At 36.4% G+C, this 72,089-nt stretch overlaps 1 long non-coding RNA gene across 2 annotated transcripts; it reads left to right on the top strand.

Annotated features, from left to right (window-relative positions):
- Positions 1-19,168: 19,168 nt before the first annotated feature.
- Positions 19,169-60,942, top strand: LOC149251624 (uncharacterized). Of its 2 annotated transcripts, XR_016265999.1 has the most exons (3): positions 19,169-19,686; positions 59,707-59,783; positions 60,420-60,942. It is a non-coding gene; the product is annotated as an uncharacterized LOC149251624 (long non-coding RNA). The 2 variants fall into 2 exon arrangements; XR_016265998.1 differs by lacking the exons at positions 59,707-59,783; positions 60,420-60,942 and adding an exon at positions 58,875-59,482.
- Positions 60,943-72,089: the final 11,147 nt, after the last annotated feature.

Genomic DNA, 72,089 nt, shown 5'->3' with positions numbered 1-72,089 from the left:
TGAAACTGAGATCTAATGTGGTTGTACGAGGAACACTCTAAGAGGAAGTGGTTTTCATCCTCGATGTTCCCATTCTCACATATATGGCAGATCCTTTCCATCCACGGTGTTTTAGGAACTGCCCAACGGCCTATTTCACTATGGAGCTCATGAGAATTCATTCTAATCTTTGCTATATTAATTTTCTTCTTTGAGCTAGTTAAAATAGAGAGATACTTTTGATCTTCTAGGGTGGGGTTGATGACCTTCTTATAATAACTTGATTTTCTTTTAGCTGCTAAATATTTCTCACACCACATTTTTTCTTTGAACTTAGAAGTAACAATATCTTTAATGTTATTTATGTTTTGCAATGCATCATTCTCATTGATCTCCCAATAGTTTAACCAGGCCCTTGTGTCTTTATGCCACCCCCGATCGAGCCTTAGATGGTTTTGGCTGGAATTTAAAGCTAGCTTAGGAAGTCTATGATCGTCTATGTTATTGAGTTTGTGCTTGTACAACAGAAACCTAATCATAGCTAGGCTCTCAATAGGGGAAATACCTGCTTCTATAAGGAGAATAGGATAGGGTGTATTACTTTTAATTTTCAGGTTATAAGTTATAAAAAGCTTCTGGATTTGTTCAATCTTTCTCCATGATTCTCTAGAGATGCTACAACCCCAAACCTCACAGCCATATAAGATAACAGGAGTGACTAAAGTTTCAAAGAGGAACTTCTTTTTATCCCACATTACGAGGTTTGTTGTCTTACAATTATTTTCAAGACCAAAATAAGCTTTCCACCCCCCATTAATCCTTTTCTCAATGCTATGGTTCCTGTTGAACTTGTGATGAATATCAATTCCTAGGTACATGTAAGAATACACTTCCTCCAAGTTATTATTGTCATACATAAAATTGGCATAACTGTCCTTCTTGGATTTGATAATCATAACTTTTGTTTTGTCATTGTTAACAGTCATACCCATGGTAGAGCAGAAATCCTTATGAAGCCTGAGTTACTTATCAAGATTAGATGGGCACCTTGCCAAAAGAACAATATCATCAGCATAGAGAAGAAGGATGACGACTATCCCAGCTAAGATTGTGCCATCACATCTTGCTTCCTCTAAATAGCCTTCGAGCTTATCGATGTAAATTCCAAATAGGGTAGAGGAGAGGGGGCAACCTTGTTTAACACCGATGTTACACTTAATATCTTTCGACCACCCCTCATTGCTCTTTAGCTTGGCAATTACATTCTCGTATAACCTTATAGTGGCAGCTCTCAACTCGAGAGGAACCTTTAGCTCTTCTAATCCATTCCAAAGGTTGTATCTAGGAACCGTATTGAAATCTTTTCTAAAGTCCACAAAGCAACAAAATAAATTGGATTTATCATTATGACATTCCTCTGCAATGATCCTAAGCGTAACGAGGTGGTCTGTTGTTGACTGGTGCCTTCTAAAACCTGCTTGGCCTTTAGCCCGCTTACCTTCACTTTCAAGAATATTCTTAACTTCTTTTCCAAAATACTACCATATAACTTGGCTAAGAGAGGGTTGATCATAATTGTCCAATATTTAGAGGGGTTATTTGTATCCCAACTTTTAAAAATAGGGATAATGAGGCTCTCAGTCCAAGGTTTAGGAAACCCTTGCTTGACTACTTGATTGAAAAGCTTGTGGATGTCGGGGATGAGGACAGGACCTCTAATTTTTAAGATTTCCACCTGGTAACCTTCAATGTCCTTAGCTTTCCTATTAGCGAGGCGATTAACCCCAAACTTAATGTCTTCTAAAGAGAAAACTTTTTTCATTGTGTGGAGGGTTTCCAAATTATCCATGACATTTGGAGATTCATAAAGCTTTTTAAGATAGGAATTCCAATCGTGAAGAGAAATTTTATTATTATCTTTGGTCTTCCTAGTTAGAATCTGCCTCCAAAATTTATTGGAACCTAATATGTTAATCCAATACCACCATATTAATTTTATGCTATGTTCGTATTTACAATAAAGACTTAATCAATAAAAGTTAGTTTGAATTATTGATTTATTGATTTATTAGATTTTTTTTTCCATGTTTCTTTTTTTTTAAATAACTCTTATAATTAATAACTATCACATTTCTAAATCTCTCAATAATAAATATATGTTAAATCAACACAACCATATTAACATGTTAAATCAACACAACCATATTGACGTTAATGAGTTTATTTGAAGAAATGGTTTAAATTATTGATTTGTTTTATTTTGATTACAAGATACCAACCATGATCCCCATGAAAATTGATGAATTGTCATGGCGACCAAATTTCATGAGTGACATGAGACACACGTCAAAAAGCTTTTAAGCCAATCACATTGTAAAAAAATAATTTTTTAATTAGGAAAATAAATAATTTAATGAGTTTTAAAATTAAAAATTAGAAACTCTCATGGTCAACCCTACCTAAACTATTAGTGATCAATAAAAAAATCCACTACTATAATTTTTCCTCGACAAGGACTAATAAAATTATAATTTTCTTATTTTCTTATATTTTTTCTCTAATCTCAAAATTATGATATGTATTATAAAGAAAATGTCGTCATGCTTATTATAATTTATGCCTATCAATATTGACCATCCATTTAATTTAAATAATTATGTTAATACCTTTATAAATAATAAATGATTCTACATCAATAATAATTTCCATATTATCTATATATATATATATATATATATAAATGATGCATAAATATTTATATAAATATTTATTATATTATTATAAATTTTAAACCATATAAAAATAGTTTACTTCAACCATAATTGTAAATACCAACGCACATATACATTGATATTTATATATTCTATTTTTTCTGATTTAGATAATGTTCAATGTTTGCACAAGTATATATATATATATATGTTTTTAAAAATTTTCACACTGATTTTAAGTTTATTAAAATGATAATTAATATTTAAAAATTATTTTAATGGATAAGTAAATGTATGTTTAATAATATTAAAGTATAAATTAATGGGATTATTTTAATTTAAGATATAATAAGTATCTAAAGGGATTAAATTTAAAAAAAAATTGCGTTTCACATTGATTTTTTTTTGGGTTTAGTAGATTTTTAGATTTTTTTTTGCAAAGTTGAAAAATGAATATATTATTTTGGTCGAAGAAATCATATATAAAAAATATTTATAAACATGCTAAATCATATATATGGTAGTGTTTCAAAATTTTAGCCTTATATATTTCCATCTGAATAAATCTATTATATAATAAAAAAAAAAAATTCATAAAAACATATTTCCATATATTAGTTGTTGGAACTACCCATTGAAACTAAAAAAAAATAATAAAAATGAAAAAAGTATAATAAAAACACAATATCGATCATGTTATGAAGAAGGACTGTCTAGCAAGATTGGTGATTCAGAGTCCCTGTCTTAATCGTGGAGTTAAGGTAATTCCTATGATATTCTTGGCAATGGATAAAACTTTTGTATCCATGTTGTGTAGGTTCTCTTAGTCTCTTACATTGTCGCGTAAAATACAGAGGGTTCTAGGCTATTTTTTCTAATTCTATTTATATATATATATATATATATATATATATATATATATATATATATATATAGATATATATATATATATATGCTTTTTAGCATTTTTATTTCACATGTTTAATAAATTTTTAATTAAATTTCTTAATATGGTTTGTAAAACAATGATGAGACACACATGTAATATCCCTTCAATGTTGGTAATATATTGTTGATTACTATGTCAATTACAATGTTCTATGTTTGATAGAATGAGAAAATGCTAAATGCTAAGAAACCATTAGGAATCAAAAGATTGGTTACAAAAACTAATTTTAACATTTGTGAGAGGGAGATCAAGAAATAACAAGATGTGGAGAGAAGAAGTGGGAAGATACTGAAGTATGAGCATTGTGCATGAAACCCCGTGGATTAGCATGAAATTGGATTGGTAATGACAATGTCCTTCCCTTCCGAGGATGACACCAAATTTGTTCTAATTATACCATGATAAATATATCTAAAGCATTTGCCTCTATTTGCTACTTCTACAAGAACCAAGGTCTCTATTTGATTGAAGTTGTTCTTATATGCATTGCAATTTCAATATATAGTTATATTTGTGAATATTTTTGAAGAGAAAAGGGATTATTGAATCATGTAGACCTCCATTTGTCATACGTCATGTGCACCAAAGAGGAGTTAGTTTCACCCCAAGAGCTGAATGACCTCTTAACCTCTCTACTCTCCAGAGATCATGCTCTTTTCCTACATTTACAAAACGAACGCATAATTGTTAGCCATGCAATGAAATGAAGTGTTGGAATTAATAGGGCTTGTGAAAGGTGTTGTATTAGGGCTCCATTGTAGAGGCCATGAAGAAATTCATCTTATGGTAAATTATGGGTCGTACAATTAGAAAATATAAGTGAATCTCTTGAAAAAAAAAATGTTTGCGTGCACAGAAAGGGAGAACTAATCATGCTCATGTTCTTTAAAAATGAACTCCTTATTTTGGTGCACAAAAATATATTGCTTTCATTAATTTTCTTTCAAAGTATTGAAAAGTTCCTATGCAGTAAAATATTGCAGTGATGTATGTGCTTTTTATTAGGTTTTATTATGTTCATGCACATGAAAAGATAAGTTAGGGATGATGTTTCTCTTGAATAGAGAATGCACATGAACCCTATACAAAAAAAAATCTAAGAAGTAGTGATATTTTTCATAAAAAGAATGCATGTGAAATTTGCTTGAGAAAAGATAAAGAAGCTATGTTATTTTATTTAAAAAAGGAATTCACTTACAAATTATGTGCGGAAAGGTAGACTAATAATTTATTTGAAATTATTCACATGACTCCTATGCACTAGATACCTAGAGAGAAACACTAGAACCTTAAAGAGGAATATGTGCTTATTTTAATAGATTTTTTTATGAGAAATATTCACCGATAGAATAATTTTCGGGATTGGACTTTCTTACAAAAAAATCATTTACCTACATTTCGAGTGTGTCAAGGAAACCTCAACGGGGAAATCATCAATTTAATATACAAAACCTCATTACATAACTCCCTATGATTACACAAATGTTTGAACGGTAAATGCAAATTTACTAAGATAATTACATTTAAAAATAATTGTTCTCATTCTTAAAATCTCCACCTTGACAAAAATTTTCCTAATCCCTTGCCCATGCCTATTCATCATCTTTTCTACAAGCCAAGAGATGCCAAACAGCATCAAAACTTCTGTATTGATAATAGCTTCGTGAACATGTTTGCACAATTCTCTTATATGTGGACCTTCTTGAGAGCTACTTTGTTGCCATCAATCACATCTCTTACAAAATGGTACCTTATATCAATGTTCTTAGTCTTTTTTTGATAATTTGGACTTTTATCAAAACGAATAGAAATTTGGCTGTTAAAGAATACATTCACTTTCTCCTGCGTCCTTCCAAGCTCATCAAGTAGAACTTTCAACATGATTTCCTCTTTACATGCATTTGAAGTGCTATATACTCTACCTCTGTAGTGGAAAAGGAAACTATTTCCTGAAGCTTTGACATCCAAATAATTTCTACACCTGTAAGAGTAAAGACATATCCTATAGAATATCTCCTTTTGTCCAAGTCTCCTGCATAATCAAAATACACATATCTGCAAACTGAATCTCCACTACCATTAAAGATGATATAATGGTAACTTATGACACTTAAATATCGAAGTACCCATTTCACTACTCGTTAATGTTTTTCTATTGAATTTTCCATGAACCTGTTGATAACTCCAACTGCATGTGAAATGTTAGGTCTTATAGATACCATCGCATACATTAAGTTTGCTATCGTATTTGCATATGGTACATGAGACATATAGTTCTTTTATTCATCAACTCTAGGACTCAAACCTGAAGAAAGCTTCAAATGGTAAGCTAAAGGAACAATGATGGCTTTAACATTGTCCATACAGAACTTTGCAAGTATTTTCTCCACATACTTCCATTATGAAAACTAGAGCTTTCAATTTTTCCTATCTCTGCCTATCTCCATGCCTGCGATAAGTTTTGCAACTCCAATATTCTTCATAGAAAAGGCCCTAGAAAATTGAGCTTTTAACCTGTTGATCTCTTCCATGCCTTTTCTTGCAATAAGCATATTGTCAACATACAAAACCAAGATAATGAATATTCCATTGAAAATTTAAAAATACACACAATGATCATACTCAGTTCTAATGAAGTTCTTGGTCACCATGATGGAGTCAAAGTTTTTGTAGCAATGCTTGGGAGACTGCCTAAAGCCATACAATGATTTCCTGAGCTTGCAATGTAATCTTTTGATGTGACCTTATACAAAACCTTCTCATTGTTTCGTATAGATATCTTCTCTAAATCTCCATGAAGAAATTTTTTTTTAACATCTGACTATTCTAACTCAAGATCAAGTAATACAGTTAGTGCTAACACAATATGAATAGAAATAAGATTTATGACTGGCGAAAAAATCTAATGAAAGTCAATACCTTCTACCTGAGAATAACCTTTTTCTACCAGCCTCACCTTATATATTTCAATACTTTAATCAACATTTCTCTTCGATTTGAAGATCCATTTGGATCCCACAAGACTACTCCCTTTAGGAAGTTCTACAAGATCCTAGGTTTTGTTCTTGGCTAAGGCATCCATTTCCTCATCCATATCCTTCTTCCATTTTTCACTATCCTCATCATCCATTGCATCTTGATGACAAGAAGGATTCCCATCTTCAGTAATCAATGCAATAGAGGAAGAAAAATATCCATACATTTTTGGTGTTCTGCTTTCCATTGTAGACCTTCATTGAGTGACTGGTTGTTGAATTTTTTCTTGAATTTATATAGTTTCCTTTACATGTTCTTCAAATTTCTATTTAAAAGTATCTTCTTCCTTTCAAATTTCTGAAAAGGGTTGAGTCTCCAAATAATTTTCTTGATTCGCTGATACCTATTCATGTTCAAATTTTTCAACATCTGATTTTACAAGAGAATATTCAGCAAATTTTAAATATCTACTAATAACTATATTACATGAAGAAAGATCGCATAACCTGTATCCATTCACAACATCTTCATATCCAACAAAGACATAACATTTTCCTTTTAGGTCTAACTTAGAACATTGATTCTTTGAAATAAGATGATAGGCATTACAACCAGAAATTATTAAATATGAATAATCACAAAACCAACCCAACCAAACTTCTTAAGGAATTTTACAAAATTATAGCAACTAAAGGTGATATGTTTACCAAATAGAAAACAATGGATACAACTTATACCCCAATCCTTCTGCACGTTAGCATTGTTGATCATGCCTTTCACTCTCTCCATAAGTGTTTGGTTTATATGTTCAACAAACCCATTTTTTTGAGGAGCATAGATAATAGTTAAATATGTAAATCTCTTCATTCTTGCAATATTTTTCAAATTATAATGACGTAAATTCGCTGACAATGTGAGTTCCTAACTATTTAACTCTTTTGTCTATTTTCTTCTCCACCATAGCTTTAAATTATTTTCAAAATATAAAATACATCAACATTTCTCTTTAACATATAGACCTAAACTTTTCTGGAGTAATCATCAATAAATGTTATGAAGTATTATGCACCTCCATAAGATAATGCTGGAGATGGTCCCCAAAGATCAGAATGAATATAGTCCAAAATTCCTATATTATTATGACTACTGGCTTTAATTTTTGGTCTACATTGTTTTCCACATACATAGTGTTTGAAAAAATCCAATCTCAATGATTTCAAGTTAGGAAGTAATTTTTTATTCAACAGTAGCTGAAGGTCCTTCTTTCTCATGTGACCTAGTTGTTGATGTCATACGTGACTACCTTCTCATGACTTTTCAAATACATTTTTCTACCTCATTAACTTGAGTACTTCCTTTAAGTCTATAAAGGTTTTTGATCTTCTCTACCTTCATAAAAACCAGAGCGCCCTTTTAAACTTTAAGCACTCTACCTTGACCTGTAAATTTATAACCCCATAAATCTAATACTCCCAAAGAAATTATTTTTTTAAACTCAAGTACATGTCTAACATCAGTCAATGCTCTAATCGTATCATCATTCATTTTGATTCTGACATTTCCCACCGCAATAATTTGAGAAGATACATTATTACCCATAAACACAGAACTACCATTCACAACTTGATATGAAGTGAAAAAATTTCTCTGCGGACTCATTTAATGAGAAGTGCGAAAATCAAGCTACCAATATTCATAATGTTGAGAAAACATTGCAAATAGCCAAACCTTCACCTACCATACATGATTCAACAGATAAAACTTCATTAATCATACATGATTCAACTTGATTTTGTTCTTTCTTTAGGTTTTCAGTGGCTCCTTTATTTTCCAACAATCTCCCTTGAGATGCCCTATTTTGTTGCAGTACCAACATTTGACTTTACACTTATTTCCCCTTGACTTTGATATGGAAGAAATTATTGTTTTTTCTCCTCGCTCCTTGGTCCACCTCCTTTATCCACATCTTTTAACTTCAAGGATGCATTTAGAATTTCATATAACAGAGCGTATTAACCATCAAACTTAAACCACATGAAAATAAGTGGAAAAACATAAGAAAACATGAGATCAAAGACACAGAGATTTTATTAGAGGGTTCACCCAATGTTGGATACATCTCTAGGCCCTGTTCAATAGTGGGAAGATCTTCATTCATTAGGTGGCATCAAGGAAATGAGCTACAAGAAACTTTACAAAAATGACTGTTATACCTCCGATCTAGATGATGTCTCGAAAATGGAGAGATCAACTAAAGAAACATACATCACCAGTGAAATCTTGGCGTGAAAACATGCAAAATTGACTATAAAGTTTCGCAATTCTTACACCGACACCTCTGGTAGTCTAAGGAAATATTTTTGGCATCTCAAGATTCTCCACATTCAATGTTCCAAGCCCTTTGCCTGTTTAAGGTTTCGTCACTCCTCCAAGGCATCATTGCCAGTCGAATGAATTTGAAATATTTTTTAGATTTTTCGAGGGCAGAACTTACAAAGAGAACATTTGGCCCAACAGTGGGTGTGCTAAGTATGGAATAGGCGGCTGGTGGTTCCTACCCCAACGAACCCCAATTAGAAAGCATGTTGTTTTTTGTTGTAAATATCATTTAAATTTTGATTGGTTTGTTTTGTAGGCGCATGGAAGGTGGGTTGGGCAGGATTGAACCCTGTCACCCTAACTCAGATTTTAGTGTCATTGACACTAGTGGAATCAGGATGACGAGCTCTACTATCCGGTCTTGGTTTCACTTGCATCGGATGACTTTGATTATTGAGTTATTTTCAAGGCCAATTGCATTTCTAGATCCTACCATATCATTCCTCCCCATAGGGGAGCTTTTGGTCCTCCAAAAGCATGCCCACATCCTGCACAGTGTCTGTCCTTACTGAGACACATTTTCAACATCTACATTCCATGCAAATCTGGTACATTATTTCCAACCACATACAAATCCTCACATGACTCAATCAATACCATACTTTCCAAGAGTTTATAACACACACTATTTGGTCAAGCTTACATCATAATAGAAACCAATACCCCAACTATTCATAAAAGGCCAAAAACATCATCATTTCTATAATAATCGATGGAAAACACAACATCATTTTTACAATTATTCACAACACTTGATTTACAAAATGTGGCAATGACAAGCTACTATATCCAGTAAAATCATCTCTTCCTCAATAAATCAGACCACCATGGATGTGGTGGATTCATTTCTCTCACATCTTCATCAGTTGGCTTCTTTATTGGCACATTCTAGGGATGGAGCATCTAACATGTGGCTCTCTAGTGTCCATCCTTGTTCCAATAATAACAATGATTCGTTCTCATCCAAACTTTCCCGATATTCTTGGAATTATTTCTCCTAATGCACCTAGGATAAGTTCTCATGGAACCCTCACTATCATTATAATGTGATGAAGTTCTCTCATCATTTTTCATTGGTTGGTCACTAGCTATCTTGAAGCATTCCCCAATTTCCTTTATGATATATCCAAGGCCTATATAACGAGGAAATTCCTCAACATTGATGGGTTTCACAATGCCTTCCCTATTAATGTCAAGGCCCTTTTCTTGATATCCTTTTTTCTTCAACAATTATAATCCAATTCATGTAGTATGTCTCTCAAAAGCAACAAAATAATCATCACAAAAATTACATGAAATTGAAGAATTACTTTTTACCTTAGGCTTTTTTATGTTGCAACTTTTACAAGGTCTCCTCATTGGCTTGTAACTAATGTTGCAGCCTTTTTTCTTCTTCTTTACCTCTTGTAGGAGTCTCCTTAGTTCGACATTTTCCACCTGAATGCTTTGGTTGATTTCTTTGACTTCTTGGAGCCATGTTGCATTTTGTGATGTTTTCATTTTTGACACAACATCTTCTGAAATATTTTCCTCATCACCCTAATCAGAACCAAATTCGATAGGTCGATCCACTGCAATCCCAAGAGCTAGAATCTTTATTTCATCACCTGAGATTGATCTCGGGTCAATTCGTCCATTGCCTACAAACCCCACAACTATGATCTTCTCCTCATTCTATAATTCAGATTCTTGGTTCTGTTGCATGGTTGCAATTATCTTCTACTTCTCTCTTTTGTCATTCCTCTTAGGTCACAATTCTAGATGTAGTTTCCAATAATTCTCCTCATCATGCCCTTCTTTCTCACAGTGAGTACAAGAGGGCCTTACTACTTTATCTTGGTTATTTCCTCCTCCTTCGGGCAGTCATCTTTCTCATAATTCCCCCTGATTTCAAGATGTACAACCTTCACACTAGTATCATCCAGAGAATTACGTTCAAATAATAATAATGGATGACACAAATAACTATGCAAAGAGCCAATATATTTCCTCAACATCTCAAAAGTGTTAAGTGGAACATTCAATGCTAGTTCCTATTTTCTAAACTCCTTAGTAAAATTCTAAACAATTTCATCTTTACTTTGTTTCGAATGTTTCCATTCCATCATGGCCTTATGTTGGTAACATAATAGGTAAAATTGTCCTCTTAAAGAAGAAGTGAACTTATACTAAGATGAACTATGTTTATGACTACTCTTACCACCTTGTTTCACCTTCCCTTCCCACCATATGAGAGCGGTGCCACTGAATCAAAGGGATGCTAGCTAGATCTCGTCTTCATCCTCTCTGATTTTTTGTATGTAGAAAAACACTTATATCTTATCCAATTATATAGCTTTTTTGCATTATCTTCTCCACCTAATACACGTAAAAAAAAATTGAAATTCAACTCAAAAAAGGGATTTTTATATGAATTCCTCTAATTCCTATTAGATTAATGAGAAGAGGAAGAAGAAGAACTCTCACTGGAGGAAGAAGAGGGAGGATGCTCTTCTCCTCCACCTTCATGATTCACTAATGAATGATCATTTTGTTCTTTCTTCTCACGCTTTATGGTCTTCTCATATTCTGCAAACAACTTGTCAATTTTCTCTACCATGTTGAAGAAGATATTGTGATATTCGCTCTTCCTCTAATCGTGCTTCCAAATCTGCGAGGTTTTGTCTTCGTGGTGCACACCTCGCTTCGGGACCAAATGATTTAAGTTTTCCTTCACCTATTTAGAACTTCTTCTTGGTTAGCATTCACTCATGCAACCCACATCAAGAAGACCTGCACTAATACCAAAATTGATCCAAATCTTTTAACATCAAGGATGCATTTAGAATTGCATATAATAGATCATATTAACCATGAAACTTAAACCACATGATATGAAAGACACAACTATTTGATTACAGAGTTCACCTAATGTGGGTTATGTCTTTGGGCCCTGCTCAATAGTAGGGAGACCTTCTTTCATTAAGTGACATCAAGGAAATCAGTTATAGGAAACTTTACCTGAAAATTGAGAGTTGAATTGAATAAATAGATGGGACCATTCATACACTAACACCTCTGACACTCCAAGGGAACATTTTCCACATCTCAGGATTCTTCATGTTCAGGTTTCCACACCTTCCACCTGGTCATAATTTCACCGCTACTCCAATCCACTTTCAGTGGTCAAATGAATTTGAAACCTTTTTTATAAGTTTAGAGGGCGGAACTTATAAAGAGGTTACTTTTCTGAACCATGGATGTGCTAAGTATGGAGTGGGTGGTCGGGGATTCCCACTCGACTTACCCCCAATTGGAAAGCGTGTTTGTTTTTGTTGTATCTGTCATTTAAATTTTGAATGGGCTTTTTTTGGGTGCCTGGGAGGTGAGCTGTCTAGGCTGACCAAGCAGGTTTGAGCCTCATTTCCCTCAGAGTATTGACATATATCATGTAATGGAGGGGTGATGTGTTTGCCTTTAGCGGTCTGCCCATTGAATGTTCTAATATATATATTAAATGGAACCGTGGGGTGTGGCGGGGGTAGCATCCCACCATCCCGAGTCCTTTGATTTGTATATTATATATAATATGTTGAGCGATGGGATGGGTGGGTCCAGCAAGCCCGACGTACCTCTTCTTATTTTTAAATTTTTTTTTTTTACAACAACTTGGTTATTTTTTATTTTGCCGAAAATAAGGGTCGTTAGGAATTTTGACTCTTCGACAAATTTGTTGATTTCTAGTGGCTAGATTCCATGCACTAGGTCTCTATCAATTCGTTGCCTCATTAAGCCCGCCACTTGTCCAAGTTCGACCAAAAATTTGACTGGCCATAACTTGACCATACAAAATCAAATTTGAGTCACATTAACACTGGTGGAATTGGGCCGACGAGCACTACAATTTGGTCATGGTGTCACTTCCATATGATGAATTTTATTTTTTGAGCTATTTTCTAGCTCACATGCGTTTTTGGATCTTCCTAGATCACCTATGGCCATCATAGCTTCTAGTGTGGAAGTTTCAATGGTAGACATCCTCGATACTTCTTCAGATAATGAACCTACCACAAAATAATCAAATTCTAAGGATTTGGTTGTGCTCAAACTAATAGAAGACACAAAGTGATCCCAAGACTTGGGTAAGGAAAAAAACAAGGAAATAGATTTATCTTCTTCAAATTTAGCATCAATATCTTACAACTCGCAAATAAGTGTACTAAATACATTTAAGTGTTATGTAATTTTAGTACCTCCTTCATCCAGAGGCTATACAACTCCCTCTTAAAATAGATTTTGTTGGTTAAAGACTTAGGCATATACAATGTTTCCAATTTTAACAAGAAACATGTTGTTGAGAGTTTTTTCAATAATGTTGAAGAGAACTTCATCTGACAAAAACAACCTAATTTTACTGAGAGCTCGGGCATCCAAGTCTTCCCAATACAAATATCTCCTGCCAATAGGTTTCTTTCCATCCCCATCAAATGCTTTCTGCAACCTTTGTTGCACCAGCAAATCCAGTACCTTCAATTTCCACAATGAATTGTTTTTACTGGTGAACTTCTCCACCTCAAACTTAGCGTTAGTCATTTTGGCCATTTTTTCTCTCTACATGAGCTCTTCAAAGGATCCAAAAAATAAAAATGCTTCACCTATGGTTTTTCTAATCTCAACTAGGGTTTTCAACTTGGTTTTCAATAAAATTTTCTTCTTTTTTTAGAATAAATATTTTTTTTTTCAAAAAACCCTACTTCCCCTTGTTTTTTACAGAAATCTAAAATGAGAAAAAATAAAAATAAAAATGTAAACCCAATACTTTTTCTTCAAAAACCCTGATTCAAAATTCTTTTTTGTTAACAAAAAAACCAATTCTTCAAAAGAAATTTATGCTAACATAATTAAAACTACTTGTTCTTTGTGCAAGCCGTAGTTTAGGTTTCAAAATCTGTTTGATGACAACTTTAGCCTTCTTTCTTCAGCGACTATATGCATCTATGCACTTGTTTACCAACTCAAGAATGGGCTCCACTCCTAAAAAATTCTTGCCTAAAATTGTTTGGTGGCTCTACTGGCAGAAATGTCAGCTGAGATTTTAATCATATAAACACTTCCTTGGAGACTGAAAGACCCAAGGACATCATTCGCATAATTCAACTTCCTCATTTTTTGGCAGCCCTTTGTGGCTCTCAATTGACATATATGTTCTGCATACATGACTTCAGAATCATGACTCCAAATTGTGTAATGACCATAGTCGTTGAATAAATAGTTTCCCTCTTTTGTTGCTCGCATACTTCTTGATTGAGTACTTGTCCTCTCCTCTCATCATAAACTGCACGTCCACTCCCCTTCAACTAGAGTGCTCATATGTTGCCCCCATCCAACAATATTTGTTGTGTCTGCCTCTGCTGAACTAGAGGATTTTGTTCTCTGTAAACAAGACTGTTGTGCAAGTTTCCCTAGACAAGTAGCAACTTCAAAAAAAAGACAGCTTCGCTCATCAGTTTTTACAAACAAACTTTCACTATGCTAAGCCCATGGTCCTCATGATCCTGATGACCATAGAGCTCTCATAACACTTGTTGGTATTTGAGTCTGTTAAATTATAAAAATAAGAAAGAAATTCACAAAAATTGGAATCTAAATCAGACAAGAAAATAAGAGTAATTTACGTGGTAAAACCCTGACAATGTGTTAAGGAAACCTCCACGGGGCAAGGGATTCGAATTGTTATTTCTCAAGGTCCAAAATGGCTTTGGAAACATTACATCAACCCTCTCAGCTAATAATCAATTTAATATGAAAAATTTTGCTACATAACTCCATATGGTTACCCAACTTTCTAAATGGTAAACCCAAATTACTAAGATAATTAAATTTAACAATAATTATTATCATTCCAAACATAGATAAGTTATTTATGTGCACAAACTAGAGTTACCATACATGGTTTTTCTTGAGAGGAAATAAGTTATTTGCATGCACAAAATAGAATTACTATGTTTGATATTTCTTGAAAAGAAATTTGTTATTTGCTTGAATGAACAATAGAAATATTGTGTTTGATCTCTTGAAAGGAAATATGATCTTTGAATCAATAAAAGTAAAATATGATGTTGGATTCTTTGAAAATAAATATGGATGGAAAAAATAAATATTCTGAACTCTTCTGGAAAATAATATATGTAAAGGTGCAGAAAATAATAGCCACAATGTAAGGCCCCTTGAAAACAATAGGTGTTTCTATACATAGAATATTGTCAATGAGTTAGTGTTCTTTGAAAAGAACGTGTTTTTTTTGTGCTCTATGTTGCTTTTGCATGAAAATAATAAGTTACTATGTTAGATTTATTCTATAAAGAGACATGCATTTGCATGCATAATAGTAATATCTATTGTGCTGGAAATATTACGTAGATGCATGCACAAGAAAATAACTAAGGGGCTAGTTTCTTTGAATAAATTTTATTAAATTACGTGCACAACAATAAGGGAAATTGTAGTGGTTTTCATCTTGGAAAGGAATATGTCCTTTTGTGAGAGGAATATTAGATAATGTGGTATTTATTTTATAGGCATGATTTGATAACTATGTTCTTATGACTAATGCATGTATAATCTTGTTAATGGAAGAATGTCACAATATTTTGTTTACAATTCATGTATGCACTTGAATAGATGTTGAAGATTCACTATTCAAGATTGAATATTGGTTGATTAGTACTTTATCTAATAATGATATCAAATTTTGGTTGACGACAACAATGGAAGGAAATGATGGTTACATGTGTAAATGATAGATTATGTTTAACACTGCGACATGTAAAGAACTAATGGTCTATGCTAATTGGGGAGTGTGAGCTAGAGGATGGTCCACTAACACGAACTACCAGCCACTGAAGACATAATGATCCAATATTTCTGGGTAAATGATGTCATGATGATTGTAATGGCTTCTTGCTAGATATATTGTATTTAAATGATATTTCTTTGTAATATTTTATGACAATGATTAAGAGATGGACTCTCTTACAAGCTATTGAGTTAGGGGTGAACACCTTAACAAGCATTTAATAATAAAATTAAACTTTTGCTGGTTTTTACCTTACAAAGTTTTCGGGGTATATCAATGTTCAATGATGTGATTGTCTATGGTGTCGTTCTTGTGATATTGATTCCTTGCATGATATTACGTTTATGTTATCAAGTATGTGAATAGATAATTGAGTGAAAAGAATCATGAAAATGATCGAAGGTTACATCAAGTTATTTTACTACAAGTTATTTTATGTGACTTATTATTACATTTGTAAAGTTTACTCTATGTAATGATGGTGATGTGATCCCATGGTCAGTTAAAGGATGTGGAATGATGAATTCAAATTAAGATGTGGAATGATGAAATTCAAATTATTGGATGTTGGTAACTCTGTAAAAAAATTCTAACCTTATGTACTTTTTCACAAAATTTACAAGATGTTAAACAAATACATGAATTTGTTTGTAGTAAGCATTAAACTTTTATATTTATTAATTAAAAGTAAATATAATTTTTTTAAATATAATAATTATTAATATGAACCATTATTTTAATTTATATAAAAAAATATACTTATTCTAATTATTTTTATTTCTTGTTATTAATTATATGTTATAGTAAAAAATTATTATTATTGTTTTAATATAATGTAACTATTATAGTTTTTTTTAATAATTTATTTATAATTCAATTAATAAAAATAAAATTACAATATAATATAATATAATAAAATAAAATAAAATAAATTGAATTGAATAATATATATAATAATTGAATGAATATTATTCCTCTCCATTATTTTTTAAAAATTTTATTATAACGACTTTCCCTATATTAACTTAATGATAACCATATTCTTTTTTTCCCTCATAATAACCATCCCAAAATATCGTCACATAATTCATTAATACATACTTTATTAATATTTATTATTTTAACATAACTTTGCGAATATTCTAGGTTTATATTTATAGATTTTATTTTTATTTTCTAACTTTAATAATGTTCGATCTCCGTATTTATCGTCTTATTATATCCATTTTTCACTTAGGATACATGTACCAACTATTCCTGGACCGTACTTGCCCACATTATCTTCTAGATAAGGAATCATGGCCATTTAGGTTAAATATGAATAAAATTGCCCGTTCTCTTTTAGTGGAAAGCATCTAAACAGCAAACAACATTTTAGAAAACAAATGGAGTCACTTCATATTCTGAAAGGGCGTCCCCAAAAGGCAAAAGAAAATAAATGTTTTATATTATAGTTAGTAAAAGTTTCTGCAACAACCAGAAATGAATCGGTGTCGGTGCCGTAGAAAGGCAAAATTGGTTGAAGTTGATAGTGTAATATTGTTTAACAGTGTTTATTTGTTATTCACCAATTCAGGCAACTTTAATAGAAGGTTCTTATAGAAAGTAATGCAAATGTCCATGGTAAGAAGAATATCATTAGAAATTTTGTACTCATCTCACCCCTTTTTTTGTTTGATTTGGGCAGAGGATTATATTTATTAACATGTAGTTGAGAAATAATAAAACTCATCTTTTGTATTAAACTCTGAATTTATTAAAAGGCGGTCTACGAGGAATATATGCCTTACGCTGTCATTTATGAAGATTTAGATTACACAAGGACTGAACCTCCCATATTTACGGCATTCGGGAGATTTCCAACCAATGAAGTACAGGATCAGAGATTCCATTTTTTCAATATTTTCGGGTATTATTATCAACACTGTAACATGAATTTTTTATTGTTTTAAATATAGATATAGTTTCAATATTTATGGAAAAAATATTGTTGTTAATTTAAATTATATATTAATTTTTTTGTTTGATAAGTAGGGTGAAAAACATGTAGGTTGTCAAAATCACTTGGAGATTGTATCTAGTTTAGATTATATCAATTCTTAATATAGCTGGGTTTTTACCCATAACATTTTGAACATGAAACCTTAACATCAAGAAATACCTTAATAATGCACCCCATCACCTTCTATTATAAGCCATGTGGACCTAATTTATATACTATTTCAATAATTTAGATTATATACCATTTTAATAAATGATATATAATTTTTATTTATTCTAATTAATAGATATAACTAATAGATGTAACAGTGCTGGTTGGCCACTTTTCCTAATCAATTTGGTAGAGATTAAATAAAAATCAAGGTGTGGGTCACTAGAGTTGGGGAGTCATTTAAACCATAAATGGTCCTTGATTATAAATTTAAATGGTTTGATATGTAAAATTAATTTTTTAATTATTTAATATGTAAAATTTAAATAATTTATTTTTAACTATAAATTTAAATGGTTTAATATATAAAATTTTAATAATTTAAATGGTTTATTATATAAAAATATTATTTGAAATTATAATTTAAAGAAAAAAAAAGAAACACTGACCAACCTTTCCATAGTTTATTCTACCTCATTAAAGTTTTGGTATAATTTGTTTGAGGAGGAAATCACGTTTTTAGCGTTCTTTCTACATTTCTAACTGGATTGTGTCAGAACTGATCGGAAATTACTACCCACAAAAATGAAAGCAGAAATGTTGCGTCGTTGTAATCAAAGATGGGTTGTAATGTTGCATCATTGAAACCCATCACGGTTGTTCCATCATTTTTCTACCGATAAGGAGAACCTTTGCTTCTATTGGATGTATGTGAACGTTAAGGATCTTTTCAAGACGTAGCCGTCACGGCTTCTTCCATCGTTCCCTTGCATTTTCGTTGAATGTCAGAGTCGTGGATAGTACCTTAAACAACTCAGAAAAGATAGAGACGTATGTGGAAAAACAAAAGTAGAAACGTGTAAAATATGAATTCTCAATTTTATTTTATTTTATTTTTACAGCGGTTGCGTGGTCAAAATGACAAAGCTAATCGAATTCGAATTCTATGCCATGGAAATTGAAACGCAACCAAATATCGACGCATATCAGAAACCCAACTTTCACGTGCTCATTATTCTCAGTCTAAAGGCAGCGTTAATTTCGCCAGGAAAACTATGGAAAGTAATTATTAGTAAAAGGGTTTATTCCACTCAAGTGCTTCCAGTAAAATCACTGCATGTTCTACTCCGAAAAAAAGCCACAAGAAAGAGGGAGGAAAATCCAAGTCATTGACTATTCGGCGGTGAAGTGCGTTATTTTCCCAAACCGAACCCTCTCTCTCTCGGGGATTCCAGAACATGTCTGAGATCCAGCTCGCGCAACGACCCGTTGTTGCTACGGAGGCAATTGATACCAGCCAGACAGAATCCGACTGGCCTATTTCTATTCTCCGCCCATTTTTTTTCTTTACGATTCTGAGTCCTGATATTCCTAGGACTTTGGAGACCCTCTAAACCAGATGAGCACAGTCCGTTAGACAAATTATATCGGTCCCCAAAATCTTGCATATGTATTCTGGAGATGAAAAGACTGATCCCGGATGGATCTCGTAGCAGAGAACATGAATGTTCTTCGGACACACAAGAGCAAGCAACTTTCTTAGAGTGCTTGCGTCCATAGTGGTTTCTAATAGTTCCAGATGGGTGTGAAGGATTTGTTATCAAAAGGCCGTTCACTTGTATCTTTCAACGATGGGCTTGCCGATAGACTGCTTCAAAGGGAGGTATCGTTATCTGAAAATGATTGCAACTGTTGCCGTGCACCGGTATGACCTCTACTCCTATACCCCATTTTAGATCTCTGTGAAAACTGCGGTAACAAAAGTTCCATTCAGTTGCATTTTCACTTTAAAAGTAGATGTTACCTATGTTATTAGAGGAATGGATTAAAATAATCCAGTTTATACCATTGTGATTTGCATTCTATTCTAGGAGACAAAGATTCACCACTTTTTACAGTTTGAAGGGACGATATAAAAATATTTCCTCATGTTTAGTGTAGGCTACGTTTAGTGTAGGTCACATTCTGTAAAAATATTGTTCGATGACATACTTTTTGATTAGTACACCAAAGTTCAAACTGGCTTTAGTAAAATAGTTACTCATTTACGCTATAGAAATGAGTTTGCGCTTGATAATATAGTTGCAGTATTCAAAGTGCTTCTTTGGGATCTACTGCACAGAATGTCGAACCCCTCGGTGGCTGCAGTTGCTCCAGCAGTAAGAACAATTCCATCTCTTTTAATTTTCGCTTTTCCTTTCTCAACTATTACCATAAACATCCCAATTTCCCAAAAGGAATTGTGGACGGATACATTGCACAAGTAAAAAGGTTTGTGTTATTTTCCCATCAGCCTCTGGTAGCTTCAATGATTTCTCAGACTTCTAGGATAACGTTGACCACCACATATCCAGCATAACTTACCCTCTAAACAAGGGAAGAGAATCTGAGTCCATCACTCTACAATTGAGTATATATTTCAGCGCTTCGCATCAAGTGCTTACTGAGCACCTCCAGTGTACGAATAAATAGGAATGAGAGAGGAAGTGATGGATATCTCTCTCCACAGCTTTGGTGTTTGATGGATCTTACGATGTTTTATGAGTGAAGCAAGAATGCTGATAATAAATAAATATCCCTGCATAAGTAGCAATATGTTATTGTGCCCACCATTCGAGAATTATTAGCAGTGGAAGATTGCCGTTCAGAATCAAAAGACTCTTCCAGTTGGTAACATCCAATTGCTCATATGAAACTAACATCATGGACAACGTAATCATTAAACAAATATCAAACCCAAAGCTTTATCAGAATACGAAAGACAAATGGCTGTCCTGGTTAGGTTTCAACGAATATTCAGCTTTAGGAATCTTAGAGTTTCATTAAAAACTGAACAACCCTCTCTCAGGAATTTTCACATGCTAGCATTCCCTCTTACATGGCCATATGCATATATTTCATCATCTGGAATCTTAAAGCATTAAAACAATCTCACCTGTAATCAAACTTACGGCTGTATGAGAAAACCCAACATATGTTCATAGTGCTCAACCTCAAAACATAAAAGATTCTTGTATATAATTAAAATTACTAGAGTATCCAAACACCCTAGAGACCCAACTTAAATAATAGTTAAGAGTGTATAGATCTTCTTTGTTTTGACTTTCCTTTTTCCTCAAAAGGAAAAAACAACATTCTTTTATTGGGAAACAAAAGATGTTACATGTTCTACAATTGAAATGCAATTAACGGGATACTATATAAAGCAGACTTTCCTTTTTTCTCAAAAGGAAAAAAAACATTTTTTTTCCTAGAAAACAAAAAAATGTTACATGTTCTACCATTGAAATACAATTAATGGGATACTATATAAAGCAGGTTCCAAGAAGTAAACAGCTTGATAACATATAGTAGCTATTAGAATCACACATATACAAAAAAAAAAAAAAAAACACTAGCAAGATCTATTGCCAGAAAACACAAAAAAGGAAACTAGCAAGAATTATCAGCAAAAAACAGAAAAAATAGTTCATGATAGACTCCCAAGTGGAACATGGCACAATGATGTGTCTTATAATTGCCGAAGGATGTTCTAGTTCTCTATCTTTCTTGCTTTCCCGAAAAACTCCACTTGGTGTGAAAAAACCACATGAAGACAGAGTCACTAGAGGAGAATGGATTTGACACTGATTATAGATCCATTGTCATTAAGCTCATAGTGAATCTGCCCAAGAGTACCAGAGTATCCTCTCTTGGAAAACAGGTTTACAAGGGCATTTTGTTCACGTTTTGTTCATGGTAGATGTGGCCGAACTCTATGGAAGAGGAAAAGGCCTTCAATATCTTAATTTCTTCCATCAAGTGAAGAAGAGCATGCACCTACAAAGTGGCCTCTCTAGTACCCTAGTCAATCGTGATCTTCGAGTCCCCAACAACCTGAATGCCCTCCACAAAAAGCCATTTATTGGATTTCAATGCCCCCCATAGTGCAAACACTTCTATGGTGTCCCTATCGTGACCTCCAGACCAATAGAAATGGTAGACCATTGATGGGCATATGGAAATAATGGCTACAAAACCCCACAGTCGATTTGCTAAGGCGCCATCGAAATAGCCTACTGTGTTGTGTGTGTTAATCTTCTTGTAAGCCCATCACGTTGGTTGTGAGTTGGGTTACGAGGGCCAATTTCTAGGAAATAAGCCACAATTTTCATTGTACTGTGCCTAAAATTTGCGATTTTATTCTCAAATGTGATGTCGTAAGAAAGGTTCCCCAAAAGATGTATTATGGGAAGGCCTTGTGTTTTGGATTGTGGGTAGTCAAGTTGGCAAGGAAAGAGAAAATGAATGACCTGACAACCGTGGGGGTGATCGCGAGAGCGTAGTGAACCTCTTCCAATATGAGAATTGCAGCAGGGTAACTTTGAAGTATATGTTGGGTATGCTCATGTGCTAATCTACAAAGTGGACAACATCATCATCCTTGAAATCCTCTTTTTCCCAAATCCTCCCCTGTGAGTATTTTGTTGTGTATGATGAGCCATGTGAGGCACTTCACTTTCGTTGGGACATTCCATTTCCACATTTTGGTCAACCAATCATTGTGAGGTTCATGCCTTTGTTCTATGTATATGTACTTGTAGGTGTCATTAGCTGAAATTTACCTACCAAGGGAGAGACAAGGTGGTTCCAGCATGTAGAAAGAGAGATATGTAAGTTTTCCATGTGTCCCTATGCTCTGGAGGAAGTTCTACGGAGTGTGCATGTGGCCCTACCATGGGAGAGACAGCCCCAAGTTAGTCTCTCAACATGCTCAGACAAGGTGGTTCCAGCATGTAGAAAGATAGATATGTAAGTTTTCCATTTGTCCCTATGCTCTGGAGGAAGTTCTAGGGAGTGTGCATGTGGCCAGCTGGGATAGGGAGATATTTTTGTTTGTAGGCAGGAAATATTCGCTAGTGTATATAAGTCATGTTCATGAAGGGATTTGAGTAAAGGAAGGGAGAGAATATGCTCCCCATCTATCCCAATAATCACATCAAGTCCTATGTGAATATAATATCTATGTCATGCCAACTATCTAACATTCCCACATAATGAAGGCTTCATTTTCATCAAATTGCACCAAGCAAATGACGTGTTCTTCTTAACAAGAGAACCAACTAAGATCCAGTCTTCTAGGGTGGCTAGGTTAAGCTGTTTTTTCAAAGATTATTTTTTTCCATTTACTAATGTGACTGAAGGCTCTCCATAGGTTTTTGGTGAGGAAAGCAAGGTTCAATATCTAGGTGTGTTTGATCCCCAACCACTGTCTTCTATAGGCCTACATATTGTTTCAAGTTTGGATAGATTGATCTTCCCTTTATGTCCAACCCCTTCCCACAAAAAGTCTGTAATGATGGATTGAATCCTATGAATCACTGAGAAAGGGAGATGAAATAAGTGCATCCAATAGACAATTATCCCTTCTAGGACAACCTTTTTCATGATCATTCTTTTGACCTTATAGAGAATTGACTCGTCTATTTTTCAATGATATTGATCCCTAAAACAAGACAGATCCCTCCAATGTCAAGTTCATATCTCAAAATTCCTACTTAACTAATATTAGAGTTGTTTATATTTCCTGCATTCTTGTCATCATAACCACCTTTCCATCTAGTTATCTTGCTTACGTTGGTCTCCACCTTGCTTTGACTTTGTCTTAAGCCTAAGTGGTTGTTTAAACTTATCTGAACATGATATAGTTAATGCCACGTGTATGGATGTTTTTTAATCATACATTTGGATAAGGTCTTAATATATAGTTAGATGTGATATTAATTAGATTTAATCATTATAATCATCATTTGTTTATTATATTTTTTTAAGGTTAGCTTTGTTTTTAGTTTTCTTTAATTCATTGATTACTATTTTTAAGTTATGTGAAATTAATTTATGTCTATTTATATAATATAAATTAATGTTACAATGATCCATGTGTTAAATCAAATTTTAATATTTTTTTGTAGTAATTATTAGTTAATTTTTAGAGATTATTTGCAATATGTAAGTAGAAAGTTTGTTGTTTTTCTTTAGGAAAATAGCATTAGTATTATAGAATAATTATAGAAATTACATTCATCCTAGAGAGAATTTAGCTGCCTCTCTCCCTACTTGTAATTTTTCTGCCATCTTGATTACTAATTGAGAGTCTCCTTCTAATATGATGGGGGGGAGATTTTGGTGCTAGTGTATGATGATTATCTCTATGACAACATTCAATTCTACAGCATTTTTTGTGTTGCGTACAATGTAGGCATAGTAAATACTTATCAGGGCACCATTGTCTTCCCTTAGAACACCCCCAATCCCTGCTTCTCCTAGGTTTCCTATTGAGATGCAATCAAAATAGAGTTTCAAATGTTGGGCTGGGAGGGGGACCAAAAATCAGGGATGGGACTTCGCTAAGGAGGATGATTAGGCATTGGGAAGCGATGGGCATTTGGGGAATTCCTTGGCATCCAAACTCAATAAGAAGATGGTTTCCTCTAGATGTTTATTAAGTATGATCCATATGTTGTGATAGTCTCTCTATTGACTCGCAAAAACACATTGGTTGTGTTCTTTCTAGATGGCCTAATGAAGAAGGTTGGGAGTTAAGTGAAAAGTTTTTTAAGGGGATTTGGAGTGGATCTTTTGGCCAAGTTTTAAGACAAGTGACAACATCTTTAGTATTAAGGACATCTTTTTTAAAGCCAAAGGAAATTTTGATCTACAAATCGGAAGCAAGGAAACAAGAGCCCAATAGGTGGTCAATTGTTTCTTACCACTTCTTGTAAATAAAGCACCATGAGGGTCCCACAAATCCCTTCTTGATGAGGTCCACCGTAGGTAAGGATTCTTCTTCTTATAAGAATCTAAATAAAGGTATTGAATTTTGGTCAATGACCTGTGGACCATAACTCTTTCCAAGTTGGATCTTTGTACGTTAACAGAGCTAATCTGACTAGAAGGTAAGCCTATTTGACTGAAAAGTAACCTCATGATTTGTATCCACACTTGAGGATGTGTAGGGTCTTTTTTTCTTTATTATGAACCTTCTATTGAGTTTGGTCCATAACAAGTAGAGTTTCTAGTTAAATTTCATCTCGCAATGTTCCATGATGGATCTATTGTTTGCATCACCCTGTGTCATCTTCTTTTGAGTAATGGTTGACATGTGTGTGTCCTTCCTATTGAGAATTATCTTTGATGGATGGTGATGAGCCCCAAAAATGGGCAATTATTTGGGCTCATTCAACCTCTTAATTTGACTTAATCCACCATTCTCATTAGTTTATTGCATGTTTTTGATTATATTTATGCTAATAGAGTGAATTTGGTTAGTCATTATGCCAACAAGTCTAATGGATGCTTTGTGTAGCCTTTTTGGTCAATTTGGAGACAAAATTGAAGGTCTTAATGAGCACTTGGTAGCCAAATTCGTGGGAAGACAAGGGAGAGGATTTGTAGGAAGGTGTCCCCTTCATTTATGGGTCCTTACCTCGAATTCTCCACCATCAGCTTGGAGTTCAAGGGCCACCGAATCAATCAACACAAGGGCAGCCAAGCAAGGCAAGTAGGACTGCTGTTAACTACAAGTCTTGGGCAGCCGAGTCCCTAAATTTTAGGAGGACTGTTGGGTCCTCAAATTGTATAAATAAGAAGGCTTAGGGCCTCATTTTGGTTAGCCAGTGGATGTTAGCTGGTTAGCCAGTAGATAGTAGCTAGTAGTTAGTCATTTCATAGCCTTGTTGTAGTCATTTTCTAATTCGATTTGTATGCAATAGATTAGCTTTGCTTTCAGCTCATTCTCAAGCTCTCCTTGTGGACAGTTTTGATGTAACTCTTCATTCTTGATTAATAAAGATGAATTCAGCTTTGCACCAGCTCTAAATCTCTCTTGGGAGGCTGTAGCTCTTGGGGTTGGGCCCATCTCAAGCGCCCAGTACCTCCCCTGTTTATCTTTATGTGTGTTTGCTGCGTTCTTAAAATAAAATCTGCTCTTTAGATCTTGCTTTGTTATTTTGGTTGTTTTGGTTGGTTAAAGTAGCTTTTTATGTTTGGGAATCGATTGGTAGGAGTTTGTCATGCATTTAGATCTTTCAGAATGTTCTTGCTCACGTGATGTACATGGTTCTCCTTCCAAATGAGGCTGTTGTTTATTTATTTCATTGACAGTTAGATTAAGTTAGCTAGGACTTAGTTTGTTTGCAAGCATTCATTGATTCGGTTGAATGTGCATTGTGCAGGGCATCTCTATCACTCACTCACATGGTCAAGCTTCATCAGAGCCATCTGATTCATCCCATATCTAGGCTTCTCGCTTCACACCCATCCTCTTGCCCACGTAACCCTACCTTCTTCTCCATTGTTGTCTCAACTACCTTAAAGCCAAATCAGCCTTCCACATATCATCTCACCACTCCATCCATCAGTTCCTGGGTCACTTCAGACCCCCATCCTACCTCCATAACCATCCATGCATCTTCCATCAATCACCCGTCCTCAAAAATCCCATTTTGAAACATCCTGTAGAAGAATTACAGAACATCCTGTAGAAACCCCTGCAGACTTCCTGTAGAAGTTCATAAACACGGTTGCATGGCATCCAGACTTTGTGAAACTCTCAGAAAGAATGTTAGGGATCCCTTAGACCCTCTCTGTACCATCCCAACCTTTCCCAAAGCATTTCATCCCTTGATCCATCCCTGCACAGTGGAAAGCTAGTTAAAAGCACATGCATGTTAATTCTAATAACTTAATCAAAAATACAAAAAGATTTTTTCTTCAGATAGTGATAACTTAGACACATGCATTTTACCTTCCTAGAAGTAATGGCATCTCTTCTCATAGTTTGCATTCTCATTTTTGCATCAGTAGGACTAGTTGGTAGAATTAGGGTTTGCTAGGGTTTGCTAGGGTTTGTATTTCTTTTTGGCTTTTAGTTTCTTTCCGCAAGTAGATTAGCTTCCTTTGAGTTAGCTTTCATCCATCAGTTAAAAAGCTTCTTTTAAGAGCTCATAGAAGTTGGCTTGAGCCCCTAGCGGACTTGTGCCAGCTGACCAAGTGACAGCTGCGGCAAGAGCTAGTACTTGTGCATACAACACCGTCGCTTCCAAGTTTGTTACGAACTACCGGGTTGATAAAATTAAAGAAGGGAGTTCCAGGAGTTGTAGCATTATTGCTACAATACTAGGGCCCACCATCTTTTTAGCGCCGTTGCCGGGGAAGCGTCAGAGTATTAGTAATTGTTGCTTTTCTTCTATTTTCCTCCTCTCGCCTTCTGCCAAGTAGTTTATTTCATTTCCATTCTGCAAAAGTAGCATAGACATTTCCTGCTTTCATAGATTAACATTTCAATTCTGCAATTTCATTTCTGCAAGCGTAGATTAGCATTTCAATTCTGCAAGCGTAGCCTAGCATTTCATTCCTGCAATTTCATTTGAGCAAAATAGATTAGTCATTTCCTGATTCCATTTCAATTCCGCATTTTCATTTCAGCAAGATAGTTAGTTGCAGTTCAATCTATTTTAGTTTTGCAGGTACAAGAAGAAAAATACAAAAATCAATCAAAAAGATTTCCTTTCATGCCTTGTAGGAGTAGAGATAAGTTAGAAAAATGATTTCACAACACCCCCCATTGCTTCACATGGCCAACCTTCTCTCTTCTTCGATGGCTGTGACTAAGAAGAACCCTTGGATGGACATCAAGGCATATTTAAAGAACCTGTAGGGGAGAAGAAGAAGAAAACATTCCTCTGGAGCAAATGGCTACAAGTAGAAATGTTGGGAGCAATACCTTGACCAAGAATGAGTTTGCAACTCAAATGGAAGGTTTCAAGAGTGATATGAGGCAGTTTCTTGCCATGCAACTGGATACCTTACAGATCCAAAGGAAGCAAGAGGGAGCCAAGAGCGCTTTGGTCATCTTTTGTCCTAGGTGCACTAGAAAGCATCCTAGGAACGAATGTCCAATGCACTCCCTAGAAGTGTGTTTCATTTGTGAAGAATACCATCCTACAAATCAGTGCCCTTCCTTGCCTGGACTTAAAGTTGCATATCAGAGAGCCAAAGGAGCCACTGAACCACTCCATTATATGAACCAAAGGAGGCCGCATGAACCTAGATCTTACCAGCAGGAACTGCAAGGGACATCAAAGACCTATTATGACCCCTATCAAACAACTTTCATGCCTTCTTGGGGTCCCCCTGCTCATCCTTCTTTGTTCACACCTCCTCCTTGTTCCTTCCCAGATCCATATTATGCCCAACCAGTTGCTCATTCATTTCACTCTTATGCTCAGCCATAGCCTCAGTGGAATGCACCTTATCAGTAGTGGAGGCCCCAGTACAACTCTCATCTCGCTCATTTTCCTCCACCACCTGCTCATCCACAACCATCGCCTCCTCCTCGACCAAGGCAACCCCAAATGCCTACCCAACCACAATGCCATCCATCTCCATCTCAATTTCACACCTCCACTCAACTACCCGTACCATTTCCAAAGCCATACCATGGAGTAGCTCAACCCAATTGCAAAGTTGAGGCACAACATGTGCAAATGACTCCTTTTGAGCTCAATGATGTTCACCAAAGCTCAGGAAGAGTGTTGCAAAACAGAGATTATATTGACAACATTGAAGGACCAAAGGAAAAAAGAAGATTCCAAAGAGGAGATCAAAGAACCATGGGCTGCACTTGATGAAGAGAAGAGATCAAAATCAGAGATCGAGAGAGTTCCTTCATGGTTACCATCAAATCCTCCATGTACTCAAGAGAAAGATCAGCAAAAAGAGGAAGATGAGAAGGTCATGATAGAAGGTGACATGAAGAATGATCCAGATCAGCAAAAGGACCAAGGATATCAAAGCTATATTGAGATATGGTTTCTAAAGGTCACTAAGTTGCAGCGGTACTCTCTTCCTCAGCTATGTTTGATCCCTTCAATGTCAGATCATTTGGTCTCTAAAGTCCGGATAGTTGTCCAAGCATGCATTTCGAGCCTTCACATCATTTTTTCTCTAATCTCGATGTGCACATGGCTCCATTGGAAGTATTCTTATACTTGAAAATGATTTTGTTTTTCAAGTAGGGTAGGGTAGAAAAAAAGGAAAAAGAAAAAAAAAACGAAAAAAGAGGAAAATAGAAATCTAAGGTGAAAACCTCCTTGGAGGAACCTTAGATTGGCTCATTGATTGAAAACCTCCATGAGGCAGTCAATGGGTTGGAAAGAAGAGAAAATAAAAAGGGAATAAGATCCCTAGGTGAAAACCTTCCTTGGAGGCGCCCAGGGCAGGCAATTAGGGTGAAAACCTCCATGAGGCGCCCTAGTTGTTTTTCAAAAAAAAAGAGAAAAAGAAAAAGAAAAATGAAACTAATTTCCATTGGCTAATTGCAGGTTGCAAGAAGGACGTTTCATGACAGGAGGAGCACTCAAATCAAGGTCAAAGGAATTTTTCTTGTGCCTTCTACAGGAAGCTCTGTATTTCTACAGGAAACATCCTGTAGAACCTTTGGACGAACCAAATTCAAGTTTAAAATGGAATCTGATGGTGGGAATCTGTTGATTAGGCCTACAAGCACTTGTGTGTCCATCCCTTGCCTTTCTCCATCATTTTTTCCACCTCATTGTGCTTCTCATTGTGCTTCTACAGGAACTTCCTGTAGAAATTGTGGGAAACTAGACATGGATTTCAAAAAGTGGTTTGGCAAACATGGTAGCTTCCTCAAGGGTTCAGAAGCCCTCATGCAATCTTCCAACTCCTCCTCCATCATCTCCATACCTGCATCACAGCCCAAGCTCAGTTTTCCCTTCGATGCAAACACTTGCAAAATGCCTTGAAGAAAAAAACACATGGAACAAAATTTGTTTTTGCCATAACTTGAAAACCATGCATCCATTTGACAAACCGTTTTATGGGTAATTGTACAAGGGTGAGGGAAACATGCTTGAACAGTTTCAGCCAATTCTGGTGCACGGTTTCGAAGAAATCAGCCTCCATCACCATTAGCCATTTTTGCATTTTCTCCATATTCGTGCATCCATTTCAAAACCTGTTTCATGGGGATATGAATATGAATGATGGCAACCAACCTAAGCAGTTTCAGCCGATTCCGATGCATGGTTACCGAGAAATCGATCTCCGAAATCTTCAGCCATTTTCCATTTTTCTCAAAATCCGTGCATCCATTGATAACGATTTTGCTATGGAAGATGCATAATGATGATAGAAACATGCTCAGCAATTTTTAGATCAATCCGGTTTACCGTTTGGGAGAAATGGTGAAAACAAGTTCTGGTTCTGTGACAATGCAGCAACAGCAGCTTGAACGTGCAGATTTGAACGTGGAAACAATTGCCTGGAGCTTAGATCCGTCCAGAGGACACCTGCACAAGAAAAAACAACCATGAATCATCAATCAAGCCACCATGCAACTACATCAACACATGCATGCAGCAAATGTAGATCAACACATGCATGCAGCAAAACAACCACGCACGACTTGCAGGTACGTGACTAAAATTGTTCCTCTGTTTGCATGAATCTAATCTAAGCATTGCATGAACGAATGAGATGGTTGGGATTAAAAAAATCGGTGGCCAGCTAACTGGCCACCCTCGTCCAGTCAAACAGCACTCGGTGGGTGCAATCAGCACGTGTGCTCAGCCATCTCAGGAAGAATATTGGAAAACAGGTAGTGATGGACAGTTAAACTTCAGCGTGATTGATGGCTGAGATTACAGGCAGAGAACAAATAGTTAAGCATTGCAGAGGACCAACAGTTTGCATGGGCCACCACACGCCTCAATTAAAAATGCTCGGCTAACTCTCACCATCCGCTGATTAATTTTTCCACATTCTTGACAACAACCAATGCAAAACATACAACCATGAGACGCTGCAACTCTGATCTTTTTGTTTTGGCTACTTTCTGTGGTGCAGTCATAAACAAGCCTTCCATCATCCAGTCTACTGTCATCATATTTGCAGGCTTTAGGATAAGAATTGGTTTTAGTAACAATCTCTTCCACTGTAAACCACCATCTAAAAGGTAATTCAGCTTCTAAAGGTGTCTCTTGTTATCCCAAAAAGACCACCAATTCTCAACTGCTTCAATTCGTGCATGCTGCATTCTCTATGTGCGTTGACATTCTTTTTTACAAGTACCTGTGCAACAAAGTGAAAAATGAACAAGTGCTCATAGAACATCCTTTAAGTGATGGAATTTTAAAGCTTGCTGCAAGGTATCAAGGTCATTTGTAAAATTTGAGATCAGTGGTGCCTGAAAATTACAGATGGACTAAAGTAAGTTGTAGACTTCAGTCTAAACTTGCAATGTTGGTACCTATCGTTGGCATGTGTTGTGATTGGCATTAGGAAATGTTCAAGATTGCAAGGTGAAGTATGGAGGAGTCATTTTTCATTTTTTTTATCTGAGCATGTAAGATCTTTTCTCAGTTGAAAATGTTTGCAAGGTCCTGTGCGCTGCAGTGAAAAATGAACAGATGGACTCAAACAAGGTGTAGCTGTCAGTCGAAAAGTTATGAATATTGGTACCTGTCTTTAGTGACAGATGGCTTGGTCTATCATATTCTAAGGGGACATTATCAAAGAGCTGCCTTACTGATTGAGAGTTAATACGGTTGTCTGTGGTCATGCTATTCAGCCCCAAGCATCAAGTTTTGGTACCACGGTAAAGGAAAATAGGAGCTACAATGAGAATGCTTATAAGGGTTGGCTCGAAAATTGGTGGAGAGTCATTTCTGAGGAGGAAGAAACAATAGGGACTGTTGCCATTGCTCAAGTTTTAAGCAAGGATTTGAACTTTGTTCATCATCTAATTGACACGAATAACTGGAAAGAGGTTAGGGTGGTCTTTGTTCTTTTGGCAGTTGCAAAGGAGAGGCAGGTGGACGATATGCGATTCTTTGAGGACTCAAAGCCGTTGATGGAATGGATGAGGGGAGGATATACAATAATCAGAACCTACTGCTTCTGGATGCAATGAGGATGGCTAATGACAACAGTTCCTCACATATCTACAGAGAAGAAAACACTGAAGCTAACAGTCTTGCAAATAGGGCCTAGGAGTTACAGTATGGGTTGTTGATGATCTGAAATTGCAGCAGATGAGGTTTTATCGTTCCCTGCTTAAGAGATTCTTGAGTAGTTTTGATCGTGTCTATGTGCTCTATCCTGAAATGGTTTGTGCTTTACCCCGGGATGCGATATTACAGGCTTGAGTCTAGGATAGCCATAGCCAAGCTGAAAGGAAAATCACCCACAACCAAGCAGGATATAGTGGTGCTGTCTGTTTCTACAGGAAGCCAAAACTGAGCTACAGGACTTTCTACAGCAAATTTGGAAAAAGGGGGAGCAAAAGGAGAAATCGGAGGGATTTGAAGCTTGGCATGACAAGGAGGCCACCAGGGCCATCAAAGATGAGGAGAGAGATTGGTTGCTCAGAGGATGAGCAACACTTTCAGTAGGGGGGTGATGATGAGCCCCAAAAATGGGCAATTATTTGGGCTCATTCAACCTCCTAATTTGACTTAATCCACCATTCTCATTAGTTTATTGCATGTTTTTTATTATATTTATGCCAATAGAGTGAATTTGGTTAGTCATTATGCCAACAAGTCTAATGGATGCTTTGTGTAGCCTTTTTGGTCAATTTGGAGACAAAATTGAAGGTCTTAATGAGCACTTGGCAGCCAAATTCGTGGGAAGACAAGGGAGAGGATTTGTAGGAAGGTGTCCCCTTCATTTATGGGCCCTTACCTCGAATTCTCCACCATCAGCTTGGAGTTCAAGGGCCACCGAATCAATCAACACAAGGGCAGCCAAGCAAGTCAAGTAGGACTGCTGTTAACTACAAGTCTTGGGCAGCCGAGTCCCTAAATTTTAGGAGGACTGTTGGGTCCTCAAATTGTATAAATAAGAAGGCTTAGGGCCTCATTTTGGTTAGCCAGTGGATGTTAGCTAGTTAGCTAGTAGATAGTAGCTAGTAGTTAGTCATTTCATAGCCTTGTTGTAGTCATTTTGTAATTCGATTTGTATGCAATAGATTAGCTTTGCTTTCAGCTCATTCTCATGCTCTCCTTATGGACAGTTTTGATGTAACTCTTCATTCTTGATTAATAAAGATGAATTCGGCTTTGCACCAGCTCTAAATCTCTCTTGGGAGGCTGTAGCTCTTGGGGTTGGGCCCATCTCAAGCGCCCAATACCTCCCCTGTTTATCTTTATGTGTGTTTGCTGCGTTCTTAAAATAAAATCTGCTCTTTAGATCTTGCTTTGTTATTTTGGTTGTTTTTGTTCGTTAAAGTAGCTTTTTATGTTTGGGAATCGATTGGTAGGAGTTTGTCATGCATTTAGATCTTTCGGAATGTTCTTTCTCACGTGATGTACATGGTTCTCTTTCCAAACGAGGCTGTTGTTTATTCATTTCATTGACAGTTAGATTAAGTTAGCTAGGAATTAGTTTGTTTGCAAGCATTCATTGATTCGGTTGAATGTGCATTGTGCAGGGCATCTCTATCACTCACTCACATGGTCAAGCTTCATCAGAGCCATCTGATTCATCCCATATCTAGGCTTCTCGCTTCACACCGTCCTCTTGCCCCGTAACCCTACGTTCTTCTCCATTGTTGTCTCAACTACCTTAAAGCCAAATCAGCCTTCCCCATATCATCTCACCACTCCATCCATCAGTTCCTGGGTCACTTCAGACCCCCATCCTACCTCCATAACCATCCATGCATCTTCCATCAATCACCCATCCTCAAAAATCCCATTTCGAAACATCCTGTAGAAGAATTATAGAACATCCTGTAGAAACCCCTGCAGACTTCCTGTAGAAGTTCATAAACACAGTTGCATGGCATCCAGACTTTGTGAAACTCTCAGAAAGAATGTTAGGGATCCCTTAGACCCTCTCTGTACCATCCCAACCTTTCCCAAAGCATTTCATCCCTTGATCCATCCCTGCACAGTGGAAATCTAGTTAAAAGCACATGCATGATAATTCTAATAACTTAATAAAAAATACAAAAATATTTTTTCTTCAGATAGTGATAACTTAGACACATGCATTTTACCTTCCTAGAAGTAATGGCATCTCTTCTCATAGTTTTCATTCTCATTTTTGCATCAGTAGGACTAGTTGGTAGAATTAGGGTTTGCTAGGGTTTGCTAGGGTTTGTATTTCTTTTTGGCTTTCAGTTTCTTTCCGCAAGTAGATTAGCTTCCTTTGAGTTAGCTTTCATCCATCAGTTAAAAAGCTTCTTCTAAGAGCTCATAGAAGTTGGCTCGAGCCCCTAGCGGACTTGTGCCAGCTGACCAAGTGACAGCTGCGGCAAGAGCTAGTACTTGTGCATACAACACCGTCGCTTCCAAGTTTGTTACGAACTACCGGGTTGATAAAATTAAAGAAGGGAGTTCCAGGAGTTGTAGCATTATTGCTACAATACTGGGGCCCACCAGATGGTAGATGAATGGAGGATTCTATGCTAGGAAGTTTTGTGAGAGTCTTCTTTAGACCGAGTTGATTTTCCATTAGTGATCTCCTAGAAGTTATGGTCTCTTATGATGTCTTCAATGGAGTTGGATAGGTTCCATATTAAAGATCCTTGTTGTGTGAGTGATGTGAATCAATTCCTACTTATTAAGGTCCCTAGCATATTTTTTGTGCAAAATATTACCCCGTGGTTCTTTGTTGTGTGCGACTCATTTACACCAAATATTGGCTCCCATTTCTTTGTTGTCTAAATCATGATTGTGAAGTCCTAGGCCCCCTTCCACCTTTGTGGGCAAAATTGTATCCCATTTGATTAAGGACCATTTTTTCTTAGGGCCATTGCCACACTAGACGAAATGATTTTTATGGATTTGATACTTTTCAAGACCCACTTGAGCACAACCTGCACAAAGAATAACTATATAGCTGGGGATTGGATAATATATTTAAAAATAACAAGTGTGCTTGAAATGTTGAGGGTGTAGAAGGTGCCATTATCTATGCATTGAAGAATCTTTTCAAGTATGTCTTGCAAGTGGGAGTGCTTGATGGAGGATTCAATGAGGAGAGAACACAAGTAGTTAGAGGGGAGAGAGGCAACGAAGAAGCAAAGAGTTCAGGTAATGTTTCGACATGTGATGGGGGGTTTTGAAGAAGCATATGGAGGATTTCTTTGTTAATGAGCATGATTATGACTTCAGAGAAGAGATTCAGAATATATTTAATGGATTTCGCATATTTGATATAAGGGTTATTCATGAAAAGTTGTCATCCACAAATTATTGGTGACTAAGAGGACAAATATCCTAGAGAGAGATACCTCTAATGAGGCTGGTGCTGCATGTCGATTTCAGGCATCACCTTAGACCTTATGCCACTAGAATGAAGAGAAAGGGAGGGAGTGGATCACCTTATTTGATACCATGACAAGGAGAGAAGGGTGGAGAGGGGAAGTTGTTGACCAGAATTGAGAAGAAGATGTAGGAGATAAGACAAGAGATAATGGAAATCCAATCCTCACAGAAGTCTAAGGTCCTCATGATGTTTAAATGTTGAACTAGCCTAACCTGTCGAAGGTTTTCGCAAACTCTAGTTTGAGAAACATACTAGTTTTCTTTAATACTTTTAGAGAGTGGATTGTCTCATGGGAAAGAATGATCGAATCAAGTGTTTTATGCCCTTGTAGATAGCATATTTTCTCTAATGATATTAGGATAGAGAGAATGAGCTTTAGCTTGTTGGAAAAGAGTTTGGTTATAAGTTTTTGGATGACATTACAAAGGACTATGGGGGGGAATTTACCTAGGGATGTTGCATTCGATTCCTTGGGAATTAGAGGTGAGAAGATGGCATTGAGGGCTAGAATAACACTCCTGCTATGGCAAGATTCCGCCATGAGGTCTATGACTTCTTGATCCTTATCGATAGTGATGAAAGAATTATACTATGAAGCCATGTAGACCGAGGGCCTTTCCTTTCGCCATTTGTTGAAGGGATTCTTGGAATTATCCTTTCATGATGGGAAAAATTAGAGCTATGTTATGGGCTTCAATGACCAGTCAAGGGATATTGGTGGTAATATTGTTGATGGCTTCTTGTCAATAGGGCTAAGGGTCAATGAGTAAGTCTTAATAGAAATCCACTAAGGTGTCCTCCATATCCTCATGTGTTTTGATGTGAAAGTCATCCTCCTTCTTGAGAGAGGTGTTTCTACTGTTGGATTGACGCTTTACGCTTGAGAAGTGAAAGAATGACATATTCCACTCACCCTCCTTAGGCCAACTTGTTCTAGACTTTTTCTTCCAATAGATCTCTTCTTATTTATATCTTTCTTCTAGGTTTTCACATAGATCCAATTCTTTTTCTATGGATAACTATGTCCTACAATTATATATTATTTCCTACTAGAGATCAATCATTTCTCTTTCCAATCTGAGCTTTTTTCTAGAAGATATTTCCAAACTCCTCGTTGTTCCATTTCTTGAGATGTAGCTTGATTGTATTCAGTTTTTTTTGGAAGATGTAAACTATGGAGTTCTCTATTGGCTAAATTTTTTTCCACCAATATTCTATTTTACTAATAATAGACTCATCCTTGGGCCAAAATTGTTCAATCCTTAGTTGTTTTTAGCAGATCAGCCCAGATTATGCCAAGTAAGGGAGATTGACCAATGGTATGATACTATGGTATGTAGGATCTCAGTAATGACTTATTTCCCATTGGTGATGAAGTGATTTCATGCTAGAATGTGATCAAGCCTAAAAAAAACTTGAGACTTTCCTCTATGTTTGTTGTTCCATGTGAACATGCCATTGGTGGTATGTTGATCCACCAACCTTTTTCCCACTATGATGGATCTGAAGTATTCTAGATCTGGATTCAAAAGTCACCTTCCTCCATTGTTTTGTTAGTGTTAAGTTACCGTATTGAACATTCCACCTATAATCCATTTCCCATGTCTAGTTTTGATTGAGGAGAGGATAGATGTTACAACATGGAGACCTTTATGGCTAGATTAGGGTTGATAGATATTAAATAGGGATCCATACATTATAGTTCTCAGGAAGTGAAAAGTAACTATAACGATAGAAGAATGGAGATCTAACTCGCGTATGGTTACTTAAGGAGGGCTTCATGGATTACCTAGCCCACTTGGGGCATTATTAGCATCTATCAAAATCATCTAAGCATTTCACCAAATGTGCTTAATGATTTTGTCAAACATATTGCTAAAGAATTTTGTCTCGTGGATGAGAAAGATAAGTGGAGAATCTTATTAGTTATTCATTTCAAGATGAGATGTTTGGAGTGGTTGTTCAAAGCCCTAATATTCCAGGAAGTTATCTTGATGAGAAAAGTTTTATAGAGGAGGTGAAGATCTTTGAGATATGTTTGTACTATCTAGAGTCCCCTAAAATTATGCCCAATGATTCTAACTTTTGAAGGTCCATTTTGTGACACCATTTATTAGAATCTTTCAGGCCATTTTTCCCATATTTTGACACGGAAGATTGAACCCCTAGTTGATGAAATTCCTTGTCTATTTTTGAGTACCTTTGTTAGTAGGTGGATTTTCCTTTGGGGGCTTCAGGTCACTTTTTTTGTATGCATCATTCAGGGATAGCATAATAATTCCCTCTAAGTCAATCATATCTTCATCTTTTGTAATTTCACCATATTTAGTCTAGGTTGAGGAGATCTCCACTCCTTGCATGGTTGGGGCAATAGGGGCTACCATGTTGGTTGATGCTAAACCTAATCTAGATTTACAAAGGAATAAAATGAAATATACATATGAACAGAAACACATAGATATAGCGAAAACATAACTTCAACTCATTAGTAACAAAGCAATTAGAATTGTTACATATAGAATGGAAATAATCTTGCTCGGGTGATACTATCTCATCTGTGAGAAGAGATGTGGTGGGTACATGCCTCATCAACTGTGTTATAATCAGGCTGATAGGTCTTTTTAACATTAAGAAATAACTGGAAACACTAAATATCCAAAAACCTAACCCTATGAGATGAAGCACCAAAAACATGTGGGCTCCATTTGGGGTTAGTTGGAACGTCAACTTACCAGTGGTCATAACTTTGGCATATGATATCTATTTGACTACCATAATATCTTGCTTCAAAGGTATCCAAGAGGAATTTAAAAAAACTCGAGTAAATTGATCGTGCAATTTTTTAGTCTCTTTGTTTTTCCAAAAAACATCACTTAGGCCCTAAAAATAAGTTCTGGACATTTATGACCCAAAAAACTACCACAAATTGTAACTGGTGCTACAATTAAGGAAACAAAAGGAAATAATGGTGGGGGTCCAGGTGGAATAAGTGGTTGGCTACCAATATCCACCTATATCACTCCCTCCCCCTTAGGAAGCAATGGTTCCCATTGCATTGAGTACCTGCATGAGATGGGCAAACTTCTATTGAGCTTGGTCCCTAGTGAGTGACTTGCCTTAGTGTATGAGTTGGCTAGATTTGAAAACCTCATATAATTAGATCTTTTGTTGGTGAATGACCTTGATCCTGGTGTCCATAGTTTGATCAATTGTGTCATGTTCCATGCAATCTAGATTGAGTTCTGTTGGTTTTAGTTGTTCTACAATGTCTCATGTGTCCAACAATGGTGGAAAGTATGGCCAAAGGTACTCCACATTGAACATTTGGTGCAGGCCAAGGAATGAATGAATGTTGAGATTGAAATATTGTCACCTACAAACTTGGTGATGGTGTAAGGCATGTATTAGAGTGGTCAGATCTTCTGATCAACACTAGAAAGGATTTGTTTCTACAAATGTAACCACACCTTTTTGACCACCTGAAACATATGTGGAACCTGATGTTGATCATGTCGTTTCTTGTACTTGGCATTGGACTTCTCCAAGATGTCACAAACATACTGGAAGATGTGTTGGATGTGTTCAATAAACTTAGTTACTCTATCAGCCCCAGATTGTACATATGTTGATTATGTCTATGTAGTGGCATGAGGTATGACAACATTAATCAGACAAAGTGGTTGAAATTACAAGCCCACTTGAAAGCGACTGTGACAAGGTAATATATGCAAAGCTTTGTTAGAGTAGTGTTGCACATAGGGAAGGCTCTCGTCCCAGGTTCGTAGATTCTTGGAGTTGTACATGTAGAATATGTGCACTATCATCCTGTTGACGACCTATGTCTAACCATCAGTATGGGGATGGAATGTAGTCAATTGGTGAGCTTCATGTTCATTAGTGTCCAGAGGCTAGTCCAAAATGTGCTTAGGAACCTACTATCTTGATCTAATATAATGGTCAGTGGGATCAAAAAATTCACCCATACTCGATCAAAAGAGTTTGGTAGTGTCCTCTGCTATGATACACTTCTACTAAGAAACCAATATATCCATCTTAGAAAACCTATCCATGACCATAAATACAAATTCATTACCATGCTTGTTAGAAGGGAGGCCAAATGCATAGTCAATGTATATGGATTCCAATGGCTGGTAGGGAGTTGGTAGAGGAGTGTATAGGCCTTACTTCAGGATGCTTGACTTGGCGATGACAAAGTAAGTGCAAGATATAATATATTTTCCAACATACTGTCGAAGTTTTTGCCAATAAAAATACTTATGTAATATGACCACATTTTTCTTCACACCAAAGTGTCGAGTGAACTGATTACAGTGTGCCTTCCAAATCATCTTGTCACACTTTCCTTCCAAATCATCTTGTCACACTTTCTTGATGGAGCACAAAGGTGTCCCAGGCAACATAATAATGCATTGTGTAGGGGGTTATATTGAAATTTCTTGCCAACAACTAGAATCTGGTGTGTGGTGGAAAACTCTGGATCATTTTTGTCCAGTTAAGGCCATCCAGAGGTCTCATGGCCATAAGAGTTGAGAATAATAGTTTGTGCTTCAACTAGGGTCTAACTAAGGGAATATTCAACATGGTTAGTGCTTCCTTTTTTGTATTTATTATTCAAGTAGAATTGTTGCATCTATGTAGAGAAGTTTTGATGGCGATCACTCTTCAACTTCCCTTGTTTCTGTATAAACTAAAAAGGTTGGTGATATATGTAGATGACCATCTCCTTCCCCATACTGAAATAATTTTTTTACGGAAAGGATGCATGATAGAATAAATCTCTTTATCATAGGTGGGGTACTTCCGAATTATATCAGAAAGTGTCTCACTATGATAGGCCACAAGATGCCTATGTTGGGTGAGGACTCCACCAATGACATAGTCGAAGGCGTATGTCTCAATTTTGTAGGGTTATTGCATGTCTGGAAATGTGAGTACAAGTGTAGTGTAGGGGTTGTGCTTCATCTCAATGAATGCCTTTAGTTGGGTCTTGGACTAGGAAAATTGTGCTTTCGCTCTGCCCTTTGTAATCTGACTAAAAGGACAAGTGATATGGGGGAATCCCAACATGGACCTCTGATAAAAATTGGCAAGGTATAAAAAGATGTGAAGCTTTGTTAGAGTGGTGGAGCCAGGCCAATCTCGAATTACTTGGATCTTAGTTGATTCCCCATACATTCCTTACTGATCTATGATATAACCTAGATATTGGATGTGGCTCATGCCAAAGCTACATTTCTCCAAGTTGGAGTTTAGTTTGTGTTGTCATAGGGTTTAAAGGATGTATTGAATGTGTTGTAAGTTCTCTTACCAAATCTTGTTGAATATGATTATGTTGTTCAGATAAAAACCCATGAATGAGTTGGTGGAGAACCACAAGATTTCATCCATTAGCCTCACAAAATTAGTAGGGGTATCTGTTAATCTGAAAGGCATGACAAACCATTCCAAAATGACTTCCTTGTATTTGACGGTGGTCTTCCATACATCTAAGGGATCTATTGGAACTTGGTGATAGCCATACTTCAAATCAATATTGCTAAAATACTTGGCCACCTTGAGTTGGTCGATAAGTTCATTCGTCCAAGGGATTGGATACCTGTTTTTGACAATGGTTTTGTATAGTGCTCAATAATCAATGTAAAGCCTCTAGGTAACATCCTTCTTTTGTACAAGCACAATTTTTCTCCCAAAAGGTGAGGAACTTGGCCATATGTGGTCTTTTTGTAGCAACCCCTAGATTTGTCGCTTGATCTCCTCATTTTCCTTAATGGAGCAACGATATATCACCTCATTAGGTACAGGTACTCCAAGAGTTAGATCAATTGAATGCTAAACCTAATAGTGCAAGGATACCCCTATGGGTGAACAGAATATGTCCTTGTATGCTTTCATGACCTTATCCAACTCGCTTTTTTTCATGGTGGAACCTTTCGTGGGGGCCATGGATGTCACCACTATATTTCCAAGTCTGGGAGATGATCTTACTACATTTCTTAGTAGAGATAAAAGAGATGGAAGTAGGTTGGGCTACCTTCGATATTTTGTATAAATTACTGTGAAAAGTAATAATAACAGTGGGAGGCCTCAACTCATACACAACATGACGCCTCCACATGTTGGACATTTGATGGTATGAAAGTGGCTCGTTGTGTAATTGTTGGCATTGACGTCAAGCAAGGCTCAGCCTGATGATGGGGCTTCATGCCTTGGTGGTTGTGATTCCAGCTAGGTAGAGAATTTAAAGCCATATTTTGTGTTATAATATGGGCATAGTGGCTAATCAAAATCCTTTCATTGGGAAATTTCTTTAGAAGAAATTTTGAATAGTATGTGAAAGTCCAGAAATGGGATTGTGGTTCAAGAGATATGGCTTGCTGAATTTTAGGATGATTCAAGCTTTGTACTTTGAGGAATATCGAACCATCAGAGGCCCTGTAGATTGGAATGTAGAAAATACTATAGATTCACAAGATCGTGCAATGTACTAAGGCACAGGCTAAGAATCTACATCTACTTTCAACGAGCGGAAGCTAATAGATCGATGGAAACAATATGATCAAGAAAAAGATAAATAAATGACACATAACACAACATATATATGGGGAAATCCGCTACTCAAAACCCCGCTATATATATTGCATATATCAGAAATATGAGTGAAGATATAAAGCTTTTTCTCACTAGAACAATTCCGTGCAAGTATGCTCAACTCTCTCAGCTCATAAGATAGCTCAAGACAAATCCTTCACCTATTCAATAGCTCTCCAAGCCCCTAATCTTTTGTGTAATTTCTAGGATTAATAACACATATTTAAAGGGAATTCATGCTTCCAAAACTATGTAATCCAAACATAGGATCAATCTTGAATGCATGCATGATATTTACACTCTAGTATATAATACAACTGATAATACATTGTCCCTACACTCTAGTCTCAACTAGATCTTTCTCAGAATCAACATGCATGAGTTTCCATTGAGGAAATCTTGAGTTAACTAGAGTGACACTTGTGGATGCACTAGTGCACCAACTAACTATTAAATCTCTATCAGTTTCTCAAACAATTTGGAACTAATTTAATTGAACTTAACTCAGTAAAGTAAGTGATCTAATTTCCAACTCAATTTAAATTGATATTGGACCCCTAAAACATAGGGAGAACATATACATGACTTAAGAAAGACTTCCAACTTGAAATTCCTATGCAAATTATGCTAATTAAATAGAATTAACTATTTACAAGTTTATATGGAATAGAATTCAATTTTAATGCTCATTTTAATTCAAGGACAAATTAAACTCGAATTTCTTGTTGCTATTTCTCCACACTCATTCTTGATAAGAACGAGATTATCATCTACCCTGATCCTATCTCTGTGAAACTCATATTTACAACTTGACAATGCCTTTTTCATAATGTTAACATCTTGTTGCTCTATGGGAATGTAATATCACAACATAATCCACCTCAATACCGATAATGAAAAACTAGATTTTCATAGATTTTTATACAACTTTGATTATCACAGTAAATCACAATTCGATAAATCTGCATACTAGAAAAACCAACGAGGATCTTCCTCATCCAGATGGCCTCACATTATACCTGACTTATAGCCATATACTCTGCCTCTGTCAAATTGAGTGCAACTGATCTATGCTTCCTGCTATACCAAGAAACTGTCGTTGACCCAATACTAAAGATCCCTCCTAACGTGCTATTCTTATAGGATGAACTCGCTTCCCAATCTGCATTAGTGAAGCCTTGAATTTTCACTCCATTTGTTTGTTTGTACCATAATCCATACTAAGAAGTGTCCCTCAGGTATCTCAACACATGCTTTATCGCCTTGCAATACAGCTTGTTAGGCCTAACCATCACTTGCTTAAGCTAGTTAACTTCATAGCACATATCCAATCATGTGTTTACCAAGTACATGAGCGAACCCACAAGCTTCTTGTAAATAGTACCTTCCACTAGTTCCATTGAATTAGCATCCTCCTTCCACTAGTTACTCGCTAGAGGAGTCTCCATGGGTTTGTTTCTCACCATGCAGAATCTCCTGAGTATCTCGTTGGTATACCTTCCCTAAGACACAAACAACTAACCATCTCCCTGCCATACCTCCATGCAAAGAAAGTAATCCATGACTCCCATGTCCTTCATCTCAAACTCTATTGCAAGGTCCTTCTTGCAATATTTGATCAGTTGATCATCACCTGTCAGTATGAGATCATCACCATAAAGTACTATGATCAGCAGTTTACCTTCAACCACTATGTGGTATAGGTTTGCATCTACTTCACTCTTCCTGAAGCCCAACCCATTGATGTAGCTATCTGTTATCACCCCAAGAAACTCTCCTAGGTTGTATATCAGAGATGATCGGGAACATTACAAGCTCAACAAAAATGTTGTAAAATGGTGGATGAATGTAATAAATGTTGCATGTTCAAGCCAGATAACCACTCCTACTATGCTTAACCTGAGACATGGGTGAACACCCCCAAACTACAAGGCTTTAGACCACCAATTACTCACAGTTTTAGGGAAAATGTGAAGATGGAGAAGACTGATCACACCAATAGATGTACAAGACCCTGAGATGACCAGCTGCAACCATTTACAAGGTCTGTCAATCTATATCTTAATGCATAGATAGGATGACAGATCTCTGGCATTAAAACAACAAAAACCTGCATACAAATTCAATGATACAGCTAGATTCTAACACAGAGGTGGGACGACAACCCCTCTAATGCTAAACATCAACAAGACATGAATAAATACATGACAGGCATAGCCTGGAATAAGAAGAAGAAGTGGAAAGTGAGAAATCAACAACAAAAGAAGCTTGTATTAGCTGGAAATGAAGACCAGAAGTTGCATGTGTCACAATAGTTGCAGTCTCCAGAATTTGAAGTTTATAATTAGAATAACATTCATCAACCTGATTACAGTTTTCCTTTGGGTATATATAGAGTTTGTTCACAAAAACTCTCTGCAGGCCCATGCGTGGAGGGGTAATAACTGACCACCAACCGCATTTACAATTAGATATGGGCTTCTGATACAATTTGATTGTTTTAATGAACAAAATGGCCTTTCTGCTGCTTTTTTGTACTTCAAAAACAGGTGAAAAGCCATGTTTATCTGCTCAAGGTTGTCCTTCTTGTCCTTCAGAGGTACACTGTGTTGAATGCGGTAGCTGGGGGTTTTATGTGAAGAGTACCACATTATGGTTTCTGTCCTTCTTCGTGTGCGTTGACAGATCAAACACACAGAATATGCGTGGAAAATGAAGGAGGGATGGGTGCGAATATCAACCGTTGGATGAAAAATGGACGGCGGAGATCGGATCTAGGGGGCTATCGGGTGTAAACGAGAATGGATGAATAAGGGCCATCAGATCACTGTCGAGCAGATCCGACAGCTATCGAGCGATGAAGATGATCAACAATTAACACGCGAGGAGCCATACCGGAAGGGCGGTAAGCGGTTTCCCTGTGCCGCTCTTCAGGAAAAGGTGGTTTTGGTACATGGTGGCATGATGTAATAGGAATAAGATGCGTGGCAGTGGGAAACCACTGCCCCGCGGGTTATACGACGTGCAGTTTATGGGAGTGGGGGTAGCATACAACATTGGATCAAGCGATGGATCATCGGACGGTCACGATTAATGCACACATTTGTTGAATGATGTGATAGGTACGGGCCCGCCCAGTTATAATTTTATATGCACGCAGTTATATGGATTAAGACTTTAGAGCCAGGGTTAAAATGAAAAATAGGTTAATATGGGGTTTAAAGGGTTATTGGGGTTTACAAAGGTTAATATGGGGTTTAAAAGGTTATCGGGGGTTTATAAAGGCAAACAACAATAATGAAGATAGGGAGAATAAAGAGAAAGGAAGGGAAGGAGGAAACGGGGGTAACGGAGTAAAAGGAATAAGGCAAATGAAGGGGAATGATAAAGTAAACTGCTGCAAACTCTTTGCCACCAAAATTAGTATTGCCCAATATGCTTTTTATCCATCAATGTTGAAGAACATAGCAAAGCTAACACTCACTCCTTCTAGGGATGAGATCCTCCTTGTGAGGTCTCAAGAACCTGCAGATCAATGCCTTTCCAGCTGAAAACAAATTAGCCAAAATTCCTAGTGCTCCATTGGGCATGGAGTCTACTGCATCTATACTAAAACTGATAAAAGCACAATATTTACGACCTTTAAGGCCAAAGACCTTAAACAACATAAACTTTCATAAACCGCCCATTAACTGGGCCATCAAAAACTGTCTCTCCTCCCATACTTTTCAGTATGAAGGTGTTGTTCCCTTGAATCCATGAAATAATGAAAGGCCCTGTCCAAAAAGCATCAAATTTCCCATGATTGCCTTTCTTCTCGTTTAGTGCATCCCATTTCAAAACCAAGTCACCAATCTGAATATTATTTTTTTGCCTTTTTGTCAAAGGCTTCCTTGATATTTTTCTGATGTGCTGCAACTTTTTCAACTAGCTGTTCTCTAATCTGATGTATTTCTGCTAGATCAGTGATCCTATTTGCCATGCATTCTTCCTCATCCTTCTCTTCTTGAAGGAATTTTGCCATAGGAAGAGCTAGCTTAATTGGAAATACAACGTCAGTGCCATATACCATCTTGAAAGTAGAATTGCTTGTGGATTTTTTAATGGTAACTCTGTCAGCCCACAGTACATACTTGAGCTTTGAATCCCAATTCTTTTTACTGTCCTATAACAGCTTTTTAATTATCCTGAATAGAATTTTATTAGAGGATTCTGGTAGACCATTTCCCCGTGGATAATATTAGGTGGAATGAACAAGTTTGATAGCCATTGAACCACACATTTCCACCAGTTCTTTTGCCTTGAAGACTACATCATTATCTATGATTATTTTATGTGGACAACCAAATCTGCTGAAGATATTTTCAATTTAATACTTCATGACCACATTATGATCAGCCTTCCTGGTAGGGACTTCTTCAATCCACTTGGTAAAATAATTAGTGGCTACTAGTATCCACCTGTGTTGGCCACTGGAATGTGGATTGATTTCTCCAACAAAATCCAAGCCCCACTACTGAAAAGGTCCTCTTGCCTGAATTGGTTTTAAGGGCAAGGACTTCAACTGCTATTTTCCTTCAAATCTTTGGCACCTGTCACAAGATTTAACAAAAGAAAATAAATCAGAAAATAAAGTGGGCCAATAGTACCCAGCTCTGAGAATTTTATGGGTTGTAGTCTTCCAATAATGGTGCCCTCCACACATGCTGTTATGAAATTGCTGCATCACTTCAATTGACTGTTGTTTGTCCAGACACCTTAAAAATATTCCAGAAGGATCCCTCCAGTAGAGAGGATTTTTCATAATGCAATACTTTGATGCTCTAAGTTTTAAAGTTCTGACCTGACTTTGAGTAAATCCTGAAGGGATTTCTAGCTTCAGCAAAAAATTAATTATTTCAGCATACCATTACAAGAAGCTAGACTCTCGGCCACTGACTGCTTTCTCTTTGTTTCAACTGCTTGTTCTTCTATATCTGTCTGTCCATTTTCTGCAATTGTGCTCAGGAAATCAATATCTAAAGACCTGCAATTTTCTTCAGCCAATAACTTGGCAAGCCCCTGACCTCTGACTAGCTCGGTGGGCTTCAGCTTTATATTAAATTCTATCATTTTTGCAATCCATTTCGCCCTTCTTCCATCAGCATCAGGTTGTGTTAAGACATATTTTATTGTAGTAGAAGGTACATATGCAATTATTTTGGAATGAAGGATATAAACTCTAAAAGCTTTCAAGGATTTGATAAGAGCATATGCCTGTTTTTTAATAATATCATACCTGAGTTCAGCATCCCTCAAGTTCTTGTTGAAAAATGCCACTGGATGTTCTGAACCTTCTTCATATTGCTGCAATAAAACTATTGCAATGATGTCTTCAAAGGCAAAAGAAAATATATGGAACTCCTTGCTGTAATCAGGGATGCTTAGTGTGGGAGCCTCTATAATAGCTTTTTTAATAGACTCAAAATATTGTCTTGCTATATGAGTCCATTTGATTTCTGCCCCTTTCTTCAACATGGAGGTAACATGATTTATCAGTTCTGCAAAGTTTGGAATAAACCTCCTGACAAAATTAATTTTGCCCAAAAAGGATTGAATATCCTTCTTTGATCTAGGGACAGACAAAGTCTGAATTGCTTTGACCCTTTCTGGATCAATCTGAACACCTGCAGTAGACACAATATGTCCTAATAGCTTTCCTTAATTTAAAGCAAATTGAGATTTTTTTGGGATTGACTGCTATTCCAAACCTTCTGCACTTTAGAAACACTTTTTTCGAATGTTGCAAATGATTTTGATGGCTACTGGAGTAAATTGTTATATCAACAAGGTATATAAGCACAAATTTGTCCTTCTCTCCCATAAATGCTATATCCATAGCCCTCTGAAAGGTAGCTCCAACATTCGTCAGTCCAAAAGGCATTTTGGCATACATAAAAGTGCCCCAAGGAGTGGTGAACGCAGTGTTTTCTTGATCATCTAGGTGCACAACAATCTGATTGAAGCCTAAAAATCCATCCAAGAAAAACATTACTTTGGCTCCCGACACCTTCTGCAACAAATGCTCCATCTTGGGCAATAGATAGTTGTCTTTCTTGGAGCATTCATTTAAATTTTTGAAATCAACACACAATTTGATTTCTCCACTTTTCTTCCTTACAACCACCAAATTGGCTACCCATTTGGAATATCTAAGAGGAACTATAATCTTGGCAGCCATTAATTTTTTAATTTCTTTTTCAATCAAAGGAATAAGCATAGGATTTATCGGTCTCAGCTTCCGTTTGAAAGTAATGGTGTCTTTATCCAAAGGGATTTTATGCTAAATTATGTTCTTATCATACGTTTTCAAATCACTATATTCCCAGGCAAGTACATCAGCAAACTATCTCATTAAATTATAGTATTTAGCACTTTGATCAGCAGACAAATGAGTGGACAAATTTACATATTTAGGCTGACCTGGACTTCCTATATCATACTTACAGATTGCATATTGGTCTTCTTTTTGGGCAGCCTTGTAAGGCACATCATTATCGTCAAACAGTGTTTCAAGAGGAATTAGGCCCTTAGGAATATGATTACTAGGAAGCTGGACAATGTTGTCTTTACCAATTTTATTTCTAAGCTGGGATTGGGGGTTTTCTTCTAAGGCTTCACTATCTTGGTCAATTTTCATTTCAGAAAATTCATCAATGACTTGAAGGAACCTATTTAACTCATCATCATCATTACAAACTTTCCAATGCTGGACATTATCAAGCAAGGAAGGCCTATACTTCATTTGGACTTCATACACTAGTTTGGGAGGCATAGGAGGAATAAATAGACTGGCAGACACAGCAATGGAATCAGCATGCTGATTTTGGGCTCTAGGAAAGTATGAAATACAGAAATAATCAAAGGAATCTCTGATTCTCCATACCTCATCTCTATGCTTTTCTTGAAATGTTTTATTTACCTGCTGGATGATCACATCAGCATCTCCAAACACCTTCAGATTCTTGATTCCTTTATCTTTGGCTACATTAAGGCCCAATAACAGTGCTTCATATTCTGCTATATTGTTTGTCACTTGAAAAACCAGCTTAAAAGATAGTTGAATGCTTTCTTTCTTTGGAGATACTAGCACCACCCCTGCTCCTGCAGTTTCCCTGGAACATGCTCCATAAAAGAACATCTCCTAAACTTGACTTCCTTGCTCTTCTTCGTCCTGAACTGTTGGTTTCCTAATCTGCAATGAGGCCTTCTGAGATTCTTAAATTTGGAGAATACATGCTCCAACATCAGTGTCTACTGCATAAATGGGATGATTTGTAGGATTGTTCTCATCATTGATGATATATGCCAACTGTGCTTCTCTATACAACCTCCTTCTTTCTTCTCCAAAAATTGGGACAATTGCATAAGATAGATCATTTTGTAGTGTCCCACCTAGTCTCTTAATCCACCCTCTGGACAACAGCATGGAAAACTTAGGAGGGACATCTGCTACCACAATATCCATCATCATACTCTTCATGGGCAGCTGAGTTAAGCTAATGGCCAGATCTTTAATCAATCCAAGACATTTCACCTTCCTTGAATCAAAAGAAAATAAATCATGATAGGGTCTAGCGATATGAAGGCCTAACTCTTCCATGACAGCTTTAGACATTAAATTGTGGCTGGCCCCTATGTCTAGCAGGAAATTGTGAAGGATTTTATCATGAATGGTCAAGGAGACATAAAAAGATGGAGAATTATTATCAGCAAGTTCAATCATGGGGCTAAGCACAAAAGGCAGGTTTATCATCTTGCAAATTAATAGAGTCAGTGGATTTTTGTGTGGTTTCTAGCTCAAGGGCTTGAAGGATAGGCTTTCTAAATACTTCATTCTTCACAAACTCTACCAGAGGCACAACTATTTTCAATCTCTGAACTTCTGACTCAAAGTTGAAAGAAGAAGATGACTGATCAAAACTTTTTACCTCTTGAACTGGAGCTTTTAGGATGACTGGATCAACTGCTGCTCTTCTCTGGCTACTATTCTGTGACTCTGTTTGGACAAAAGATCTTTGGGCAGGATTCTCTTTGATAGTTTTTGCATTTGATCTTAGGTTATTATGTTCCACATCTGAAGCATAACCTCATTACTATAGGTAAATTGATGCAACATGGTTGCGATGTCATATTCCAAATAAACACATGTTATATCTATGGCATACCTGCCAATAGAACATTGATAAAAAAGGTTGAAAAAACCAAGAATAAGATGATTCCATTGACTCTTAGAAGTCAAAATTTTTCACAGTCTTTTGCACACAATGTGTCAAGAATAGATGAGTCACAGTTATGGAATTCTTGGTATGGGCATATTCCCCTAAAGAGTCTAAGTTTTCTTTAGAAATATTCTATGGTCATTGGTCTCCATGCTCTGAAAGAAAAATATTGTAACTATGAAATCTATATTCTAGAAAAACATAAAAGAGATAGCTTGCTAAACCTTCCACTAGAGCAAAAGAGCCTTTACAGCTAGTCCATATAGATATATGTGGCTCAATGCAAACACATTCCAATGTAGGTATTTTTTATTTTCTAAGGTTACTTGTGTTAATTTTATGTATGTTCTATGGTAGAGCAATTTATTTCATTTTCTTTTCCACATTAGCAATCACATCAGCATAAAGTAAACTGCAGATAGAACATAAATATAAATCACAGAAGACAAGCCAAGACAAGAGGACACAAGATGTGGTGCTAGCTAGGGACAAAACCCAATGTGGGGAAACACTTGATCAATTCTTCTTTTATGTTTTTCAAAGTTCAACAGAGAAAGTGAGAGAGATAGTACATTTACAATATAAGTCAATCATTTGACTTTTGATATCGACATGAGATCAGTTGAAGACATATTGCTTCAACTGATTCTCTAAGGTGACTCGTTCACCTATCATTGTGTGACATCTAATCTATTTGTTACACGTTACTGTGTGACACCTTGCTGTACTGTCACATGTGTTGAACCTTGATGACTGAGCTACTCTCATCTTCATGCTGCTCATCATGCTACATCTTCCATGGTCTTATTCATCATCAAGTTGCCCATGCTCATGATCTCATTCATCATTATGCTGCCCATGCTCATATCATCATGCATCATTATGCTGCCCATGGTCATATCATCATGCATCATTATGCTGCCCATGGTCATATCATCATGCTGCTTATTATGCTGCCCATGATCTCATACATCATGCTGCCCATACTCATATCATCATGCATAATTATGTTGCCCATGCTCATATCATCATGCTACTTATTATGCTGCCCATCATCTCATACATCATGTTGCATTCCTTCGGAGGTAGATGCTCCGGCTGTTTCGGTAGTTCCCAGTAGTTCTGGCTTTTCCGGTAGTTCCGACAGTTCCAACATTTCCAGCTTTTCCAGCTTTTCCGACTTTTTCAGCTTTTGCGGCTTTTCTGGCATTTCTGATATTTCCAGCTTTTCCAGCATTCCCTGCTTTTCCAGTAGTTCCGCCTTTTCTGGCAGTTCCAGATTTTTTGGCTTTCCTGACTTTTCCGGTAGTTCTAGCTTTTCAAGCTTTTCCAGCTATTCCGTCTTTTCCGGAAGTTTTGGATTTTCTAGCTTTTCTGGCTTTTACTTAGGATCTCTCCTCCTACTAAAACCCAAAGAAAAGTAGAGAGAGGAAGAGATTGAAGTGTGTCTAGAAATGACTTGAAGTCCTCTTCTATTTATACTAAAACGTAGAGGTTGAATAGACATGACTGTTGGGCTTCTGAGCCTACATAAGTTGTTGGTCGACTTAACAATTTGTCCATAACATAGATAAATTCATAACTTCATAAATACTTGTTGGAATTGGATGATATTTAGATCAATCGTACACCTCTTAATGAGAGGGATCTAATAAAAATATCAGCTGCCATAAATAATATCACCCACATGGAGTTTGGCCCTACTTGCCAATTTTAACACTCCCTCTCAACTAGGGAGAACTACATCCGTTGATCCATATGTCCAACTGTATTATCTCTACCATTAGTGCCTTGCACTTACTCTGCTCAACTTTGCTAGCTCTTCTCAACTTTTTTGGCTCCACTAAGCTCTGATGGCTCTGCTCTCCTCTCCTCTGCTCAACGTTGTTGGCTCTGCTTCCCTCTGCTGGCTCTGCTGACTTTGCTTTGCTCTGCTTAGCTCTGTTGGCCCTGCTCTTCTCAACTTAGGTGTGGTGAACCATGAATAAGAAGAATTGATCGAGAATGTGTCATACCATTCTCCACTAACTTGAAGTCAGTGTCAGAGTGTGTACCACTCGTCCCAGACCAATCCTCAACCGACCCGAAGTCAATGTCATAGTAGGTATAAATCCTACCACTGGTCCCAGAATAGTACTCTACTGACTCGAAGTCAGTCTTAGAGTATATACCACTGGTCCCAGACCAATCCTCGACCGACCCGAAGTCAATGTCATAGTGGGTAAAACTCCTACCACTGGTCCCAGACCAGTACCATTGATCCCAGATCAATGAAGGTCATCCTAGCATAGGGAGTACAGTAGATACAGTGATGCATCCATTGGTACTACTATGGTCCCTATCCTCATTTCCCTACTCATTGATTAGATGAGAGGTACTTCCCATGAGTCCCACACTGCATGGGTAGGATGCCTCCACAGGACAACTTAATCAATCTCATTCTCACAGGAGAACTAATCATCCTGGTACACAATCGTCATGGAGAACACATCATCCAGACCTCACAGGAGAATTAATCATCCTACTACACAATCGTCATGGAGAACACATCATCCAGACCTCACAGGAGAATTAATCATCCTGCTACACAGGAGAGCGAATCATCCTGTCCCATAAGAGAGTGAATCATCTTGTCCCACAAGAGAGTGAATCATCTTGTTCACAAGAGATCGAATCATCCTGTCCACAAGAGAGCGAATCATCCTATCCCACAAGAGAGCGAATCATCTTTTCCCACAAGAGAGAGAATCTTCTTGTCCATAGGAGAGCGAACCATTTTGTCCATAGGAGAGCGAATAATCCTGTCCCACAAGAGAGTGAATCATATTGTCCACAGGGGTGCGAATCATCTTTTCCACAGGAGAGCGAATCATCCTATCCCAGTGCGCACCACCAGGGGAGGGTGAGCCACCCTATGGTCGAGTGTTGCTCCAATAAGAACCGCAAGCCCCCAGAGCTCCCAAAGCTCAATGTATGCAACATGCAGGACCCTTTTACAAGGATCTCTCTATGACTCCAAGTCGTTCGGGAAAATCACAAATTTGATCTTTCCCCAGGGCTCTCACAAAGTGTAGCGACCTGTACATCATCTCAGTATGATGGAGCCTCCTTGGTCATCCACTTACCATATCCCAAGTAAGGCAATATCTGATGTCTATCCACTGGAGGAATCATTGAATACGGGATTCCTTAATAATCGAATCCCACCTCTGGTTATCACAGAGAATCACAGTGGTATTCATCATGTGTACTCACTAAAGAGTTTCCACAACCAGGCAACCTCATACGAGGTCATACTCGTACTTATGTCTCTGGTCTCAGTGGTACTTATGATATTGAAGGAGAATCTAAAAGGAACCAGCACTGAGAAGTGCTCTAGTGATCCTTCAGGCTACCTACCCAGTCAACATTCGAATAATCATGCAGCTTTCATATTTCTGGCAGTGTATCTCAATCCATGAGAGATTGTGCCCCGAAGATGAGAGATTGTGCACCTATCTAGTGAGGCTCAACCAAATATAAGCTCACCATGCTAATTGCAAAACATATGTCCACAATCCAACTCCCTCTTACTTCTCCAAATGAGAGGGCCTACACCTGTCAGAAATAGTTCGTCTGCATAAGGTGCCGGTATGAGAGGTCTATCATCGACAATCTTCGGATAATGGTTTGGATTGGTTTCACTCCAAGTGAATCTTAACTTCATCAACCAGTTATCAATTCTCTCATACTACGCCCAAGGTGTTTTGCTTCAAGCCATAGAGGGCTTTCTACTACCTACATACGTGAGATTCCCAATCATGAATCTCAAACTCCTCAGGTTGTTCCAAACCTGTGGACCTGTGGCATGAAGGGAATGGTCCCCTTATAATATTTTCCTTTGGCACATCTCAGACATGTACCTTCATGCTCTTTTGAATTCAGGCATCCCGATCACCATCTGACTCACAAACCTCTGGTGCTGAGCCAATGGAAATGGTCTGTTGAGCTAATTTATGTTCCTAAATTAACACAATTATTTACTATCAATCCGGGTTGTTTATCCTTTGAGGCAAATTCACTATTTGTGAAGATCTAATATAACCAAATTTTGAAAGATAAATGATTAAAAACTAAAGAGAATATATCTGCTAACTCTAATTCAATCAGCTCAAAAGAGAAAACATTGAAAGGGTTCTTGAACTCAAGAAGTCCACTTCCACCTCAGTTATTACTTAATGAATTAGAAATTGTAACCAAAAACTCAAGATGCATAAATTACACATGAAAAAGGCTCTTAACTTAAGAGACACTTAAATTTTTCCATCATAACTCATTCATCTCAAGATATAAATCTAAATGGAAACAAACTATTTGCATGTAAACAAAAGAGACTAGTTCTGATTCACCATTTCATAGAGGGAATGCCCAACTTGAACACTTGTTTTCCAACTCAATTAGATGATGAATAAACCATTAACAAATGAAATCAATCACTATGAATAACCATAAGGCAATCTGAAATAAGACTTTGAAAAACTAAAGCTACCATCAACCAGATTTGCAATGAAATAAAACTAGTTTAACTTGGAAGTGTACTTAGCTTGGAGTGGGGGCCCTCCACCCTTGCCTTGCACACTTTTGAAGATGATATCAGAAGCTTTTATATCAGTCACACATCCATGTATTGAGCAGCAAAAATGAGAGTAACACAAGTCTTCAAATTAAGTCTTCAAACCAAAAATATTACAGCATAAAAGTATCATAAGTCAATCTGTTGAGCCATCAAAGTTGTGGCTCTTAAATAAGGAGTTTCGTAAAACCAACTGATCTACATTTACTCTAACAATATTATCTACTCTAAGCCACCTATCCAAGTCGAATCCACCTCCCTCATCCCAAGAAATATGACTAATATCATGGAATCCCAAAACTGCCCTATTTAGATGGGATTTCTGGATGACTAGTCATGATTGACTAGCTCCAAATAGGCATAATAAAGCCCGTTCTGTTGGAACCAAGCATAGGTGGCTTGGTCCTAGTTCCCAAGCTTGTCATTCATGTATCCCATTCGTGCTGAAGTGGCCTGCATCCATATCAACCATTTTAGTGATTACGGGAATTTCTGAAATTGCCAAAATTGCACTTAAAATAAAACTTTTATAAAAACTTTAGAAATTGACAAATTAAAGCTAAATACCTGATTAGACATCAAATATTCATTAAAATGGAATGGATGGAGTGAAAATGAGGGATAAATAGATGGTTAGGTAAGTTTCTCAAAGCAAAATAAGATCAAAACTGAGGCCCAACATCTCTCCCATGCTTATGATCAAGCATGTCCCCATGCTTGCTTGCTTCTCTTGGACCTTCTGCCCTCTGAAGTGGATGCTGTACCTGTTGCTGTTTCCCTGTTCAAACAATCAAATTCTGATTCCTGCTTTACCTTCAACATTGCTGCTTTAACCTTTTGTTTTTCATATTTAGCTTGCCACATATTTTTGTCCTTTAACCATTTGAATGCCTGTTTGGAAAGCAATTCATTTCTCCTTTTCAACCTGCTTATTTCTTCTTGTAACTTTTCATTTGTTTTCATTAGCTTTGCATTGTCCTTTTTCTGTGCCTTATTCTCTGTTTTTAATTGCTTTTCCACAATTTTGCTTATTTCTATCTGATCAGTTAAGTCTTGGATTTTGGCCAAATTAATTTCCTTTTCAAAGTCCTGGGTGGTTTTCATTAATGATTCTCCTGCATCATTATCATATGTGGAATCCCTTTCAAGGGGTTCTTGTGCCATATCCTGTTCTTCTGGTTTTCTAGGAGAATATGCTTCTACTTCTTTTTCAAAATCAATAGAATTCCTATTCCTAGGAACAGACATGACAGATGTTTCAGTTTCATGCATGGCCATATTTCTAGCTCTTGTTCTTAGATATAAAGGAGAATTCATCATGCTCCTGTTCTACTTTGTCCTGTAATAAGCTGTTCAGTAAAATGATTTTTATTCATGAATTCTTTCCATTCTAGGCCCTTTGATTTCACCTGGTGTTCCACTAAGATTTTGATTAACCCCTGATGATATATCTGTGCTGCCCTTGGCCTATGCTCCTGTTTCTTTGTTTCAATCATTTTCACAAGACTTTTGTATTAAAACAATGCAAATTTTGGCATTCAACTAAAAATTTTGTTCTCGGCCTCTCAACAGATCCTCAAAAACATTCTCTGCCTATTCACAAAAAAATGACTGTGTAATGCAGCAAATTGCTCTCGGCCTTTCAACAAATTCTCAAGAAAATTGACTGTATAATATGGCAAATTACTCTCGGCCTCTCAACAAATACTCCAGAACATTCTCGGCCTATCCATTTCATCATTTTTTTTCACAAAAATATGACTGTGTTATATAGAAAATACTGCACATGGATTCAATTGACAGCGTTATAAGCCTAGAGGACTAATCACATTCGCTCGGCCTCATCATACTCACTGCTTATAACAAATGTCAAACAAAATTTTTTAAAATGCAGACTATAAAACTCTCGGCTTCAAGGCACAAACAATGCAAATTTTGATATTCAACTCAGTTCTGCAGTCAACATAGCATGTATGCAGGCACTCCTACGCATTTCAATCCTCTGTATATGGCACAAATACATTAAAATTTCGATACACAGGGCGCATTAAGGCATGAATGCATTTGACTTATTTTGCATATGCACAATCTACAACATTCCTCTGTTTTTTTATTTGACAATCCACCCTTCTCGGCATATACCAATGCGTTCTTGGTTTGGCAGCCCATACACATATAACAATGCTTCAACAATCTGATTTAATGCGTTCTACAACACATATGACAACACTCTGTGATTTAATGCGTCCTCTGTTCTGAGCAATCCACATATTCACATGCATATGACAGAGACTTAGCGCGCAACAAAATGAAGGTTAAATGCAACAATGGTTGTAACAAGCAGCGCTCACATATAACAACCCTTAACAATCTGTTTCACACACTCCATGATTTATGCGTTCCTCTGTTGGCAGCCAATGACAATTGCGCACAACAAAAAGGAATATGAAACAACAGTAAACAAGCAGTGCGTACATAAATAGCCTTTAACGCTTCCTTCTTCTCCTACTCAAACTAACTCTCCGGGTTTACGACTTCATATTCCATATTTAACTCAAAATGATTATCGTGTTATGCATGCAATGTTTAAAACTTAAATGCTGGGCGATTGACCACTGTTTCTACACCATAATTTACGCATAAAAATCTGTTTAGTTTATCCATACATGCTGCACACTTGGAGTTATCCCGGTTTTAGTGTTACCTGACTGTCACTGGCCGCGTGGGATGCAAACAAGCACTTCAAATCCCTCCTTCTTCGGTCAGTCGAACTGGTGGCAAAGCAACAAAATCTGTGAGTTAATGGCGAGGACTCATACATATCTACAGTCGCCGAGCGAAATAAACTCCAGTCTTACCTTGTTTGCTTGCAAAACTCGGCTTTCTCCACTCATACGACTCAGATTTTGTCTTTAAAATCACCTCAATACACTCCTTTCTCCTTTTACTATGTTTCGGCTTCAAACACGATTTTCTGAGCTATGGCAATGAGGAATTGTGGTTTGAACTGCGCAGGGGAGGTTGGTTTATGACCGTTTCTTCACTGTACCCTGCGTTTCATTCATTGGTGTTGGTATGCGTGGTTACATGGCCGTCCTCATTGATTATGGCCACCATCGTGCGCCTTCATTGCAATGATATTTGATTATTATCATTCGGCTGGTTGCAAATAATATTCCTTGCATTCCTTACGATATGCGCCCAAAGCTTATGGTTTAACTTCATAACCTTTGCATTTTAAATGTTATACCATAGTTTGGTGCTTTTGAAATATATATGCCATAACTTGTTTAAATATCATCCTCTCTTACCATCGTATTTGAATGCCTACGGCCTCCACATGTATCATTCCATTGCCCTTTATAACTATGTTATATGCGCTTTTTGATTTGTGTATATAAGCATTTCCATATGGCTAAAGTATTTTTAGAAAATAACTTTAGCGTTCATATATAAACTTTATAAGCATTTCCATAAACTTATGTTTAATGCTTTTTTACTTATATAACACATACTTACGGCCTCCACTAACTTATGTTTAATGCTCTTCTTTTTTCTTTCTTTTTGACTTATATAGCGCATACCTTTTATAACATAGCTTTATAATTTTAAAATGACCATTGGGGTCATGTTTAAAATTATAACCATTCTAATGCTCTGAGTTCATGTGCAGGTGAAAAGAGTTGTCCTAGCTTGATCCTTTTGCGTTTAAGGAAAATACCTAGGGTTATTAAAAAGATGTATAGGGAATGTATGTGAGTGAAATGGAATATGTATAGGGATGTTGGGGTATATATTGGGAATGAATATTAATGAATATTTGCAGATACTAACTTCAATTAGATCAAAACTAAAAGTTTCTAAAAAAAAATTTGAATTTCAAGCACAAAATGGCTATGAATATACTCCCTTGAATGCTATTTGTACAGGTGGAATGTTGAATGCTGTTTGTACAGGTGGAATGTTGAATGTTGTGGATAGATGAAAAGTAGACTTTTATTACTGCTCCTTGTTCACTATGCTCCATTTCTTGAATTGTTCAGGTCCCTTTGAATAATGTTTTCCTTTCAGGTCCCTCTGCAATGCTTCTGGTATATTGTGTTGGTTCTGATCTGGTTCTGCTGCAACTAAGTTTGCTTCAGGTCCCTCTGCAATACTATTTCATCTCAGGTCCCTCTGCAATGCTTCTGGAATGATTTGATCTGCTGCAACTAATGTTTGCTTCAGGTCCCTTCTGTAATGATGTTTCAACTCAGGTCCCTTCAGGTTCTGCTGCAACAAATTTGCTTCAGGTCCAAAGTGGACAACACAATCCCTTAGCTGTGGCAGCTAAAAGCTTGCTACAAGACTCTCCCTTGCTGAAAGTTTGACTTGTCCTCAAGTCAATTGTGGAAAGGTCCTGCATTGAAATTATGTGAGAATAGTAAAACAAGAATATAGAATTCATAGAGTCCAGGTTTCCCTGGTTTTCCCCTATGAATTCTTGTTTGCTTGGTGCCAGTTGCCTGGTTTTCACCAGCAAACAAATTATTTTTTATCTTTTGTTTTTTTCATATATCTTTTTCCCCCTTTTTTTTTTTTTGTTTTTTTTTCTAGATGGAGGTAAGGTGTAATGGAGTAGGGATGTATGAAAAGCTTATGGAAATAGGTTATATTGAAGTCATAATGTAGTAGTAAGTCTGGACTTCAACATGCTTGGTCATGGAGCTTATCATACAGGATGGATGATGAACAATATGAATTCAAATCATGAACAAATGATGATGATCAAATCATTAACAATATGAATTCAATATGAAAGTCTTCTTTGAATATTGATGTGACTTGACATAGTACTGAACTTGACTGCTTCTTCTAATGATTGTCTTCATGTCTTTTTGCCTTGATCTCGATCATGTTGTAGGGTTTGGTGGTGCTGTTGGTCAGCATTGAAGAGCAAGCTTCAAGAGTTTGAGTTTCATTGAATGAACTCAACCTCAGGTGTATATTCTCTTTTCTTTGACTTGAACATTTGTATTCATATTCTGAAATATGAATTTGATTTGGAAAATTACTTCATCCATGGAGTTCACTCCTTCATTCTTCCTATGACCTGCAAAAACATAGCACTTGCCTGCAATACAACATTAAATGATGGAGGAAGAGAGGTGTAAAGTCTCTCTTCTTCCAATAAACATGTAAATCATTACAAAAATTGCTTAGAAAACAAGTCCAAATATGATAGACAAACATAATGCATTTATTTACCCCTTTGAGGAATGGCGGCCAACCTAGACCTCCTAGCGGTATTTTGTTTACAAAATATTCGTTTGATATCCTATTAGAGTGATTCCAAAGCCAAGTTGAAGTGAATTCATATGGCTACCTCCAGTATAAACAAGTTTTCAAAATGGTTTAAAATGATATGGTAAAAATTATAAGGAGTGCCATGTTTGATAGGGCTGCTTGTGAATTTGTAACTAGACCAACAGTCACTATTTGAAGCGTAACTTCTTTGATAAAGATCAGATCAATGTGATTCCACTTGGATATTAAAGTAGATTCATTTTTTTATTTCTAGTAGAAACAGGTTTTAAAAATTCTTAGGCTTGATATCACAAAATTGGTGATGAACAGGCCTAGGAGGCAGAGTTTTACTATGCTGGTTTGAAGACATTCAGTCACTAAATGTGGCATAACTTTTTCATTTCACCTCCAAATGGGATGATTCAAATTGTGTCTTAAACTAGACTTGAATATATATCTCCCATATAAACAGGTTTTGAAAATAATATGATTTTATATTTCAAATATGCCAATGAACAGTCAAGACCTAGAATTGTCACCTTGCAGATTTTTCGACAAGCAGTTAGTATTTCAAGAATAACTTTTTCATATAATACTTGATTGAAGTGATTCAAATTGATTTGGAAACTAGATTCAAAGGGCTATCTTCCCTATGAATTTCCGATAAAAATGTTTCCATTAGACACTTCAAATATAGGGTGTACTAACTCTGTTTTCAACATTTCACTTGAGACCTAGTTTTGATTTTGATCACATTTTTATTGTGACATAAATTGAAAATTTCAAAATGGATTCCAAAACTAGATTTCAAGAGATATGTAAAATAAACCATGATTTCAAAATGATCCTATATGGTTACCCAAAATAGGCTTGGTCTTACTGCATTTTGCCATGTAGTCCTTTCAAATGAATATTGAACAATGATTTGAAGAAATTGTTTGAAACAAATTTATTATGGAAGTCTTATTGTGAGTTCATTCTACTTGTTTATTTATTCTATTCTATCCTATTTTAGAAAAATAATTCATTCCCTCAAGTATAAGAGAATTTCCAATGCATCCATTATCGTAACAAGATCATAAGTAAGCTCATATCCAAATTTGAAAAATATGCTTTAATGTATGTTTGGACATGAAAATTTATTTGATCAAGATTTGATGAGAAAGAATGTTGAATAATGGAGTAGTGTTCTGAGCTAATGACTAGTTGAAACCAAGTTTTAAGATGATCTTTGTCTGCTTGGTTCTCATTAATTGTCATAGCACAAAACTCTTCTTGTGGTACTTGTTCAAAATCTTGTATGCACAAGGGATCGTGTGATATACTTGCTAGAAATTCTTCAATTTCTGGCTCTAATGTTTGATCTTCATTGCCTGTGATCCATGATTCATTCACCTCCTCACAAAGATAGCTAGAAGAAAGTTCTAGGTTCTCTTCCCATGGATCATCTTCATGGATGTTTTGTTGCTCTTCTATCCTTTGACATAGAGATTCAACCCTAGTGAGCATTCTAAATTGAGGACAAGGACTTGAAAATAGTTTTGTGGTAGCATACCCTCCTTCTCTAAATGATTTCTTTAACATCATTCTTTAGATCTTGTCTTGCAAATGGATTTTGTAGTTATTTTTTTATTTTATGTTTTTGTTGGGGGGGTTTGTTTTGGGAAATCTACTTCTAGCATCTCTATTTCTAAGCATAAAGAAACATAATTAAAGAAATGAAATGTAACTAATGTTTTTGTGTATTTTGGATTTTATCTCTCTATTGACTATGCCGATATTTGCCTCCCCGGCAACGGCGCCAAAATGTTGAGCTAATTTATGTTCCTAAATTAACACAATTATTTACTATCAATCCGGGTTGTTTATCCTTTGAGGCAAATTCACTATTTGTGAAGATCTAATATAACCAAATTTTGAAAGATAAATGATTAAAAACTAAAGAGAATATATCTGATAACTCTAATTCAATCAGCTCAAAAGAGAAAACATTGAAAGGGTTCTTGAACTCAAGAAGTCCACTTCCACCTCAGTTATTACTTAATGAATTAGAGATTGTAACCAAAAACTCAAGATGCATAAATTACACATGAAAAAGGCTCTTAACTTAAGAGACACTTAAAGTTTTCCATCATAACTCATTCATCTCAAGATATAAATCTAAATGGAAACAAACTATTTGCATGTAAACAAAAGAGACTAGTTCTGATTCACCATTTCATAGAGGGAATGCCCAACTTGAACACTTGTTTTCCAACTCAATTAGATGATGAATAAACCATTAACAAATGAAATCAATCACTATGAATAACCATAAGGCAATCTGAAATAAGACTTTGAAAAACTAAAGCTACCATCAACCAGATTTGCAATGAAATAAAACTAGTTTAACTTGGAAGTGTACTTAGCTTGGAGTGGGGGCCCTCCACCCTTGCCTTGCACACTTTTGAAGATGATATCAGAAGCTTTTATATCAGTCACACATCCATGTATTGAGCAGCAAAAATGAGAGTAACACAAGTCTTCAAACCAAAAATATTACAGCATAAAAGTATCATAAGTCAATCTGTTGAGCTATCAAAGTTGTGGCTCTTAAATAAGGAGTTTCATAAAACCAACTGATCTACATTTACTCTAACAATCTTATCTACTCTAAGCCACCTATCCAAGTCGAATCCACCTCCCTCATCCCAAGAAATATGACTAATATCATGGAATCCCAAAACTGCCCTATTTAGATGGGATATCTGGATGACTAGTCATGATTGACTAGCTCCAAATAGGCATAATAAAGCTCGTTCTGTTGGAACCAAGCATAGGTGGCTTGGTCCTAGTTCCCAAGCTTCTCATTCATGTATCCCATTCGTGCTGAAGTGGCCTGCATCCATATCAACCATGAAGTGATTACGGGAATTTCTGAAATTGCCAAAATTGCACTTAAAATCAAACTTTTATAAAAACTTTAGAAATTGACAAATTAAAGCTAAATACCTGATTAGACATCAAATATTCATTAAAATGGAATGGATGGAGTGAAAATGAGGGATAAATAGATGGTTAGGTAAGTTTCTCAAAGCAAAATAAGATCAAAACTGAGGCCCAACATGGTCCCCAGTGGACTTGATACAACCTTGAACTCTAAAACATCTTTGAAAAATCTATTTTCAAACACGTACCTTGCCATCGATGAGTGCCACCTTGAAACCTTTGACTTCCATTTCCGAGATGGACACCAGGTTCTTCTAGTGATCAGGTACATAAAAGAGATTCTGTAAATGAATTGAGTTATCCCCATTCAGTTGAGGGATAGCATTACAAACATCCTTCCGAGATAGGTGGCACTGGGTCCAGGTATAATCCCACGATTATCTATCCGATGAAGTGCCCGGGGTTCCTAGCTTTCTTTGAAGAGTTGACCATTTCCTTGATGACCTGCATTTTGATCATTGAAGATGTCCCTAGATTGATTGTTATCTTCATCGGGAGATGTGTCTCTACCACTCGAACAGTACTTCATATGATGGCTAAACTTATTGTAGCCAAGGCATCTGCCTTTCTTCCACCCTTAGATCCGTACTTCTTTACGAAGGCCATCAGAAACTTTTGTTGTGCTGTTATGATAATATTCTCTGCTTCCACTTCACCCTCAGTGAATTTGAAGAGGGATGAGGAACCCATTGATCATTTTGTCCTTGTCCCAACTGTCTTTGGTGATTACTCTTTCACTCTTGCTTGGGCATTGTCTTCACCTCAGCTCTGATACCATGTTAATTTTAGGTATGTTCTATGCTAGAGCAATTTATTTCAATTTCTTTTCCACATTAGAAATCACATGAGCATAAAGTAAACTGCAGATAGAACATAAATATAAATCATAGAAGACAAACCAAGGCAGGAGGACACAAGATGTGCTGCTAGCTAAGAACAAACCCCAATGTGGTGAAACCCCTGATTAATTCTTCTTTTATGTTCTTTAAAGTTCAACAGATAAAGTGAGAGAGATAGTACATTTAATATAGAAGTCAATCACTTTGACTTTTGATATCAGCATGAGATCAGTTGAAGACATATTACTTCAACTCATTCTCTAGGGTGACTCGTTCACATATTATAGTGCTCCATCTCGTCTATTTGGTGCACATTACTCTGTGACACCTTATTGTGTTGTCACATGTGTTGAACCTTAATGACTGAGCTGTTCTCATATTCATGCTGCTCATCATGCTGCATCTTCCATGGCCTTATTCCTCATCAAGCTGCCCATGCTCATGATCTTGTTCATCATTATGCTGCCCATGCTCATATCATCAGGCATCATTATGCTGCCCATGCTCATATCATCATGCTACTTATTATGTTGCCCATGATCTCATACATCATGCTGCGCATACTCATATCATCATGCATCATTATGTTGCCCATGCTCATATCATCATGTTGCTTATTATTCTGCCCATGATCTCATACATCATGCCGCCTTCCTTCGGAGACAGATGCTCCGACTGTTTCGACAGTTCCGAGTAGTTCCGACTTTTCTGGCAGTTTCAGCTTTTCTAGTAGTTCCCAAAGTTCCGACATTTCCAGATTTTCTGACTTTTCCAACTTTTCTGGCTTTTCTGGTATTTCCAGCTTTTCCGGTGTTTCCAAATTTTCCGGCAGTTCCAACTTTTTTCCAACTTTTCCGACTTTTCCATCTATTCCGACTTTTCTAATAGTTCCATACTTTCCGACTTTTCTGGTAGTTCCGTTTTTTCCGGCTTTTCCTTAGGATCTCTCCTCCTACTGAAACCAAAAGACAAGTAGAGAGAGGAAGAGATCAAAGTGTGTGTAGAAATTACTTGAAGTCCTCTTCTATTTGTAATAAAACGTAGAGGTTGAATTGACATAACTATTGGGCTTCTGAGCCTACATAAGTTGTTGGTTGACTTAACAATTTGTCCATAACATAAATAAATTCATAACTTCATAAATACTTATCGGATTCGGATGATATTTAGATCAATCCTACACCTCGCAATGAGAGGGATCCAATAAAAATATCAACTACCATAAATAATATGACCCACATGGAGTTTGGCCCTAATTTCCAATTTTAACACCTTGATTATTATAGCACGAAGATATGGGTTTAGTTTCTCAAAAATAAGTCTGATACTTTATCAAGATTCAAAGAATTCAAAGCAAAAGTAAAGAAACAAAGTGGAAATCCTTTAAATGTTCTCAGGTCAAATAGAGGAGGAGAATAAAATTCCAATGAATTCAAAGCTTTTTTAAACAATAAGGAGTCATGATGCAAAACACAACAAGATACACTCCATAGCAGAATGGAGTAGCATAAAGGAAAAATAATTTCATAATGAATATGGCGAGGAAAATTCTTTGTGAGAGATGATGTCTAGTGACTATTGGGTTGAGGCAGTTTCAACTGTAGTATATGTTCTCAACATATCTCTAGCAATGATTGTCTAAAATATAGTACCCGAAGTAGCATGGGATGGTAATAAGGTGAATATTTCTTACTTTAACATTTTTGGTTCTATAGAATTTGTACATGTTCTTGAGTAGCTATGAAAGAATCTTGATGGTAGAAGTGTAATTTGTGTGTTTGTAGGCTCTAGTGAACAATCAAAAGCTGGTAGACTCTATAATACAATCACCAATAAGTTTTTTTTAAGAAGGGATGTCAAATTTTTTAAAAATGTATCTTGGTCTGATCAAATTGATGAAGTTTTAAATCATCGTTTTCATCCCCCACAACTGCCAAGATTTCAAGTTCAAGAAGAGCCATATCACTCTAAAAATGGTAAATCTTCTAGTAGTGAATCCAATAGCAATTCATCATCTTCAGAAGACAATAACAAAACTAGAACTACCAGAGAAATATATGAGCAGGAGCATAAGTTTAATTGGTAAAATATTTTTTCCTTTCCTTTTTGTCAACCAACCCATTTTCAAGAGGAAGTCAAAATAAAACATTGGGTATATCCAATGAATCAAGAAATCACTGCCATGGGAAGGAATGAGACTTGGTAATGGGTTGATCTCAAGAGACAAAACAAAAATTAGTGTAAAAATAGATATATAAGACAAGACTAAATGAAAAAGGGGAAATTGAAAATCATAAAGAAATGTTGGTTCGCAAAGTATTATCACAACTGTTTGGGTGTCAACTATGGTGAAACATTTTATCTAATACCAATGTTAGACATTGTCAGAACAATTCTGGTCACAACCACTCAACACAAATGGAATGTTTTTAATTGATGTAAAATCTAGTTTCTTAAATGGTATTTTTCATGAACAGTACGTGAAGCACACTCATGGATTTCAAGTTCTAGGATAGGAGCATAAGATGTACAGGTTGAAGGAAGCTTTACATGACTTGAAACAAACTCCTGCAGATTAGAACATCCACATCGACACTTATCTCATAAGAAGTGGTTTTTGTAGAAGCAGTCATGAGGGAACTCTATATACCAAATTTCACGAAGGTAATATTGTCATTGTTTTCCTTTATGTTGATGCCTTTCTTTATACAAGAAATAAGATGTTAGAATAATTCAAAGAAGCAATGAAAACAGGGTTTGATATGACTTATCTAGGGCTCATGAAATACTTAGCCATTGAAACTCGACAATATTCTAACAACATTTTTGTTTTTCAAAAAGAAATATGTCATTGACATCCTCAAAAAGTTCATAATGAACAATTGCAAAATAACTGATACTCCAATATGCTCCACATGCAAAGCTAAGAAAACATGTAACAACACCAATTGATTCCATATTGTATTAAAGTCTAGTTGGTAATCTATTGTATCTCACTACAACTAGACCTGATATCATGTTTGGAGCCTTTTCTATTTCCAAATTTATGCAATCATGCAAGGTTTCCCATTGGAAGGTCACAAAAGGATTTTTAGATATGTTGCATGAATAGTTGACAATGGCTTATTCTACGTACATTCAGAAAATTGCTCACCTTAAGGTTATACAAACAACGACTATGCAAACAGTTAGATGATCACAAAAGCACCTCAAGGTATGTTTTCACCTTGGAACCAATTTGATCTCATGGGAATCCAAGAAACAACCCATCATTTCAATATCTTCTGCAAAGGCAGAGTATGTAGCTACCACTTCAATATATTTTCAAATAGTGTGGCTAAGACGACTATTGAATTATCTTTCAAATTTTTAGAAGGAGCCAACTCCTATTTTCTGTGATAACAATCCTGTAATTTATTTATAAGAAAATAACGTCTTTCACAAAGAGAGAAAGCACATTGACACACATCTTCATTTCATTCATAAGCTTGTCAATGTTGGAGATATCTTAATTTCCTTTTGTGGTTCAGAGATGAGCTTGTAGATATTTTCACAAATCCATGGGGAGAAAATGTATTTGAATTTCAAAGACAACAATTGGGCACTGTAAGTCCCAATACTTGTAACAATTGAGATTAAGAGGGAGTGTTGACATGATTAATCTCACTATCTTCTAGGTGTCATAGTCGCTTTTGATTCAATTGAGTTTAATTGAGTTTAGTTTGAATCTTCTCATTTATTTTTGGTTGTTTCCTTCTCTCCTCTAATTTTGAATGGTGAGAAGATTTGTTTGCTCCATTCTAGATTCAAATTATTTCTGTGCGTATTTATTCCATTGCATTCATTGTCACTAAATACACTACAATGCATAGTAATTTTTAAGAAGTGTGCTACTATATCAATGCTCTTAATATATATACCAAAATGTGGCCATAGATTTTGTAGATTTCTTTTGTTATTTTTCTTTTGATTTGATGTGGCAAATGATCTAGACAGTCTTCAAAAATAGTTGTTCGAGGCTTGTTCTGCCAAAAGAGTCAAAAGGTTCACTAGAAACCTTTAGAAGCTTCACTCTTTTTCCAAGTCCTTGGGATCCTCGAAGAAATGTCTAGGTACGCATAGTGAAATGGGATTGCGACAACTTGAAGGCATTGCATGTAGTGTCCCTCTAGACAAATTCCTTTGCAATGAGATTTATTCTACATCACACAATCAATCCATGTTGGTTGCATCAACATGAACCTAGACTTCGTGAATTCATATTCCATCTCTTCTACACACTTTTGCTGTTGGAGCTTGAACTTCAATGCAATACAAAAATTCAACAACAACAATGTCATGCTAGTCACTTCTCACCTCCACTACGTAAATCTTTTCCAAAGGCATTTTATCGTCGACCCAAGTTGTTGTGGTATTAGTATCATGAATGTCTATTTCCATGGATAATAGGAAAACACCTTAAATTTTGATATTTCCTCTTCGAATGAGACATGGCATCATATCCATATTCACCTCTAATTCCTTCATCAAATTCATCTACCTCAATTGTCGATTGAATATATGGAGAGAAAATGCCTTGTGGAGATTATCATTTTTCTTTTCGTTTATATAATAGCTATACTTGTGGGTGAATGGTTGCTAAATATAGAGACAATAGACAAGAAAATTTGATGACTAAGGCGTACTATTCTACCTGGTTAAAATGAGCTACTAGAGGAAGACACCATAGTTTCTTGCATTCACCCTTCATGACCCTTTGTGGGTTCATTGACTCAACCTCTAGGTGTTTCAATTATCTACAGATATTTTCACATCATGTGTATCATTGATGACAAGACCATATCTGGTATATATGCAATGTCCCTTGACATATCTCCATTACTATTTGGTATACATGACATGTCCCTCGACATATCCACAGATCCATAGTTTTGTTTGTGAATTGGGATGATATGTATCACACCTCTCTGTTAGTAAATTTATAAAGCATTTCTCTATTTCTGAGTTTTATTAATCCATACTCAACTTAGTATTGTAAACAATCTTCAATGTGGGTAAAAGATTACACGATATCTCTAAAAAGAGGGAAACTAATCCACTTTATAATCTTCCTCTTGCTCTAATGTTTTTATCTCTCGTAAAAATAGAATTCAAAATAGAGGGACCATTATGGCTAACCAAAAAAATATATATATTCAAACACAATAGATATCTTTTTACAAATATTCGAGAAGAATTTTAGACCAAGGATGACTTTATTGATGATTTGGAAGAGGAAGTTCAGAATATTTGTCATTCAAGAATATTTATATTGTAGAATGAAACATGCATGTTGGAGGAGAAAAATTTTCGCAGATACAAGATGTGTTTTATTTAAAATCATCAACATAAATTATTTATGAAGAAGCTACCCTCTTCAAACAGATAAAAAAAGGTATTTTGATAGATTTTAGGGCTTCTCAGAAGATTATGCCACATTTCTGCTACATTTGACTAAAATATGAGATTATTCTCGTCTTTCAAGAGTGAAAATAGAACCTTGAATTGGGATTCAGTTGCCTACATGTAGATTGTTGTTTCCTAGCTATTAGGCTCATGAATTCCTTATTACAATTGCGATGATATTTGATTGCATCATTGATATTTCATCACATGCTTTCGTTACACAAAGGTTTGAAAATAACAACAGTACAATTGGATCCTAAGTATGGAAAATGGCATATAATGGAGAAGGACCTAGAATAAATGGACATGAAATCGTTGTTTCTACTTCCCTTGAAGTGATAACATCTCAAAAATCCTCAAGATTTTGTTGAAAATGACTCACTTCCTACCCATGGTCATGTTGAATTTGGGAAGGTGTCATTTGTTGTAGGTGGAGTTCATACTATATTACTAGAAGAGTGTCCCCCTTAGTGATTGCTTTGTCTAGGATGAGAATATGGTTGACATATTCATTCTAAATGATGTTGTTGTTACACTGAAATTTAAGTCTATAGAACCGAATATAAGCCACATCAACATCCTCATATGGAAGAGGGATGTTTACCCAAGAATCAAAAACATGTAAACTATGCATTCAAATCACTAAAAAAATTGAGATGAAAATCTCAATCATGGATGAGTATCAAACATCAAGATGGATTTGAGATGTATTGATGTAGGTAATGTCATCATTTATATGTCTTGGTCGGCTTCTTATTGTAGGAATTTACAGGGTAAGTTCCTCAGACAGAACACCAAAGGACACCGCTCACAAACAGATCACAGATCAATACACCAGTATTTTGACGTGGGTAAAACCCTCAAAGAGGGAAACAGTCCACGGCCTGAGCCAACGCGGCCACTTTAGGCAATTTATTAATAAAAGAATGAAAATTTACATATGCTTCTCTCATATACGGATTACCCTACAAATGACCCTCCATGTGCTTTAAATAGAAATCATGGACCAATCGGGTGTTAAGCCACGAATCAATTGTCGGTAATACCAAGGAGAGAATGAACCGTCAGATCACTACATATCGTGACCGTCAGATTGTAAGTTACAAAATGTACAAGGTAAAGAAACACACTTTACCTAACTCTATACTAGACCAAGTTGTACTTAACTATTTCCTATGTGTCGGAATATCCTAACATCCCCCCTTAAGATCAACTTGGGATAGGATTGAAGGATTTACAAATATGACACAATAGGAGAAGGAAGGAGGCACTAGAGCCTATCCCCCCTTAGTGACAACTTCCTGAACTCCAACCATAAATCGAAGTTTAGTGAACTTCGCCTCTGTGAGAGCCTTTGTAAAGATGTCTGCAACTTGATCATCTGTTGAACAATATTGCACTTCAAGAACATGGTCATGAATGAGCTTTCTGATGAAGTGCATGTGTAGTTCAATGTGTTTGCTACGCTGATGTTGGACTGGATCTTTGCATAGCTGAATGGCACTTTGATTATCACACCAAAGTGTAGTCCGACGTTGCTGCTGAAAGCCAAACTCTGATAGGATCTGATGAAGCCACAAGGCTCGTTACTAGCTTTTACGACACCACGATATTCTGCTTCTGCTGAAGAAAGAGAAATGGCACCTTGTTTCTTGCAAGCCCATGTAATAGGTCCTGAACCAAGAGTGAACACATAACCTGGAGTAGACTTCCGATCATCAGGGTCACCAACCCAATCGGAATCAGTGAAACCAACCAATAGAGGAGATGCTTCGACACTGTAATGAATCCAAAATTGAACTGTACCTCGAACATAACGAAGTATTCTTTTAGCTGCTTTCCAATGACTTTCACGTGGGTTTTGCATAAACCGAGCAACAAGGCCAACAACAAAGGAAAAGTCAGGATGAGTATGGGTTAGATACAAAAGTTTTCCTACAAGTTGACGGTATAAGGTAGCATCAACTTCAGGAGAAGTAAAAGTGACTGAAAGGGAGAAGGGGCTGGCTTACAGTCTTCCATGTGAAAGTGGTGTAGAATATCATAGGCATACTTGGACTAAGAAAGGAAAATACCTTCCTTGGATTGCAAGACTTGAAGACCGAGAAAATAATGTAAGTGTCCTAAGTCTATCATTTCAAACTTCCTTTTAAGGCTAGGCTTCACATGGTTTATAAGGTTGGGATCACTACCAGTCAGGATAAGATCATCAACATGAAGAACAAGAATGATAAGAGACTTGCCCACTTTCTTGGTGTAGATAGTATTGCCAGAATGACACCTAGAAAAGCCATTTTCTAAAAGAAGGTTATCCATTTTGGCATACCAAGCTCGAGGAGCTTGCTTGAGACCATAAAGGGATTTCTTAAGCCGACATACAAGGCTGGAGTCTGTTTGTATAAAGCCAATGGGTTGTTCCATATAGATTTCTTCATGCAAGTCCCCATGCAAGAAGGCAGATTTAACATCCATCTCATGGAATCCCATTTGAAAGAGGCAGCAAGGGAAAGAACAAGGCAAATAGAGTTCATTTTGGCAACAGGGGAGAAGGTTTCAGTATAGTCAATGCCTTCAACTTGTGAAAAACCCTTAGCAACAAGACGAGCTTTATGTTTATCAACTTTCCCATTTGGTCCATACTTGGTTCTGTAAACCCATTTCCATCTAACAAGTTTTCATCCCTTTGGTAGAGGAACAAGATCCCATGTATCATTTGCCAATAATGAAT

The sequence above is a fragment of the Pinus tabuliformis genome, chromosome 7, assembly GCF_031772625.1.
Source record: "Pinus tabuliformis cultivar Carrire ecotype Pingquan chromosome 7, CPIR1, whole genome shotgun sequence".
In the NCBI taxonomy this organism is placed as follows: domain Eukaryota; kingdom Viridiplantae; phylum Streptophyta; class Pinopsida; order Pinales; family Pinaceae; genus Pinus; species Pinus tabuliformis.
This window is presented reverse-complemented; position numbering and strand designations above follow the sequence as displayed.